General features: G+C 43.4%; 1 protein-coding gene across 1 annotated transcript; it reads left to right on the forward strand.

The window, feature by feature from the left end:
* The first annotated feature begins 33065 nt into the window (after positions 1-33065).
* On the forward strand, positions 33066-51101 carry LOC142157925 (regenerating islet-derived protein 4-like). Its single transcript, XM_075211435.1, has 6 exons — positions 33066-33109; positions 35340-35411; positions 36643-36740; positions 47462-47599; positions 48452-48566; positions 50833-51101. Exons 2-6 carry the CDS (start codon positions 35345-35347, stop codon positions 50898-50900), a joined length of 486 nt encoding a protein of 161 aa, XP_075067536.1. The 5' UTR covers positions 33066-33109; positions 35340-35344; the 3' UTR covers positions 50901-51101.
* Positions 51102-66639: the final 15538 nt, after the last annotated feature.

Consider the following 66639-nt stretch of genomic DNA (forward strand, 5'->3'; position numbering starts at 1 on the left):
CCCTAATAGCAGCACACATTCCCCCCCTCCCTAATAGCAGCATACATCCCCTCCCCCCTCCATAATTGCAGCTTACATTCCCCCCCTGCCTCCCTCCATAATTTCAGCTTACATCCCCCCCCCCTTGCCTCCATCCATAATTGCAGCTTACATCCCCCCCCTTGCCTCCATCCATAATTGCAGCTTACATCATACTTGCCAACTCTCCCGGAATGTCCGGGAGACTCCCGCATTTTGTGAGAGTCTCCCGGACTCCCGGGCGAGTGTGGCAATCTCCCGAATTCTGCCCACTTCACTAGGAAGTGCCCCACTTCCTAGTGAAGTGGGCAGAATTAGATCCCAAACGCCGCGATTCCCGGTGAATCGCGGCGTTTGGCCCCGCCCCCGCTGTCAAATGACGCAATTTGCGTCATGACGTCACAGGGGGCGGGGCCGAAATGACGCGATTTCGGCCACCCCGCCCCTTCACGCCCCCCTCCACTGGCTGGCTCCCGGAAGGGAGCTGAAGAAAGTAGGTAAGTATGGCTTACATTCCCCCCTCCCCTTGCCTCCATCCATAATTGCAGCTTACATTCCCCCCCCCTTGCCTCCATCCATAATTGCAGCTTACATTCCCCCCCCCCCTTGCCTCCATCCATAATTGCAGCTTACATCCCCCCCTCCCCTCCATAATTGCAGCTTACATCTCCTCCATAATTGCAGCTTACATCTCCTCCATAATTGAAGCTTACATCCCCCTTCCCCTGCTTTGAAACTTACCTCCTGTCCAGCCGTCGCTGCCTGGCTCCTCTCTGCTTCTCTGCTCCTCTGCTGCCTAGCAACGTCATGACATCAGACGCTGAGGCAGAGGGCAGAGTTCAGAAGGGGGTGGAGCCGGGTGCCGGCCGCCATCTTGGATGCGCCAGGCGGCCGGCAGTCTGAATCTGAGGTCTGTTTAATTTTTTTTTTTTTCTTTTCACTCCTCACACAGAAGTCGGTGCGGGCGGCCACTGCGCCCCCTTGGGACTGCGCCCGGGGTGGTGGCACCGCCCGCACCGGCCTCGTTACGGCTCTGACTGGACTCAGCAAGGACAGAGCACTGGACTGATGCACCACTGGACTCAGCAAGGACAGAGCACTGGACTGATGCACCACTGGACTCAGCAATGACTTTTTTGATTTTTTTTAAAAGGATTTTTGTAGAATTTTTCTTTTTTTTTTCTTTTTATGGAAGAATTTTTAATACTTTTAAAATAAATATGCACTTAGCAGAACAAAGCACAGGACAAAAGCACTGCTAGACTCAGCAAGGACAGAGCACTGGACTGATGCACCACTGGACTCAGCAAGGACAGAGCACTGGACTGATGCACCACTGGACTCAGCAAGGACAGAGCACTGGACTGATGCACCACTGGACTCAGCAAGGACAGAGCACTGGACTGATGCACCACTGGACTCAGCAAGGACAGAGCACTGGACTGATGCACCACTGGACTCAGCAAGGACAGAGCACTGGACTGATGCACCACTGGACTCAGCAAGGACAGAGCACTGGACTGATGCACCACTGGACTCAGCAGGACAGAGCACAGGACAAAAGCACCACTGGACTCAGCAGGACAGAGCACTGGCAAAAGCACCACTGGACTCAGCAGGACAGAGCAGAGCACAGCACAGCACGAGAAATAGCAGGACAGAGGACCACCTTACACACCCTCCCTCTTCCCTGATCAATGCCCGAGTGAAGATGGTGGCGGCAAATTTAAAGGTTCCGAGTATCGCGAGATCCGACAGCGGGATTATGACTCAGAGCCTCGTTTTAAGTTTCGGAATCGGCGGGAATACCCGGACAGTGCTCGGATCTGACTCGGATCCGCACTGTTCGGGGGGGCTCGGATTCCAGGAATCCGAGTCTGCTCATCCTTAATTTTTTACAGATTTTATTTATGCAAAGGTCAACAGTAAACATCAGATACTGACATAATGAGTAACATGAGGCATATGAACAATCAGGTAATAAAACAATAAGCGTCTATCATAGAAGAGTCATGATGAGTCTAGGCGTTGAGCCAATTTTACCAAAAGCAGAGAAATGAGGCCTTGAAAGAAAGAAGTTAGATAGTAGATACCAAGAAAGAGGTGGTGTGTGAGGCCGCCACAAAGAAAAAGAAATAGACAGCAGAGCAGAAGATCGACAAGAGCAGAAAGAGAAGTGGGGGGGGGGGTAAAGAGTAGAGGGGAGGATCCAGGTGGAATGACATTGAAAGGTCATGTTAATAAAGAAATTTGAATTTGGAAGTATGAAGTCCACGGCGTCCACACTTTGTTAAATGATTTGGATGTGTTGCGGATAATATACGTCATGTATTTATATGTGTACCATATTCTGCTAATGATCACCTGTAATGTTGGAGCACGGGGTTGTTTCCAATCAGTGGTGATTTGACATAGGGCACCAGAAACTGTGTCTAAATATCTCCATTTGATGTCTAGTAGCAGAAAGATTCCCAAGAGGAAGGAGGAAAAACCCGGGGGAGACGGGGATGTCAATTTGCAGTAATTGTGACGCAAAGTTCCGAAGCTCCATCCAAAACGGGGCAAGCATGGGGCAATGCCACCATATATGAAGGAAGGAACCCTCCATTAGACATCCTCTCCAGCAAGAGCTGGACGAGTCAGTGAAGATTTTTTTCAGTTTGGTTGGGACTAAGTACCATCGATGTAAGAGATTATGGGCTAGATTTACTAAGCTGCGGGTTTGAAAAAGTGGGGATGTTGCCTATAGCAACCAATCAGATTCTAGCTTTCACCTATTTAGTGCATTCTACAAAATGACAGCTAGAATCTGATTGGTTGCTATAGGCAACATCCCCACTTTTTCAAACCCGCAGCTTAGTAAATCTAGCCCTATATGTGTTTTCTTTTAATTTGACATAGATTGAGCTGGAGACCGTATTGTTCTTATTTCTTCCAAGTCTATATTAGCTAGAGGACCCCCAGGTCTTCCCCCCAAGCCCATTCATGTGAATCTCGCCCGCCTGTATCAGGAACCCTAAGCTCCCAGTACAGTAGAGATATAAGACTTTTGGTAGAAGACCACTGAAGGGAAAGTGACTCAAAAAAGGTTTATGGCCTGATACTTAAGGTTAACTTAGAGGTAGAATGAGACTTCCTTAGCTGTAGGTACTGGAAGAAGTATGTGTTGGGATTATTAAAGTTTGCTTTTAGGTCATCGAATGAGGGGAATGAAATCTCCCTGGTCATATCATTGAGATAGCGAGCACCTTTCCGTCTCCAAGGCTCGAAGGATGACAGTGTACAGCCAGGTGCAAATTTAGGGTTGTCAAAGAGCGGAATGATTAGGCTAGGAGCAGGAGCTAATTTAAATTTTGTGTTCGCTCAGTCCCAGAGAGATAGCAAGTGAGTTACAACTGAGTGATGAGTAGCAGACTGTCGACGGTTAGGGTGAGAGAGCCACAGGAGAGAGGAGGCAAAGGAAATACCCAGGCTCTCAGCTTGGATTGAAACCCAAACTCTGGAGGAGCCAGGAGAGTTACATAAAATACATTGGACAAGTTGTGCCGCTAAAAAATAATGTTTAAAATTGGGAACCCCTAAGCCACCACCCTTTGCTGATCTCTGTAGAATGAGGAGCTGAACTCTAGGGCGTTTCTTCCCCCATATGAATTGTGATGTGTAATCTTGCAAAAATGTAAAGACATATGGAGGGATACGTATAGGCAAGGCTTGAAAAAGATAAAGAAAGCTGGTCAAAATGTTCATTTTAATTGAGATTATCCAGGAAGTAAAATGCTGACTCCATGTTTCTAGGTCAGATTTGACCTGGGAGAGCAGTTTTGGACAATTAGCTTGGAAAAGCTGACTGTATTACTTAGTGATGTGGATGCCTAAATATTTATTCTTTTTTTTGTATCTACCTCATTTTTATGAATATATTTACAACTTAACAGTGGCCCCTTCCTCTCTCTCTATGTAGTGAATACTGAGAAAAAATAATTGTCGTGAACATAGAGAGCTTATAGTTATTTATAAGGGATAAATCATAACTACAGTGTAAATAGATTATATCAAATGAATCCATGGATCAATTGAGCGGGTAAATCTGGCTTTGCACATTCCAGTATAAAAAGATAAGTGTGTGACCTGTGACAGCTTCAAACGGCTCCTACTGTGAGACAGCCTCGCCTGGGAGGGAGTTTTAGACACTTTAATAGACTGTGTGGGGCCGATCACAGCTGGAGATCCTGGTAGGCAGCATGTGAAAGCCTATACAGGTATATAGAAATATGACTTTCAAAGGAAAATGTTGTCATAGTTCATATTTTAGGGAATCTGGGTGTAACTCCATACTGAGGAACAGAAATCACACCAGGGTTGTGAATGACAAGTACGGGGGTATCCGTGAACAGCTATAATCACATATCTTTGGAAAAGGTATCTCACATTGTCATAATTCCATCATGTTTGGTATTTAAATGTGCAGGAGATTATGACCGGTTTATTGAAGGGGGAGTTATTTTTCTGGGATATATCTGTGAAGAATTACCCACAGGTCAAGACTTTGGGAATATTTGTGAGTAAAGTATAGTGACCCACAGGGGACATCCCTGTCCCCTATTAGCAATAAACACTGCCCCTGTGAAGACCATCCCATTTCATTTTGCTTACAAAACCTGTGTTTTGAAGGGACAAGGGTCAGACTTTTTGGGGAAATCAAGTCACATTGATAAGCTGTCCATCTTTCTAGCCAATTCCCCATGGCACAGATTATGCAACTCAAGTAACTGCTATTCTGAATGTAGCCCCTTTTATTTTAAACTGTTTTTGCTTGTTATGCAAATCTATTAATTGTTCATTATTTTTGTTATCTGTATGCCCTGTATTTTTGTATATTAAATCTATAATTTAATAAGTTGCGTCCTTGATACTATAACAAATCCATTAGCCTGTTAGAAGAGAGCTCGACCAAGTTAACCCTTGGAATGCCAGTGTGTGATTTGTTGATACATTTGATTAACAAGCTGTGTGTGGTTGTATTTACATTTGTGTAACAGTCTGGAGGTGTGAAAAGTTAACCCTTTGCTTGCTGGTGTGAGTCTTGCTAGTCTGTGGAACTAGAAGCCTGTTTGCCAGTGTGGGACAGTATATTGGGGTCCTATTGCCCGTATTCAGTAGGTGGTGGCAGAACCTGAAGTGTGTGAGGTGTGAGAGCGCTGTGTAGGGGCGATTCAGTAGGTCTATGTCACTCACCGGAGTGTGAGTGCCTCCACTCTGGTACGTGGTTCTCCATCTTTCCCGCTCACACCTGTGTGGAACCGCGGCCGTCCGCCATCCTGTCGCACTGGGCATGCGCAGGTCCCTTTAACAACTACACCTGACCACTAATGTGATTGATGGATCAATCACCCCTCCCTACTTAAGGCACCTGCAGCCTTAGGTAGTGGCCTGATCTTGAAGTCTCACTCCCAGTGAACTTCTATAGGTGTGTGCAGTTTCCAAACTGCTTCCAGCTCTACTCCTGTGTGCAGTTTCCAAACTGCTTCCAGCTCTACTCCTGTGTGCAGTTTCCAAACTGCTTCCAGCTCTACTCCTGTGTGCAGTTTCCAAACTGCTTCCAGCTCTACTCCTGTGTACAGTTTCCAAACTGCTTTCAGCTCTACTCCTGTGTGCAGTTTCCAAACTGCTTTCAGCTCTACTCCTGTGTGCAGTTTCCAAACTGCTTCCAGCTCTACTCCTGTGTGCAGTTTCCAAACTGCTTCCAGCTCTACTCCTGTGTGCAGTTTCCAAACTGCTTCCAGCTCTACTCCTGTGTGCAGTTTCCAAACTGCTTCCAGCTCTACTCTTGTGTGCAGTTTCCAAACTGCTTCCAGCTCTACTCCTGTGTGCAGTTTCCAAACTGCTTCCAGCTCTACTCCTGTGTGCAGTTTCCAAACTGCTTCCAGCTCTACTCCTGTGTGCAGTTTCCAAACTGCTTCCAGCTCTACTCCTGTGTGCAGTTTCCAAACTGCTTCCAGCTCTACTCCTGTGTGCAGTTTCCAAACTGCTTCCAGCTCTACTCCTGTGTGCAGTTTCCAAACTGCTTCCAGCTCTACTCCTGTGTGCAGTTTCCAAACTGCTTCCAGCTCTACTCCTGTGTGCAGTTTCCAAGCTGCTTCCAGCTCTACTCCTGTGTGCAGTTTCCAAACTGCTTCCAGCTCTACTCCTGTGTGCAGTTTCCAAACTGCTTCCAGCTCTACTCCTGTGTGCAGTTTCCAAACTGCTTCCAGCTCTACTCCTGTGTGCAGTTTCCAAACTGCTTCCAGCTCTACTCGTGCTTCAGCTTCCACGCTGCTCCCTGCTCAACTCAGCGGCGGTTCCCATACCGCTACAACGCTTCACTTCTCAGCTGATTCCGGATCTACACAACTGGGTATGCTCTACTGACTATTGACTATTGCCTATTGCTCGCATACCAGTGGTATCCATTGTTGTTTGCTGCACAATGTACAAGTACCCATATAGACTGTGTTACTGCATTGCTTCATTTAGGACAAGCTTTCACTCAAGCTACGATATCTCCTCACGCTACTACTTAGCGTTATTGTGCATATCTGCTGTGACCAGCTTCTCCTCCCTGCAAGGCATCTACTCCATACAGACTATTCATTGTGCCTTCCATCTCTGCCTCACAAGACATTGCTCTACTCGCGCTGTTTCCATACAGCCACAGTTTGCCTTTCAACTTCACTCTCCTGCACCTGGACAAGTCCTCATTCCTTCTCACAGCAGTGGTACAACTTGCTGCACGCAGACCACTGACTTCCCTGCTACCTACCCGCACCTGGACAAGTCCTCCTATCACAGCAGTGGTACAACTTGCTGTACGCAGACCACTGACTCCTCCTCTACCTACCATCACCTATCCACGTCCACTCCTCGTGTCTACATTATCTTCAGCCTCCAGTTTACTGCTCCAAGTCGCTGACTTTCCTCTAACCATAGCTGCAAGTCGCTGACTTCCTCAGACTATCTCTTCTCTCCTGCTGTTGTGTCGCTCCAATCATTCACCTGCCTGCTTTGAGGTGCGTGCCATAACCCCGCCTCTCTAGCAGAGTTCCATCTGGTGAAACTCGGGTAAGCAACTCCTAGTGCCCGTGACAGTAAGATCAGGCCATGACAGACCCAGGATTGGAACCAACAGCTAAGGAGATGCTGCAGCTCGGGTAGAACAACATGTTCGGCAGCAACATCTGTTCCAGTGTTTCCAGACTCTGGCCACCCGAGGAGTTCCTCTACAAACTGTTTCAGCGACTGTTGAACCTCAAGCGCCTTCTCCTTCCCCAGTGCCATCCCAGGTGTCTACTGCTTCCACGCTACACCTGCCTACTCCCTCAAAATATGATGGAGATCCCAAGACGTGTAGAGGTTTTTTGAATCAGTGCTCTCTCCATTTCGAGCTTCATCTGGTGAAACTCGGGTAAGCAACTCCTAGTGCCCGTGACAGTCTAGAACCTGTGTGATAGGTGGAGACTGCGGGCTGAAATCATGTGACCTCATACAGTGAACACTCCAACGTCACGGCAGCTGGGGGCGTGTTCGTGACAATAATTATTAAGAGATATGCTATTACCTTGTCTTCCTCAACAAGACTGTTACTCTCTGGGCCTGATTCATCAAGACACGCAAACTGAGTGCAAAGTGCGTCTGTTTCAAAATGTACGGAGTTCAGGCATAAAGCCTGAATTCAACATGAGCGGATCTGAAGATACGAGCGCTGATGAGTTCGGATGTAGCTCTGCTCAGCTCAACGACACAAGATACTGCATGATAGGTCCAATACCTATGTGGGTTATAAATTCACAAAAGAACGCACAGAAGAAAATAACATCACCTGTTAATAATATAGGCAATAATGATAAAACAGGTTACAAAAAAAATCCCCTTGAAACACATTTATTAGTCTGTTCTTAATGTCTACTGAACGTAAAATAATTTTTTAGAGTTGCTCCTGATTGCAGACACGTTACAGCTGTACACACAGCCGCCATCACTAGTAATCAGGACTTAGATTAGCCCTGTAGCTGGAGCAAGAGGTACGGCAGAAAATCAAGTATCTTTGCGATGCCCAAAGCTTGAATCGAATGTGGCTCCGTGTGCTTGAGTTTGGCACACCCTTACTGTACATCGACTATGGTATCCTCGCCCCATTCCCTTGCAGAAATCATAAGCTCTAGTGGGGTCCTCTGAGTACGAAGATGAATTGAAGGTTACAGAGTTTAGTTGCGTAATTTGTGGATTATACACACAAAATTGGCATTTATGTTCCTTGATCAGACCCTCTGTCTGTAGTCTTATTCCTCCTTTTGTTTTTCTCCTTTCACTTATATACCTAAAAATCATTTTGCCCCCTTTACCTTCTGACTGGGCCATTTTCTCTTCAGCTTGTGCCTTTGCACATCTGATCACCTTCTTGTCCTCCTTCTGTCTAGTAAGATCCACCTCTTTGTCGTCATTATTCTGATTCTGGTTATATTTCCTGAAGGCCATCTTTTTTACTTTCACAATAGTTGCTGCTTCTTTTGCAAACCACACTGGCTTCCTTACGCTTGTAATTTTCCTAAGCCTTTTGCTACAAAGGTCTGTTGCTTTTAGTGTTGCACTTTTTAATTTTTCCCACCTCTCCTGCACTACTTTCAAGTTCCTCCACTCTGCCAAAGAGTCACTTACAAACTTTCTCATCTGTACAAAGTCAGCCTTCCTGAAATCTAATGTCACTCACCGGACCGTGAGTGCCTCTTCCCGGACATTTAGGAACCGTGGTCGTCCTCCATCCTGAGGGTCTGCGCATGCGCAGCCCTTTCCTATACTTCAGTGTATGTCCCTTTAACTCAATTGGCAGATCAGGCAACACTCCCTATATTAAGCACCTGTGGTCAACACCACGTTGCCTGATCTTGGAGTCTCATTCCCCATGAGCCTCTGAAGGTGTTCCTGTGTTTCCTCGTGTATTCAGCGCTGCTGATTCCTGTGGTTTCCAAACCACTTCTACCTCTGTGGTTTCCTAACCACTTCTACTACTGTGGTTCCATACCACTTCTACCATCAACTGTATCATCGTGACTGTTTGCTGATTCCTATCCGCTGCCTCCGTGCACTACAGTCTCCTATACCACTTCTACCATCAACTGTATCATCGTGACTGTTTGCTGATTCCTATCCGCTGCCTCCGTGCACTACAGTCTCCTATACCACTTCAACGCTATTAAATTCCATAGTGACTGTTTGCTGATTCCTATCCGCTGCCTCCGTGCACTACAGTCTCCTATACCACTTCAACGCTATTATATTCCATTGTGACTGTTTGCTGATTCCTCCGTGCACTACAGCCTTCTCTCCTTATCCACTCACCTGTTCATCATCAAGTCTGTGAGCTGATTCCTAGCCGCTGCCTCCGTGCACTGCAGTCTCCAGCTTGCAACTCGTCTGTGTTCATCATCGTGACTGTGAGCTGATTCCTATCCGCTGCCTCCGTGCACTACAGCCTCCAGCTGGCAACTCGCCTGTGTTCATCATCGTGACTGTGAGCTGATTCCTATCCGCTGCCTCCGTGCACTACAGCCTCCAGCTGGCAACTCGCCTGTGTTCATCATCGTGACCGTGAGCTGATTCCTATCCGCTGCCTCCGTGCACTACAGCCTCCAGCTGGCAACTCGCCTGTGTTCATCATCGTGACTACTAGCTGATTCCTATCCGCTGCTCCTGTGCACCTCAGCCTCATCTCATCTCTCCCGTGGGTCCGCAGAGTCCTGCTGCCGCTGCCAGTCCTATCGTCCATCTACTGCTGATCCGCTCTCCACGCCTTCCTGGTTCCCCTGGTCGCTACCCTCCTGTCAGCATTGGATTTGTGTCCCTGTTGGTCTACTTACCTGTGCGCTGCACCTACTAGACTCCTGCTTCTTACATCCAGGGACTTCTCATCCTGTCGGCCTCCTGCCGCCCAGGTATCACTGCACTCCTGTCTGACTGCCTTCTGAACCACGGTATGCATACTTCTCATTGACTGTGCTGTGTATTGCATATCTTGCTGGACTGTGTTGGTTCTCCCCTGGAGTCTGCAATCCGCTGAGTCTTTTGCCATCATTGACTGTGTTACCTTGTGCTGGATTACTTCAGAGACTTCCTACATTTGCAGACCTGTTCAGTCATTTATATATATTGTGCATATTACTGTGGATCGTGTTTAATGTGCCCGTGTACATCCTGTGTTGCAGTCTCTCCCCGTACACCTCCTCACATATATTTTCAGTGGTACAACTTGCTGAAGGCAGACCACTGATTCCTGTTCCAGTATCACCTGTTCCATTCCTCTCACATAGCAGTGGTACAACTTGCTACCGCAGACCACTGACTTCCCGGATACCTCCACTTGGATTCCATTCCTTCACTCAGTCAGCGGTACCACTTGCTATCCGCAGACCGCTGACTCTCATCACCTCCTCGTTTCTGTTGGACATTCCTCCTCACTATAGCAGTGGTACAACTTGCTAACGCAGACCACTGACTACCTCCACTTGCCCTTGTCCATACAGTTCCTCGTGTATTATTACCTCCATATTACCAGTGCTGCTAGTCATAGACTTTCCTGAGCATCTCATCATCTACTATTGCCTGTTCCGTGATCACCCTGCTACCAGAGTACACTATTACCATCTACATTGCTCTGGTAAGCTTACCACCTGGTGATCCCTGGGTAAAGACTCCTAGTGCCCGTGACATCTAACATGTAAAGCAACGGACATGGTGTATGGCGTTACAACCCCTTAATCTAATACATGAACTGCAATTTTTAGCCATGTTGCTATCAGGAAGTATCAGTGATGTAACTATATCATCTCCTTGGAAAAGTACTTCAGGGGTTAAATTCCACAGCCACAGGGAAAACTCAGGAGTTCAGTGAATTAAGATATCATTGTTATTTCTGTTTGCTCCTTATTGTCCACTAGTGAGCTCTACAGACAGCCAGGAGCCGGACCCAGCAGGAGTCACCTGAGGGAGTACACCTGGGGAGATAGGGGAGGGGGCTGTATAGTGTAAGCAGCCCACTAATCGAGACTTTTTGCAACTCCCCTGATCACCCTGCTACCAGAGTACACTATTACCATCTACATTGCTCTGGTAAGCTTACCACCTGGTGATCCCTGGGTAAAGACTCCTAGTGCCCGTGACAGTAAGATCAGGCCATGACAGACCCAGATACGGAACCTACCGCCAAAGAGATGCTGCAGCATCTGGTCAGCCGTGTGGAGCAACAGGATGCCCGCCAACAGCTGTTACTTCAGTGTTATCAGTCATTAACCTCCCAAGGAACATCTGGACAGACTGTGACAGCTACTCCTGAGGCTTCTGTGCTTTCCTCCGTTTCCCCAGTGCCATCCCAGGTGTCTACAGCTTCCACGCTTCACCTGCCTACTCCGTCAAAGTACGATGGAGACCCCAAAACTTGTAGGGGTTTCCTTAACCAATGTTCAGTCCATTTTGAGCTCCAACCTCAAAATTTTTCTACCCATCGTTCCAGAGTGGCCTATCTTATCTCTTTGTTTTCAGGACAAGCCCTGGCTTGGGCCTCCCCTCTGTGGGAGAGAAATGACCCTATATTGCAAGATAGTGCCAAATTCATTTCTACATTTCGAAGTGTGTTCGATGAACCAGGTCGTGTGACCTCCGCTGCTTCCAGCATCCTCCGCCTACGACAAGGACCTCATACAGTAGGCCAGTACGTCATTCAATTTAGGATCTTAGCCTCTGAACTTCAGTGGAACACTGAAGCCCTAGTTGCCGCCTTCTGGCAGGGGCTCTCCGATAAAATTAAAGATGCACTGACTACTCAAGAGCTTCCTTCGTCACTTGAAGATTTGATCTCTCTTTGCCATCGTGTTGATATGAGATTTCGTGAAAGGGAGGCTGAGAGAACAACTTCTGCTAAAGCACCTCTTCGTTCTAACCCTCAATTTCGTCCAGTTTCACCCTCTGTGATTCCCATGGAGATAGGACGTTCCAAATTATCTTCCGAGGAGAGAAAACGAAGAGTAAAGAATAGACTCTGTATCTATTGTGCTGATTCCACTCATATTCTCAGCTCCTGCCCTAAGAGATCGGGAAATGCCAGGCCCTAACTAGTTCTGGAGAGGTGAAGTTAGGGTCCCTGGAGTCCTCTCCATCTTCCATGAAATCTAAAGTCTGCGCTTTTGATGTTACGATTTCCTCTGCTACCAAAACCTTTGAGTCACAGGCATTAATTGATTCCGGAGCAGCAGGAAATTTTATTTCCAAATCATTAGTAAATCAATGGTCTCTACCAGTGATTACCTTAAAAACACCCATTACTGTGACGGCTATAGATGGATCACGTCTCATCAACGGTCTCATCACTCAGAGTACGTCTCCAGTAACACTTCAGATTGGTGCCCTGCATCATGAAGTAATATCGTTTTTAATCCTTCCTGTTACGACAAGTCCGATTGTCTTAGGCCTTCCATGGCTTCAGTGTCACTCTCCCCAGATTGACTGGCGCACCCCTCAAGTCACGTCTTGGGGGCCTGAATGTCATCATCGTTGCCTTTCCCAAATTATTCCTCTCAAAGTACAGCAATCTTCCATCTCATCTACCTCACCGGGACTCCCTCCTCAATATGCTTCATTTACCGAGTCTTGCCAGGTAAAGACTCCTAGTGCCCGTGACATCTAACATGTAAAGCAACGGACATGGTGTATGGTGTTACAACCCCTTAATCTAATACATGAACTGCAATTTTTAGCCATGTTGCTATCAGGAAGTATCAGTGATGTAACTATATCATCTCCTTGGAAAAGTACTTCAGGGGTTAAATTCCACAGCCACAGGGAAAACTCAGGAGTTCAGTGAATTAAGATATCATTGTTATTTCTGTTTGCTCCTTATTGTCCACTAGTGAGCTCTACAGACAGCCAGGAGCCGGACCCAGCAGGAGTCACCTGAGGGAGTACACCTGGGGAGATAGGGGAGGGGGCTGTATAGTGTAAGCAGCCCACTAATCGAGACTTTTTGCAACTCCCCTGGGCAGGCAGTTCCCAAGGTGGGATTAGGATTAAAAGAGGCTACCCTGGGAGCTGGAGACGTGTGTGACTGACTTTGGTCAAGAGGTGATGCTCTCCCAGAGATGCGCTGTGGAACATTTCTCACTGGATTTATTTGAACTGATTTCCTCACTTGTTGGACCTGCCATCGTTACGGGGCTGTGCTGTATTTAATCCTGTTCTGCAGGATGAATCATCCTTCTATTTTTCCCCTAATACTGTGTCTGAGTGATTTGGGAACCACATATCTTCACATTTGGTGGCAAGCGGTGGGATCACTCGGTGACAAGCACGGAATTGGAAAGGCACAGCAGAATGGAGACAGCAACACAAACATACAGAAACACCAACAAAGGAATCCTGCAGGAACTTTGTCAGGCAAAAAAATTTGAAAACAACTCAATAGATACCAGGGTGTCCCTAATCGGAAAATTGGCTCAGTGGGACGTAGAAAACCCTGGTGAGGAGGGGGAAGAGGAGGACGCGGTTCAGGATCCGTCAGGGGAACTCAGTACTGGAACCGGGGGGATGATAACTCAGGCAGCTGCAATAACCGTCGGCAACACGGAACAGCTCCAGATTTGGTTGGATGTACTTGGACCAGGAGCTGCCGCACATGAGAGGGCAGCAGTATTGGGAGCAGCGCTGGGTAGACCGGTTGTGTTACCTGCAGTGGCATTAGTGTCAGTATTGGAAGGAAGACAGACGCCGCGTTTGGGATATCACGGTGTATCACGCTTTGTGGAATCAGCCACGGACATTGACACTCACCTTCAGTTATTTGAGTCCATGATGCAATGCATGATATACCTGTGGCGGAGTGGTCCAAATATTTGATACCTAGTTTGATGGGCCGAGCGCAGGAGGCATACCATGCCCTGAGCCCAGAGCAAGGTAGAGACTACCAGGAGATTTGGAAAGTATTGTTGGCTCGATATGCGGTCACCCCTGAATCCCACCGCGCTAAGTTCAGAACCATGGTAAGAAGCAGTGACTCTTCTTATAAGGAATTCATACGGAATTTAACAGTTTATTTAATTTTCTTAACACACCCTTCCCCCTCTCGGATCATCACCTTATCAGCTACTCACTCACCCCCACTGCTCTAACCTATCTACTGTCTAACTCTACCAAGCCTTCTCATACCCGCAGAAATCTGAATTCTATTCATCTTCAACAATTTTCCACCTCTCTCCAACACCTTCTCTCCCCTATCTCTACATTCTCATCCCCTGAGATGGCAGTACCTCATTTTCACCTAACCTTAGCAATGGCCCTTGATCAAGTGGCTCCAGCGACACTACATACTACACGTCGACTTCGATGTCAACCATGGCACACTAAAGCAACATGTAATCTTCAAAAACTGTCCCGTAAAGCAGAACGTCACTGGCGTAAATCTCGCACCTCTAATGACTTCTTCACATATAGTTCTGTCTACCACTCCTATCGAAATGCTCTGGACACGGCAAAACAAACACACTTCCAATCGCTTATCTATGCTCATGCTTCTAACCCCAAACGCCTTTTCAATACATTTAAGTATCTTCTCAATCCTCCCACCCCGAACCCTCCATCTACTATCAGTGCTGAGGATCTTGCTTCCTACTTCAAGGACAAGATTGATAAGATCAGACTTGAAATGGTATCCTCTTCTTCGACAAGCAATCAGCTCAATTCCTTCCCACTACCCTCTGACACCCTCTCTTCATTTGACCCCACAAATGAGGAGGAAATTTCTACGCTCTTCTTATCTTCCTACTCTACCTCCTGTCCTCTTGATCCTATTCCTTCGTAAATTGGTAGATCCCTGTCTTCTGTGCTCATTTCACCTCTAACTCAAATCTGTAATCTTTCACTCTCTACTGGCATCTTTCCATCACTATACAAGCACGCAGTGATTACTCCTATTCTAAAAAAACAAAACTCCTACCCAAACTCTCTCTCCAATTACCGTCCCATCTCTCAGCTCCCTTGCCCCTCCAAGCTTCTAGAGAGACTTGCTTACACTCGCCTCACACGCTTTCTTTCTGCTAACAACCTATTGGATCCTCTTCAGTCTGGCTTTCGTTCTAAACACTCCACAGAGACTGCGTTGACGAAGGTTGTCAATGATCTGATCACTGCTAAAACTGAACGCCATTACTCTCTCCTAATTCTCCTGGATCTCTCGGCTGCATTTGACACTGTTGACCACTCTCTTCTCATACAAACGCTGCAATCCCTAGGTCTTCAAGACACTGTTCTATCCTGGTTCTCATCCTACCTCTCTAATCGCTCTTTCACTGTTAATTTCTCTGGAGCCACCTCTGCTCCGCTTCCCCTATCAGTTGGAGTACCACAAGGCTCCGTGCTTGGTCCTCTGCTGTTTTCTATCTATACCGATTCTCTTGGAAATCTACTAAGTTCCTTTGGCTTTCAGTATCATTTCTATGCGGACGATACCCAAATCTATCTATCCTCTCCTGATCTCTTGACATCTGTGTTGTCCTGTGTAACTGACTGTCTTTCTGCCATTTCATCTTAGATGTCCTCTCGCCAACTCAAACTTAATCTTTCTAAAACAGAGTTAATAATATTCCTACCCACCAACAAGAGCATACCTGACATTTCTATCTCTGTTGATAACATGACCATAAATCCCACCCCACAAGCTCGCTGCCTAGGTGTAATCCTTGACTCACACCTATCCTTTGTTCCCCACATTGACTCTATATCTAAATCATGCTACATACATCTAAAGAACATTTCCAGAATTCGCACATATCTCACGCAAGACACTGCAAAAACCTTAATTCATGCACTTATCATCTCCCGCATTTACTATTGCAATTCCCTCCTTACTAGTCTTCCAAAAAACAGACTCAAACCCCTACAATCTATTTTGCACGCTGCGGCAAGACAGATTTTCCTTGCAAATCGTTCTTCCTCTGTTGAATCACTCTGTATGTCTCTACACTGGCTGCCTGTTTTCTACAGAATCCAATATAAAATACTTTTACTAACCTACAAGGCCATCAACAAAGCTGCACCAACATACATCTCCTCTCTTGTCTCAAAATATCTCCCAACTCGGCAACTCCGTTCTGCACAAGATCTGCGTCTCTCATCCACCCTCATTACATCCTCCCATTCCCGGTTACAGGACTTTTTTCAGGCTGCACCCACTCTATGGAATTCTCTCCCTCGTACAGTAAGACTCTCCTCTGGTCTACAAACTTTCAAGCATTCTGTGAAAACCTACCTCTTCAGACAAGCTTATAATATTCCTCAGCCACCCTCTTAACCTCGCTACCTTTAGCCTGTTACACAATTTCACACAAGACAACTACCCCCTGACCAACATTGTTGTGTGACGGGTTCATTTAGCTTATGAGTCACTTTTACCTTTGCAGTCTGGCTGGGCCAAAATGCAAAATGTAGACTTAACCTCATGTGTCAATCTCCCATTGTCCCATAGATTGTAAGCTTGCGAGCAGCCTTCTCACCTCTTTGTCTGTTTTACCCAGTTTGTTTATTAGTTTATTATGGTTGTCCCCAATTGTAAAGCGCTATGGAATATGTTGGCGCTATATAAATAAATGATGATGATGATGATGATGATGATGATGATGAGGATAGAATCATGTGGGATAAAGGGCGGTTGTACCGGGTGCCCGCCAAGGCTGACCCTCTAGAGCCAGGAGTGGCTTGGAAACAACTGATTGTTCCCCAGCAGTCAGGGGTGGATTGGGAACTTAGATTGGCCCTGGAAAAAAATCTGAAAGTGGCCTCACGTAGATGGGGACCAAATAAATGGTAGGCGGTGCCAATAGTGGGAGTTAGCACACCAGCCCTAGCCACATAAGGTTTAGGCAAGGCAAATGCTATACGTAAAGGAAGGCAGAGTCCACCTGTCACAATTGGTGGAGTTAACACACGAGTTGTCAAAGCATTGCACTAGTGGAGCAAACACAAGCAGGCACAGTCAGCACACCTTTGGGTGGAGTACACACATCAGTTATGTAAGACAAGAAGCTGAATCCAGCAGCAGGGAGTTCCCAGAGTTAGCAGTAATTTAATAGTAGTCTCTCTCTAACGGTATAAATTAAAAAACAAAAAAACACACCTCTGCCTAGGACATTAGGGTGTCCTAACCATGGTGGTGTGTGCTCATACCCCCAAGAAAAGGTTTTACCCTACCAATGCCCTCTATTCACCCCAATACCTTCTGTACCTCTTCTTGGGGTTAGTGGTGGGATTTAAGAGAAAAAAACACATACTTTTAAATAAACTGTTATTACTTGTAAACACACTAGCATGAACAATTTAAAAAAATGTGGGTTTCTTTTTCGAATTAAACGAACATACTCCCATGAATGTGCCATAGAAAATGTATTTCAAGGTTTATACTGCTCTACATGATAATTTGGCCAGTATTAGTGATACATGTACATTACAAAGAGCATCCTAGAGACTGTCATACAATACAGAGAGCATCCTAGTGACCGTCATAAAATACAAAGACCATCCTAGTGACCATCATACAATACAGAGAGTTTTTTAGTGGCTGTCATACAATACAGATAGCATCCTAATATATCCAATACATTTAATACAAAGAGCATTCTTGTGACTGCCACACAAATTAAGCTGTTGTCCTATTTGCCTTAATGCCCTCCTAGGTAAAAGCAAAAATTATTTTTTGTAAGAGAATATGGAGTTAATTTACCTCCATTTACAGACAATGTACCTTCATGCTTTCCTTCCCCCACTTTTACAGGATTCCCTCTATAACTTGTTAGCACGTGTTTTTTTGTATTTAAAATATGGCCTAATGGCCTGTAGAGAGTACATAAAAGAAGAAAGGAACATGCCCTATAGCATTTAACACAATAAACAAGTTACTTCTCACAATAATATATCTATCTCTATATAGGTGTACAGCCAGTGGTTGAGGAGTCTGTGGATTAAATAGTAAGAAGAGTATCAAGCCAGATGGCCCAAATTGGTCAGTCATTATTGGGGTACTTGCAAGATAACCTAAAAGCTGTTGAACAGATTTACAAAATAATTGTATTAGTGGACAGGCCCCAAAACATATGTACATAAGCGCCTTTGTTCACCCCCACAGAGGAACTGGAAGACACAACGTAACTGCAGGTGTTTAAGAGATAACTTGTGTGTAATACCTTGCTAAAAATTATAGATCGTTCTGTGGGGTAGCTATTAGCGAATGTTTCTATTCCCTGCCTAGATCACCACGCCTCCGCAGCCCCCACCCCACTCAGCAACAGGCAGCACCGATTCGCTGCCTGTTGCTCTCCAATGACAGGACCGCCCCTAGCAACCAAGGAAGCCTAGGGCAGATCTCAAATAGGAAAATAGGATGCGACTCCTATTATCTCCTCCAGCCCCCCCCCCCCCCATCGTTCCTGACTGAGTTCCCCCTGTCCCCCATGGTACGCCAACCCCCCATATTTTGTGTTTCGTATTGTCACTTATTTCTTACCATACTGCTTTGGCTGTTAGTCACTACACCCACCATCCCCTTGACACACAGGATGTGTCTGCTCGTCCACAACAGCTCTGCTTAAGCTGCATGACTTCTATAACATCTACACGTACCTTACACATTGCTCTGTTCCCCACAACACTCATTCAAGTATAGACATGATCCTCTTGGATAGATAAGCGACTCCTTTATTGCGTTCCCCTATTTCCTGGTCAGACCATTGAATGGTCTCCCTATACTTAGACATTTGACGCATAGTTCATTCTCGCCGCTCTTGGCGCCTTCATGATAATCTCCTCTCCAAAAAATGAAGACAAACAAAAAATGATGCGTGTTCAGGAAACACAATACTCCCCAGACAAGCTCATAAGGACATTATTCAAGGGCTCCTAATTAACATGTCTTCAGCTTAGAAAAAAACCCAGTTATCTCCCATCCATGAACTTGAAACAGAGATATCTTCTCTCAAAGAGAAACACCAACGCTATCTAAAACGTTAGATCTACCTAAAGATTTTGGAACTCAAAGGCCAATTACAACAAATCTTGTCATCTAAAGCAGCCAACACTCTAAAATGGTTTCATGCACAAAATTCTTAGTGCTGCTGGTATTCACAGTCCCGTTCTTAGGGGAAATACTTTGCTGTATTTCAATCCCTCAGTTATAGTTTTAGCTAAGGGCTGTTCTTCTCCCCCATTCTCAATTTGTAATGGTACTAGGCAGGGATGTCCCCTCTCACCCCTCCTATTTGTGTTATTGATGGAACACCTTGCTGCCAGAATTCAGCTCAATCAAAACATGTCTGGAATTTCAATTGGCACGAGAATATCTAAACGAGTTCTTTCTGCAGATGACGTGCTTCTCATCCTTACTAATCCCCATATCTCGGTCCCGTCTTATTTTTCTGAAATTAGAAATGATGGTCTGCTTTCTAAGGTTAAGATTTATTCCGACAAAACTGAAGCCCAAGCTCTAAACTTTCCACCTAATACCCAAAAATATTTACAGGATACTTTTAAGTTTAATTGACAGTCACATCATATTAATTACCTAGGAATTAAACTAACTAAACGTTATGACAAATTATTTGCGGCTATCTTTCCCCCTTTAATAGCCTCTTTAAAGCTAGATCTTCATTCCTGGAACTCTCAATTTATTTCCTGGATTGGTTGCTGCCGTAAAAATGATATTGTCCCCAGACTACTCTATTTATATCAAACTCTACTGGTATGGGTTCCATTACTTGTTCTTAAAGATATATAATTGTCACGGTTGGCTTACTGGAAATATATCCCTAGGCTCTGCTGAACATAGCTAGGCCCACCCACGGGCACGGAGTCTAACAGGTAGGTGGTTTTCACCAGGAACCCCCGCAAGGATATATGGTCTTAGCAGCACCACACCTGCAGGTCGCGGTCCCGCGAGTGAGTGAACAGCAGAACGATGTGGAGGAGCCAGGTGAAGCAGGAAGAAACGATGGAACCCACAGGTAAGTGGTATAGATCCAGGAACAACAACGAAATATGCCGATAGTCAGCAGCCTATGAGTAAATAGAGGAATAGGTGCTCTGCAGAGTAACAATGAGAGAACAGGAGAGGTCACAATGGTGTATTCAAGAGTCGATAGTAGAGGTACTGGAACAGCGGTAGTTCAACACTGGGCATGAGCTGAGAGCAAACTGAAGTAGCGGAGATAACTCAGGACAACAGCTGATGAGTCACAGACGTAGTATCGGCTCAGAGAGGCAGCAGTGAGAGAACCGAGGCTGTCACGATGAAGTACTCTGGAGATGGTAAGAAAGGTACTGGAGCAGCGATAGTTCAACACAGGCCACAAACTGAGAGCAGGCTGGAATACACGCAAACCACAAGGAGAACAGGAACCAGAACCACAGGCTGCAGGAAGTGAGCTTGAAGAGCAGGCATCAGACAGGTGAATCCAGGAGGTTTAAATAGTGCTCCAATAACACTTAGCCAATGAAAAGAGGGAGGAGGCCCTGAAGCGCAATAGACTTGCACCTGTGCAGATCTGATAGTAGCTGAATGAATGAATAGAGTCTGACGCTGGGACATGGCAGTTTCCAGATCAATGAGATGCAGGTAATGAGACAGGTACCCGTTTGTGGGACCGGAGCGTTGCAATAATCCAGTGTTTCCCACTTTGTTTGGTCTGGTAGGCGACCTCGAGTCCGTCTTAAAGTCTTATATCGACATGCTAAAAATGGTGGCCTGGGCCTCCCTTGTCTCCACAAATATTACTTGTCGTCTCATCTCACTCAGCCTGTTCCCACTCACACCAGATTATGGGTTGGAATGGAGGCTGATCTTCTTGGGATGTTCTCTCCCAGCCTTGTTTACTGGCTGAAGCCTAAGGACCTGCCCCCACTACACACCCCTTCTCCTACGGTGCGCTTCTCTCTCTCAATCCTGAAATACTACACCCACACTTTCAAGCTTGTAGACAACCCAAAGTGAATGTTCCCTCTGGGGAATATTTCCTCATTTCCACCCGGTCTCAACCTCAAGTCCTTTGCTCATTGGACTAAGCATAACTTTCTATTTCTTCCTGATGTGGTTCTCATGGGTTTCTTCCTGACTTTCCCTGAGCTCCGCGATCGTCTTAACCTCCGATCTTGTGCCTTTTACCAATATTTACAATTCCGGCAACTCTTTAACAATAAGATTAACCCGCACATTCCTTGCAGTCCGTCCCGTCTCAAAGCTTTTTGTATAAGCAGGTCGTACTCTAGAGGTCTTATATCCACTTTCTTTTCACTACTGATGAAAAACAATCTCCCTGATAAAGAATTACATAAAATACGTTGGGAGGAGGATATGGCTGAGACACTATAGATTGATGATTGGAAAGAGATTCGAGAAGCAGTCGCTAAATTTTCAATCTGCACTCTGATTAAAGAAAACTCATCTAAACTCTTATTTCGCTGGTATTTAGTCGCTTCCAGACTGAAAGCTATTTATCCGACAGCCTCAGACCTTTGCTGGCGTAACTGTGGGCATCAGGGTTCCCTGTCCCACATTTAGTGGAGCTGGCCTAACATGATCCCTTTCTGGTGAGAGCTTGCAGACCTTATCCACAAAACTACTTGCTTCCAGATTCCATTCCGTCTTTCCTATGTCCTCCTCTCTCCCCTTCCTCCTGATATCCGCAGACTAATTTGGAAACTCCCAAATTACATTCTCACTGCTGCTAGCTGTTTAATTGCTAAAAACTGGAAGCAGGCTTAGTGCCCACTATTCCAACGTTGATTCAGAGTGTTTGGCAGATCTATAATCTAGAACATATGACCTGTGTCTTAAATGATCGGCCCAATCAATTTCTCTCAACCTGGCAGTCCTGGCGAGACACTTTTGCCTCTTAACATCCCAATTTTGTGTGAATTACAAGAAACAAAGGATTTGAGAACTTGACACTCTCTGTTGATTTATTCTCTTTTTGTTCCTTATATTCCTATTTCTGTGTTTTTCCTGTACTAACAAGACCCCCCCCCCCTTCTTTTTTCCCTCGATCCCGTCCCTTATGCTACCTGGCATCACATGTGCCACTTATTTAGCCTAGTACTAAGCGGACTTCTCCCATTTCTTCTTTCTGTGTTGTCTCTATGAGCCTCACTGGAATGTAATATGTTCTTATGTCTGGGATTTGGTCCCTTTTCTTCTTCTGTAAAAATGTAAATAAAAGCGTATTTAAAAAGAATAATAAAAATAAATAATTAACTTTTTAGAGATATGGGCTTACATTAAACAATTCCTAAATATTACCTTTAATATTCATGGACATACCTTGTGTAGTCTCCTCTTGATCATATGTATCTGACATCTGGAGGTTCACCTGTACTGACTTCTGCAGACGGGCTCACAGATGTAGACTGTGTCTTCAGTGTCCTCTTCTCTTTATTAAGGAATGATTGGTATATTTAAACTGATTAGAAATAATTGTTGTCTTTGGATGTATTAATATGATGTTTTGTTGTTACAATATATATATTTTATTACCTTGTACGGATGAAACAGAGGATGTTGAGGCAGCTGGATCAAGGCTCTGGGGGGCCCGGGTCACTTTAGACAGGGGGGCCCCTAAGATGTACTATGGCTATAATTTTAGATAAATACAGAGAGAATACTGTGTACACCAGTGGTTCCCAAACTTTTGCAGTTCGCGGCACCCTTAGAGTCTCCAAATTTTTTCAAGGCACCCCTCCAAAATAATTATTGAGCAGTCCTGTTTTAGAAGTAGTTGGGTCAAAAAATTGTAATAAGTATTTAGGTCAGGACAGAAATACTTATTTAGTTGTATGCAAAAATGCCTCCTCTGCATCCAGACACTCTGCCCTCAGGCACTCTGCCCCCTCTGCATCCAGACACACTGCCCCCTCTGCATCCAGACACACTGCCCTCTCTCACACTGCCCCCTCTGCATCCAGACACACTGCCCCCTCTGCCTCCAGACACACTGCCCTCTCTCACACTGCCCACTCTGCATCCAGACACACTACCCCCTCTGCATCCAGACACACTGCCCCCTCTGCATCCAGACACACTGCCCTCTCTCACACTGCCCCCTCTGCATCTAGACACACTGCCCCCTCTGCATCCAGACACACTGCCCTCTCTCACACTGCCCCCTCTGCATCCAGACACACTACCCCCTCTGCATCCAGGCACACTGCCCCCTCTGCATCCAGACACACTGCCCTCTCTCACAATGTCCCCATCTCTGCCCTTTCACACGCTGTCCCCTCCTCTGCCCCTCTCACGCTGTGTCCCCCTCCTCTGCTGGGCTGTGCCCCTCCCCTGCCCCACTGTGCCCCTCCTCTGCTCTCTGTCCCCCTTCTCTGCCCCGCTGTCCCCATCCTCTGCTCTGTCACCAACCTCTGTCCCACTGTCACCATCCTCTGCTCTCCTCCTCTGTCCCGCTGTCACCATCCTCTGTCACCATCCTCTGCTCTCCCCCTCTGTCCCGCTGTCACCATCCTCTGCTCTCCCCCTCTGTCCTGCTGTCACCATCCTCTGCTCTCCGCCTCTGTCCCCCTCTCACCATCCTCTGTCCCCCTCCTCTGTCCCGCTGTCACCATCCTCTGTCCCCCTCCTCTGTCCCGCTGTCACCATCCTCTGTCCCCCTCCTCTGCCACGATCCCTCTCACTCTGCCCCGCGCCAGGCGCCAGCCATAAAAAGAAAAAACACAAAAACTTGCCAATCCGCCGGGCGCCGGGACCCAGCAGACTCCTCTCTCCCGCAGCAGCTGTCACTGACGTCGATATTCAGTGACAGCTGCGGGAGAGAGGAGGCTGCTGGGTCCCGGCGCCCGACGGATTGGCAAGTTTTTGTGTTTTGGTTTTTTTTATGGCTGGCCCGCGGCACCCCAGTGACAGCGCCGCGGCACCCCTGGGAGCCGCGGCGCACAGTTTGGGAACCGCCGGTGTACACTGTTAGGTGCAGGCAGCTCTGCCTTCACCAGTAGTACAGTGTGAAGCAGGACATACTTCCCAACTGTACTTTTAGTTGGACCAAATCCTGACTAGACGAGACAGTCACCCAGATTCAGGACAGATGGCTGACTGTCCTCCTCTCTCCTACCTGTTCTTGTCACTTTCTTCACCTGTGGCTGCTGGTGTCTTAAACTCAGTTGTTGCTTTTCTGGATCCTGGAATGTTTGTGAAAATCTAAAACAGCCCCGGCATTAAATCAATAGCACCCACATTTAATAAGTAGGCCTCCCCCCTGCAAATAGGCCTGATTATAAAATGAAATAAAATTAATAGTATACAATTGTAATAAAAGAACTGTTTCTCCCAACTAGCCCTGACATTGAATTAATAGCATACACATTTAATAAAAAACCTATCCCCCCCCCCCCACACACACACACAAAACAGCCTGGCAATAAATTAAAAGCATTCACATGTAACAAATAAACCCATTTCACACAACCATTGCTGACAATATTTCATATTCAGGTTTAATAAATTAGCCGTCCTTCTCCCCAAACTTAGACCCAAAGTGAATAATAAATTAATAGTCCCGACACCTGCACAGCATTTAATGAATGGTCCCATAAACTCACCTTAAATTAATAGGCCCCATTAAATTAAATATTCCACCAACACCTGTAAAATAAATTAATAGCACCCACCATTAAATAATTAGTCCTCAGCGAAACTGCACCATGAAATTAATAGCCCACATTAACATATAGGGGTAAATGTATCAAAGTGCGATTTTGCAACTCCAGCGATTTTCTCGGGAGAGTTGAAACTCGCAGATGTATGAAGCTGAGATTTCATGCAAAATTGCCAGAGTTCTGCTTCTGTCAAAATCGCTACTTGCAAAATCGCCAGAGATCAAACTCACCACTGTTTGCCACTGCAGGTATACAGCTCTCAAATGTATGAAGCTGCGAGTTAGCAAACTCAGGAGAGTTTGCTTCAAAACACACCAGATACAACACGCTGCTTGATAGCAGCGTGTTGTAGAAACACATCACTGTTACACTGTCCTGGTAGTATTAAAAAGTTAAAGAATAAATCAAAGGGAAAAAAAAAAAAGTGTGAGGTCCCCCCGCTATTCCAGCTTAACCCTAGTGCTGCCTGACTAGTGCTGGTCCCGTGAAAATCGGGGAAAAATTTTGCGTGGGGTCCCCCCAATTTTCACTTTACCAGCACTAGGCAAACCAGCCATGGTTGGCGGCACTATAGCAGTGGGACGCACGGCAGGGGTCCCCATGCCATAATGACTAACCAACCCCAGACTGTTCAGCGCTGGGCTGGATTCCCTAGGGAGTGGGGTCCGCCGAAAAAAAAATGAGCGCCTTCCCCCCCTAGAAAGAACCAGCCCAGTGCTGATAGCACTAGGGCTCTTCCTACTACCCCTGGGCTGTGGGTAGTAAGGTAATAACGATGTAAAAGAGTTAAAATAATAAACAGACGCCATTTTGTTTTGTGGAACTACAAGTCCCAGCCAGCCAGGTTGCCAAAAACAGTGTGGCCATGCTGCTGCTTGTATAACTACAAGCACCAGCATACCCACGGCAGCCAGGGCATGTTGGCACTTGGAGAACCACAAGTGCCAACATGCCCTGACATCCCTGGCTTGCTGGGACCTGTAGTTCCCCCCAAAAAAATGTTAAATAAACAACAGCACCCTAGTAAACACCACATACATTTATTAAAAATAAAAAACCCACAATAAACACACTAACCACCCTCATTTTCACCACATCTATTTAATAAAAACAGCCCAAATACTCACCAAAGATGTCTTCTTTCAGGTCCAGAAGGTCCCTGCTTGCCCAGACCCTTAATAATTATACCTTCCAATAGTTCTGCTTGCCCCAGTCCCAGCAAAATTATACCTTCCAAAAGTGATGGCTTGTCCAATCTCTTCTTTGCTTCGGCCAGGAGGGCCCCATATTTGTAATTTCAACGAGTCTTTAATCTTGATTGCAGAAAAATAAAAAAACTGTGGACCCGACGCTAACACCTCCTACCTAGTAGGAGGTCCGGTACGTTCATTGCGCAAGCTCTAACTACTGTATTATGTGATTTTCCCACGCTAATACTGTATTACAGCTTACGCAAGTAGTGTAGCGCATGCGCAATGATGTACGTTAGTTGCGTAAGCTGTATTTACAGTATTAGCGTGGGAAAATCACATAATACAGTAGTTAGAGCTCTCTCTCCCTCTCCCTCTCTCCCTCATTCTCTCCCTCATTCTCCCTCATTCTCTCTCTCTTCCTCTCTCTCCCTCTCCCTCTCTCCCTCATTCTCTCTCCCTCATTCTCTCTCTCTCCCCTTCTCCCTCTCTCTTTCTCTCTCTCTCCTTCTCTCTTATTAAAGTAATTTTATCGTATTCCAATAAGCATTGTCTAAGCGATTTCTTGTGGGTCCAAAACACAATCGATTTATTTAGCAAAAGAAAATGTTTTAGCAGTTCAATACATAATTATAATACAGTACAGCCGATATAAAAAAACATACATACATACATATGCTGCGCCCGCTGCGCTCTCTGCTGGATCCAGCTAGAACAGTGCTTCAGTCTAGAAGACTGTGGTCAGTGTTACAGAGAAAACAATACAGATGGTGTGGCTTGCTTCTATAGGTCCAGACTTCAGGAGGGTCCAGTGTAAACAGGTCATAGGCCAGTTCAAACAACCCTCTTCAAGGGTGGGGGTCAGCATTCCAAGGGTGGGGTTCTGCTCTCCAGATGATGACTCTGATTCTCCCGCCCAGAAAACAGTTTTAACTAGTCAATGTAAATAACACAGACAGTATCATTTTAAACATTTATTCCCTAACATCGCTAACAAGAGTATGCAATGTAGATCCCTTCGGCGAATGAACCTGGACAACTGCAGATAAATAGGGGTATAAAATGATACTAAACATGACATATTTCCTGTAACCTGAACCTTAAATATCACTAAAGTGTACATATAACCTTATAATATATATAACTATAAACCAAATATCATCTGCTCATAAACGACTGTGGAATGGAACCATTATAAATATGAAATATATAAATAAATGAATGTGAGTGCGAGTCTATGCGTGCGTATTTTATTGTGTGATCGCGCCATGCCACGTGTTACGTGCGTACTGATCGCAATCGCACGGTAAAACAATATTAACCACTATACTTTCGTTCATCCAATTATACGACTTCAACACTCTCTATCCCTCTCTCCCTCTCTCTTTCTCTCTCACCCTCCTTCTCTCCCTCTCCCTCTCTCTCTCTCTCCCTCTCTCTCTCTTTATCTCTCTATCCCTCTCTCTCACTCTCTCTATCCATATCCCTCTCTCTCTTTCTCTTTCTCTCTTTCTCTCTCCCTCTCTCTCTCTCTCTCTCTCTCTCTCTCTCTGAATAAACATTCCCTTTAATACATATTTACATCCCATCCCATTCAGCAGAGCCATTTTGACCACATGGGAGTTGAGGGGACCACAGGTAACCAGAAGGTGCCACGTGGGCATCCCCATTGTGGCAGGGGTTGTTCGCTTTTCTGTTTGGATGTGAGTGAGTGCGCTAGCGAAGTTACATGAGGTGTACAGCATTTAATAATGATATATAGTCAAATTAACAACAAAGGTTTTCCCAGTAGCAGCGTTTACAGGGTATTAGGTCAGCGTTGCGGGGCCTGAGGTGTCCAGGAATATAGACAGACAGTGCTTCTAAGTCAGCCTTCTGTAAACAACATAACAGGGAACAGATAGAGACGTTGTCTCCAATGTGGCTGCAGAAACTGCTGTAGATTAAAGCCTTATAGTTCAGAGACAATAAAGTTGAATACATTAGTTGTAGATCGTCATTACCAGCAGACTCTCCAGCCTTCTGTATAGTTCCTTATGGAGTCTGCTCTATTATCTGGGACTGAGTTAGTTAGAGAGATAGGGGCCTATTTACTGCGCATACACGACCTAGATCCGAAGATCCCTCTCCTGCGATGCTCTCCCCGTACGATTCAATGGATAATGCCATCTTTAGATGGTTCTAATTGTAATCCCAATATGTACTGGGATTCTGTTGTGAGGTTTAGGACCATCTGTTGGGGGTTAGCAAAAAAATACAGTTTTCATGGGTGAATCATCTGCATCCATGTTTACGACTAATTGGAACTTTACTCCTACGTAACAAAGCAAAATATAGTTCAAGTTATCAGGAGGTGGAAGTAGAATCCTTTCAAATTCAGTAATCTTTTCAGAAAAGTGAAGATACTAATAGAGAACATGACAACATTTATATTAGCACAATCATTATTAGAGATGAGCGCACTCGGATTTCCTGAATCCGAGCCCACCCGAACGTTGCCGATCCGAGTCGGATCCGAGACAGATCCGGGTATTGGCGCCAAGTGAAAACTTGAAACCGAGGCTCGGAGTCATAATCCCACTGTCGGATCTCGCGATACTCGGAACCTATAAATTCCTCGTTAGTCGCCGCCATCTTCACTCGGGCATTGATCAGGGTAGAGGGAGGGTGTGTTAGGTGGTCCTCTGTCCTGGTAGATCTCGTGCTGTGCTGTTTAGTTCTGTGCTGTGCTGTTTAGTTCTGTGCTGTGCTGTTTAGTTCTGTGCTGTGCTGTTTAGTTCTGTGTTGTGCTGTTTAGTGCTGTGCTGTGCTGTGCTGTGCTGTGCTGTGTTCTGCAGTATATCAGTCCAGTGGTGCTGTGTGCTGTGCTCTGTCAATTTTGAGTTCAGTGGTGCTGCTGGGTCCTGTGCTGTGTCCTGTTCAGTCCAGTGGTGCTGTGTCCTGTGCTCTGTGCTTCTAAGGGCATAGTTATTTCCCCATTATTCCCAAGTGTTTAAAAAATTAAAAAATATTTATAAAAAAAAAATACAAAAAAATAATAAATTTTTTTTTTAATTACAACAAAATTTGCAAAACCAATCCTGCAGTATAAGCCCATTGGTACTGCAATATTACCAAGTTCACTTATTCAGCAGTATAAGTCCAGTGGTACTGCAATATTACCAAGTTCACTTATTCAGCAGTATAAGTCCAGTGGTACTGATATATTACAAAGTTCACTGATTCAGCAGTATAAGTCCAGTGGTACTGATATATTACAAAGTTCACTGATTCAGCAGTATAAGTCCAGTGGTACTGCAATATTACCAAGTTCACTTATTCAGCAGTATAAGTCCAGTGGTACTGATATATTACAAAGTTCACTGATTCAGCAGTATAAGTCCAGTGGTACTGATATATTACAAAGTTCACTGATTCAGCAGTATAAGTCCAGTGGTACTGATATATTACAAAGTTCACTGATTCAGCAGTATAAGTCCAGTGGTACTGATATATTACAAAGTTCACTGATTCAGCAGTATAAGTCCAGTGGTACTGCTATTACAAAGTTCACAGATTCAGCAGTATAAGTCCAGTGGTACTCTCCTGTGCCGCATCTAATTTTTAAAGGCTTTGCCGAGTGTGTGTGGCTTAGGGGTACGCTCTCTTGTGCTACATATAATGGAAAACCAAAATTTGGAGTATAAAGTAGGGAAAGATCAAGACCCACTTCCTCCTAATGCTGAAGCTGCTGCCACTAGTCATGACATAGACGATGAAATGCCATCAACGTCGTCTGGCAAGCCCGATGCCCAATCTCCTAGTACAGGGCATGTAAAATCCAAAAAGCCCAAGTTCTCAAAAAATAGCAAAAAGAGAAACTTAAAATCATCTGAGGAGAAACGTAAAGTTGGCAATATGCCATTTACCACACGTAGTGGCAAGGAACGGCTTAGGCCCTGGCCCGTGTTCATGACTAGTGGTCCAGCTTCACCCAAGGATCTTAGCCCTCCTCCTCCTCCCCCCCCCCTACAAAAAATTTAAGAGAGTTATGCTGTCAGCAACAACAACAAAACAGCAAAGAACTCTGCCTTCTAAACAGATGACATCACAAATCCCCAAGACGAGTCCAAGGGTGTTGTTGGTTGTGAACCCTGACCTTCCCATCACTGTACGGGAAGAGGTGACTCCATCCAGCATTTGCAGCACACCCTCTGCATATGCTGGAAGGATCACCCACAGTCCAGTTACAGATTTGGCTAATGAAGGTGTGAATGTTGTACACCGGGAGGAGGATATTGATGTAGCTGGCGCTGAGGAGGATGTTGTTGATTATGATGCAGACAGATACCAAATTGCCTTTCTCAATTTCTATTTATATTCTAGATTATATAACGGCTGAATAGTTTTCTATTTTACTCCTAGTGGAGAGGGGATCTGATGCAGACAGATACCAAACTGCCTTTGTCCATTTCTTTGTATATTTGAATTTCTAGTTCTACAGTCTATGCAGGCTGCTTTTTTTATATTCAACTACAAGTGTAGGGTGGGGATGGGGGGGAGGGGGGGGGGCATAGATAGCCACCAAAGTAACGTGGTCCATTTAATTTCACTTTCTAGCTCCACAGTCTGTGCAGCCTGCTTTTTTTAATCTTCAAAGTATTTACAAGCCTTGCAATCTAAATTAACTAGAGGTAGTGACGTGGTAGAACTCCAAAAGGCAGTTTGGAAGCCCCTGTACAAACTGGCTCTATTTTACCTGAGTTGTCTCCCCTCCAGTGTGTACTCGGAAAGAGTTTTTAGTGCAGCGGGGAACCTGGTCAGTGAGCGGCGAAGGAGGTTGCTTCCTCACAACGTTGAAAAAATGATGTTTATAAAAATGAATAATCAATTCCTCAATGAAGTACAGCACTGCCCTCCAGATAGTACAGAGGGACCTGTGGTTGTGGAGTCCAGCAGGGACGAGTTGATAATGGGTGAGGAGGAGGAAGTACACACTGTAGGGGGAGAGGAATCAGAGGTTGAGGATGAGGACGACATCTTTCCTCAGTAGAGCCTGTTTAGTTTGTACAGGGAGAGATGAATTGTTATTTTGGTGTGGGGGCCCAAACAAACCAATCATTTCAGCCACAGTTGTTTGGTAGGCCCTGTCGCTGAAATGATTGGTTTGTTAAAGTGTGCATGTCCTATTTCAACAACATAAGGGTGGGTGGGAGGGCCCAAGGACAATTCCATCTTGCAACTATTTTTTTGGCATTATGTGACCATTCAACAGTCGTTTGCCATGTTCAAAAAGTAAAAGAAAATGTCAACAAATTCAAAAAATTTAATCAAAAGTTAAATGCCCTGTCATTATTTAAAACAAGAGGGTTTGACGTGCTAGAATTACTGTAGTGTTTATATGTTATAAACACTACACTTGGAACTTGGAGGAGGTTTTGTGGCCCCGGTATCCAATTTAGTACCGGGGCCACCCCACTACGCAGTCCAGATACTTGTTTGGTGGAATTCTGACCAGTTGAGGGTGTAACTATTTATTATATTGTGGCCCCGGTATCAAAGTTAGTACCGGGGCCACCCCACTACGCAGTCCAGATACTTGTTTGGTGGAATTCTGACCAGTTGAGGGTGTAACTATTTATTATATTGTGGCCCCGTATCAAATTTAGTACCGGGGCCACCCCACTACACAGTCCAGAATTTTTTGGGGGGAAATTCAGAGCCGTGGAGGGTTGTTTATTAATTATATTGTGGTGACCACTCCTCTACGCAGTCCAGGTACATTATTCGGTGCGATTCAGACCAGTTGATGGTTTTCTTATTATATTGTGGTGACCACTCCTCTACGCAGTCCAGATACATTTATTGGTGCGAATGATACAAGTTCAGGGTTTTTAAATTATATTGTGGTGACCACTCCTCTACGCAGTCCAGGTACATTTTTTGGTGTGATTAAGACCAGTTGTTGGTTTTCTTATTATATTGTGGGGACCACTCCACTACGCAGTCCAGAAAGATACCTCGTTGCAACGTTTTGGACTAATAACTATATTGTGAGGTGTTCAGAATACACTGTAAATTGTTGGAAATGATTGTTATTGAATGTTATTGAGGTTAATAATAGCGTAGGAGTGAAAATAAGCCCAAAAACTTGATTTTTGAACTTTTTATGCTTTTTTCAAAAAAAATCCGAATCCAAAACCTTAAACCCGAACCAAAACCTTTCGGCAGGTGTTTTGCGAAACAAATCCGAACCCAAAACATCACGAAAATCCGAATCCAAAACACAAAACACGAGACCTCAAAAGTCGCCGGTGCACATCCCTAATCATTATGGGAAATTGTCAGTATTTGTAACTATTCTAATATTACAATAGTTAATCCTCCTGCATAGAGCATAATATAAAGGGGCAGAGAGGCATTTAAATGGTAAAATCAGTCATTAACAATTGTAGATGTCTGTTAATGGTGTCTCTGGTTGTCATGTAATAAGACATATCTCATCCCAACCTGTCACTATATCCCTATGATGATTTTAGACTTAGCCCCTTAGACACTCGGCAGAAGATGCTGTTACCTCAATGACAGGGGTCTATGTCATAGTTCCTCTCTTAATCACCTTCTCAGTTGTTAAATAATAAATTGTTTTTCTGGAACATCACATTTCTTTTTATATCATATTAAAATATGTATTTTTCACGGGTATGAGGAAGTCTCCTTATATTGTCACATTGTTACTTTTGTGCAGTTATTGCGTCCTGTGAAAATGACCAAAAGTTCCTTAACCAGAGGAGATGACTGATGAATCCTTTGGTTCAGATATAGATCCAATCACAAATAATAACGCTGTTTATTAGGACCCCTCCCTCCATCTTTTCCAGTCCACCTGCCTGAACCTCTACAGAAATACAGGGGCCCTTCTGTACCGTGGCCCCAAGCTGCGACCTTACTATAATATTTCCTAAGGTCTTATTCTCTCCTAACCAACATATGATGATTGTATCTTCCTCTATGAGGAAAGGGCACAGGTAAGTCTGGGTGGGGGGCTGTAAATGGGTGTGGGCCGTTCTCCATCTGTCTTACTCTCTATTAATGTGATAACATTTTATGGTCACAAGTAAATCAATAAAGATCAAGTAAACAGCTCAGATGGGATAAAAGGAGCCGGAGACTGGTCCAGACCACAGCTCCAAGCTCCGCATAAGAGACAGGTATGATAGCGCTCTGCTCTTCCCAACTTACTGCAGAATGCTCTCATTACTCTCTGTGACACTCTCTCATTACTCTGACACTCTCTCCTTACTGCACACTCTCTCAGTACTCTGACACTCTCTCATTACTCTGACACTCTCTTCTCACTGTGACACTCTCTCATTACTCTGATGCTCTCTCTACTCTCTGTGACACTCTCTCATTACTCTGACACTCTCTCATTACTCTGACACTCTCTCCTCACTGCGACACTCTCTCATTACTCTGACACTCTCTCATTACTCTGACACTCTCTCATTTCTCTGACACTCTCCTCACTGTGACACTCTCTCATTACTCTGACACTCTCCTCACTGCGACACGCTCTAATTGTGTTACTCTCCTCTCACATTCTACATTAATACTGACATTTTAATCTGTAACATTCTAAACAATAGTTTTGACTATTGTCATTCTTAGTCCTTCATATGACAATAACAAATATGTATTTAAATGTAGCTTAAGCAGAGTAAGGAATCTGACTTTAAAGGAGAACTAGAATTGAGATGGAATGTGTGATCTGTGTTAAAATGATACATTGTTATTTTACAGTAAACCACAAGAGGTCGCTGTTGTGCATCTTATTTTATGCAAACCCCACAATTCTCTATATCAGCAATATCAGCTTTAATCCAATTATTTAATCCAGTTATTTATAAAAATGACAGACAGAAGTTTTCTTTTTAGCTAATATGTATTTCTTATTTAGATATAATACTTTGGTTTCTCTTTCCTTTCACATTATCCAATTAGCAACTGTTAATATAATTCAGTAGCACTTCTGATTACAGGAACAGGTCAGCATCCCGAGGAATTAGAGCATATTCATGAAAGGTGATAAAACTCATAGAAGAGGTTACACCAGCGAGTTCTTTCATGGGGGAGGATATGTCCTGTTATTACTCTCAGGGAAGCAGTAACAGAATAGAATTATGAACAAAATGCTTTTTTACTCAAATGCTTCATTTTTTTTTTAAATTCAGTAAAAAAATATATTTAAAGCATTTTTTAATGTGAAGAAGTTTTTAAATATTATCTTTCCAAATCTGGGCTTTCAGTATCTCTCCACACACACGAGCCGGCTCCTACTGGCAGAGATTTGCCCAACAAACCAGCAGGGCCAGGCTGAAAATTTAACCTGGGGGGCAAAACTTGACCCAGCAGCTTTATTAGAACTTTTTAAAGGAAAATGCAGATGCCCACATGCCCCTGCCCCAAGGTAGCCCACTATGGGAGCGGCCCGGTGAGCAGATGCCCTCCTGCCCCTGGAGCCAGCCCAAGGTAGCCCACTATGGGAGCTGCCCAGGGGCAGATGCCCACATGCCCCTGCCCCAAGGTAGCCCACTATGGGAGCGGCCCGGGGGGGGAGATGCCCCCCTGCTCCTGGACCCAGCCAAAGGTAGCCCACTATGGGAGCGGCCCGGGGGGCAGATGCCCTCCAGCCCTACACAGCAGTGAGTCAATCCTTGCTGTACAAGGTCAGTATTGTTGGGGCAGCTGCCCAGCAATATTTTTGTGATAAATGATGGTGATGAGGGATTCTTTCTGGCCGTCATAGAAGATTAGACTTATTTCCTCAAATGGGGACCACTTGATAAATTGGCCCTTTGGTTTATTAGGGCTTCTGGGCCAAGCTGTGTGTCCAGGAATTACAGGCCATGTAGCACACAAATATCAACTTTAAATTTCAGTGTACAAATAAGCTATCAAGTATTTGTGTGCTACATGAAAAAACAGCCATTATTTAACTTATGTGCAAAATAGTAAACTAATTTACACCCCTTACATTGCAACATGGTTTTATCCAGAAAACTTAAGCAAGAAAACTTACTCAAATTACTTGCCTAAGTTCCTTAATGAATCAGGCCCAAAGTGAGCAGCACTGACATACATATTCCTATAAAACTCAGTTTCTACATCATATTTTTATACCTTGTTTCTGGTAGATGTGGAGGCGGGGTATGAAAGGAAGGTGGGTGGGGCTTAGCATATGATGACCCTGTGTGGTCTGTCTACTCTGTGTTCAAAGGTGGGTGGAGCTTGATTATGTAAGACCCTCGGCACTGCTGGATAGTATGTAACTATGTTCTATATATACAGTAACCATTAGTTGCTGTCATATGGGGCAGTGTCTGCAATTTGTGAAACATGAAATAACACATTGTAATGAGGTGCAATGATTGTCTGCAGGTATCATGGGTGCAGCCTGGTTGACCGTCTTTCTTCTTCTGAGCTCCCTGGCTCTTATGCAGGTGGTAGAAGGTAAATATTGATATAAATGTGCTACCATAGAGGATTTATGAGGTTCTGTATAAATTCACCACTGATATGCTCAGTATTTATTGGTCTTCATATAAAATGATGAGGGGGGGTCCCGGGGGAGGGGGGGGGTCCCTCCTGCCACTTGGAAAGTTGGGCTGTATCTCCCGTGAGCAGATTCCACTGTGGTGAAGCAATAAATGGGTGTTTGGAGGAGGGGGTAGGTAGCACCCCTTTGTGTGGCCATGTTGTTTCACCATGTGTCATGCTTCAAATACTGCCAAGTTGGGAGGTTTGCCTTATACTGCTTGATGTTTCTTGGTGTAATTATTTTCTTTTATGTAGTATTTCCTCAATGAGCAGAACCTATTGTGTTATACGACTTTACCGTATTATGCTGTAGTAGATTTACAAAACAAAAAAATCGTAAAAAAATTATACTTTGTCTTAAAATGACTATTTATGAGATAAATTTGCAGATACTTCAAAACATTTTTGAATCTGGAGTTAATAACACTAAATGTAACAAACAAAGTGTATTAATTGTTTTATCTTAACATTCTAAAAACTGATCATTGAAGGTAAACTTTGTATTACTTTATCCACTCTCAGTTTTGTTGATTTGGATCCTTAGAGGTTTGTGAATAAGTCACATTAACTCTTTTGAATTTGGCCCTAAATGTGCAGAATAGTTGTGAAAATAGTGTAATGCAAAAAAGGTGTTATATGTATATAAACCCTAATATGACTGTGCTAAGAATGTAAATAATAATTTAATATGAATAAGCTGCTATAGGTTAAGTAAAGTAAAAAATAACCCAAGACACACGAAATAGAAAGAACCTCCTGCACTAACAGTATATAAAATAATGTTACACAGTTCTATATATTTTATGACAAAGAAGAAAATTGAAACACTGAGGGGTATTATAAATGCAACATCAACATACAACTTATAACCTGACACTGAAAATATTAGAAATATAAATATGATAGAAAATAGAAGCAGCATCTATGGCAGAAATGAAAAGGAGATTTTGTCAGAATAGACAATAGAATAAAAAAATGATGAAATATATAAAACAAAGGACAGATAGGAGTTGTTAATATTACAGTTTCCCAGCTTTGACTAATCAACTGTTTAGGAATATTTGGAATGAAAGGTCAGATTTTTCATATTAAACAGAAGAATTGGCAAAATGCTCCATTCAATGTTTCCTCTTCTGTTTTTCAGGCAGTAAAGCCCGGTCCAGTTGCCCTCCTGGATGGTTCTATTACAAGGCAAACTGCTATGGTTATTTCCGTTATCCATTAAGCTGGTCAGAGGCAGAGGTGAATGACTTATCACATATTACACTACAGTATATGGCCAGACTGACCATCTCACCCCAATGTTTGTTAGATATATAGATATAATGCTCTCACATTATTACAGCCATTACTATGTACTATTACTAATTTATTACTAACCTTATTTACTAGCAGATTCCACCACTGTCAATGGAACAGTCTATACGTATATTTTTACATTTTATTTTATTAGAGTAAAACAAGTCATACAAAATAAACCAATAAAAGAAACAGTACAGAGCCAATAACATTGTGGGAAAGAAACTTTAATTATAATTGATAAATAATGTAAAAGGAATGGCAGAAATTAGGAACAAAGAATCCTAATAAAAGAGAGAAATGGGGATGGTGCTAGAAGTGGGATTACACTGCTGGAATAAACTGACAAATCACATATTATGTGTCTGGTTAGTTCACAGTTTATCAAACATTATGTAAAAATCAGATATCCACACAAGAAAATTATCCAAATGACCCATCTCCCAAATAATTCTTAAATGTCCTATTGGACATAATTTCTTTATTTTATTACCAAAAAGGGTTCCTTAGTGAATATTGTACCAAGGAGCTTAGAGGTCCAACTTGAAAATGGGCATAAAGATTACGAAGACCCACTCCCAAGAGAATGTATTTTATATTTAATATAATATTGATGTCACGGGTGTTGTGTCAGAGAATAATGTGCAAAAATAACACAAAAAAACAGGAAATTGAATAGTATTCTTGTCACGGGCACTAGGAGTCTTTACCCAGGGATCACCAGGTGATAGGCTTACCAGAGCAGTATAGGTGGTAATATGGTACTCTGGTAGCAGGGTGATCACGGAACAGGAAATAGCAGGTGATGAGATGCTCAGGAAAGTCTATGACTAGCAGCACTGGCAATATGGAGGTAGTAATACACGAGGAACTGTATGGACAAAGGACACGTGAAGGTAGTCAGTGGTCTGCGGTAGCAAGTTGTACCACTGCTATAGTGAGGAGGAATGTCCAACAGAAACGAGGGGGTGATGAGAGTCAGCGGTCTGCAGATAGCAAGTTGTACCGCTGTCTGAGTGAAGGAGTGGAATCCAAGTGGAGGTATCCGGGTAGTCAGTGGTCTGCGATAGCAAGTTGTACCACTGCTATGTGAGAGGATACTGGAACAGGTGATACAGGAAACAGGGATCAGTGGTCTGCCTTCAGCAAGTTGTACCACTGAATATATATGTGAGGAGGTGCACGGGGAGAGACTGCAACACAAGATATACACGGGCACCTTGACTTTGAACCACAGTGATATGCACAATATAAATGTATAGATGACTGAACAATACTGCCAATATAGAAAGTCTCTTGAAGTAGTCCAGCATAAGATAACACAGTCAATGATGGCAATAGACTCAGCGGATAGCACACTCCAGAGGAGAACCAACACAGTCCAGCAAGGTATGCAATACACAGCACAGTCAATGAGAAGTATGCATACCGTGGTTCAGGAGGCAGTCAGACAGGAGTGCAGAGATACCTGAACGGCAGGAGGCCGGCAGGATGCGAAGTCCCTGGATGGGTGAAGCGGTGGTCTAGTAGGTGCAGCGCACGGGTAGGTAGACCAGCAGGGAACACAGGAAAGCGTGGAGAGCGGATCAGCAGTAGATGGATGAGTAGTGCTGAGGAGTAGCAGCAGCGGGTCTCTGCGGGAACACGGAGGTAGCCAATAGCAACCAGCAGGTGCAGTAACGATGGGACACGGGAGAGCAGAGTTGAACAGGCACTGTTGATCACGGAGAATAGCGGGTAGCAATAGTGGAGGCAGACTCAAGGAAACACGGGAGCGTTGACAAGGACTGAAGACTGAAGCGCACAGAGGCAGCGGATAGGAATCAGCCAAACAGTCACGATGAAACACAGACGGGTTGCAGGTTGAAGACTGTAGTGCACGGAGGCAGCGGATAGGAATCAGCTAGCAGTCACGATGATGAAACACAGACGAGTTGCAGGTTGAAGACTGTAGTGCACGGAGGCAGCGGATAGGAATCAGCTAGCAGTCACGATGATGAAACACAGACGAGTTGCAGGTTGAAGACTGTAGTGCACGGAGGCAGCGGATAGGCATCAGCTAACAGTCCCAATAATAAATGGTAGAGTAGAAGTGGTTAGAAGACTGTAGTGCACGGAGGCAGCGGATAGGAATCAGCTCACAGTCACGATGATACAGTAGATGGTAGAAGTGGTATGGGAACCACAGTAGGAGAAGTGGTTTGAAGACTGTAGTGCACGGAGGCAGCGGATAGGAATCAGCTCACAGTCACGATGATACAGTAGATGGTAGAAGTGGTATGGGAACCACAGTAGTAGAAGTGGTTTGGAAACCACAGAGGTAGAAGTGGTTTGGAAACCACAGGAATCAGCTGGGCTGAATAAACGAGGAAACACAGGAACACCTTCAGAGACTCATGGGGAATGAGACTCCAAGATCAGGCAACGTGGTGTTGACCACAGGTGCTTAATATAGGGAGGTTGCCTGATCTGCCAATTAAGTTAAAGGGACATACACAGAAGTATAGGAAAGGGCTGCGCATGCGCAGACCCTCAGGATAGAGGACGGCCACGGTTCCTAAATGTCCGGGAAGAGGCACTCACGGTCCGGTGAGTGACAGTACCCCCCCTTTTAAAGGTGGGCACAGAACGCCTGGAACCGGGCTTGTCCGGATTTTTGGAGTAGAACTTCTTCAAAAGGGCAGGAGCATTAAGATCTTCAGCTTTGATCCAAGAGCGCTCCTCAGGACCAAAGCCCTTCCAATGAACGAGGAAACGGAGGACTCCTCGCGAAATTTTTGCGTCTAGTACCTCAGTAATCTCAAAATCCTCCTCCTGATGAACTTGAACTGGCTGCGGAGCTGAGGGAGGATTAGAGAAACGGTTGATAATAAGAGGTTTGAGTAAAGACACATGAAAGGCATTAGAAATCCGAAGATTCTTAGGAAGAAGAAGTTTCACACATACTGGATTGATTACTTGAATGATCCTATATGGACCAATAAAACGAGGGGCGAATTTCATAGATGGAACCTTCAAACGAATGTTTTTAGTAGATAACCAGACACGATCTCCAATTTTTAGTGGTGGAATAGCCCGCCTCTTCTTATCTGCGAAAGATTTATATTTGATAGATGTCTTCTTTAAACAGGTTTTGACCTGGGACCAGATATTTTTAAAGGTCTGACAAGCAATCTCCACCGCAGGAACTTGGGTGGGCGGGAGGGCAGGAAATTCCGGAAAAGACGGATGGTGACCGTAGACCACAAAAAATGGAGTTTTGGATGATGACTCGTGATACATGTTGTTATGGGCGAATTCAGCCCAAGGAAGCAACTCTACCCAGTTGTCTTGATTGGCTGATGAGAACATCCTTATAAAAGTCTCAAGATCTTGATTGACACGTTCAGTTTGTCCGTTAGATTGCGGATGGTAAGAAGATGAGAGTGCTAATCGTATGCCCAAGGTTTTACAAAGGGCTCGCCAGAATCTGGAAACGAACTGTACTCCTCTATCCGACACAATCTCAGACGGACATCCATGGATACGGAAGATCTCTTTAATGAAATGTTCAGCCAGAATGGACGAGGAAGGCAAACCAGCCAGAGGAATGAAATGAGCCATCTTCGAAAATCTGTCCACCACCACCCAAATAGTGTTATGATTCTTACTAGGTGGTAAGTCAGTAACGAAATCCATACTAATATGGGTCCACGGTTTGGACGGAATGGGTAGTGGTCGCAGCAACCCTGCTGGAGTTCTGCGGGAGGATTTAAACTGGGAACATAGCTCACAGGAAGCAATGAACTCTTTGACGTCTCTCCTCATTGAAGGCCACCAGTAACTTCGAGAGAGAATCTCAAAGGTCTTGTGTTCACCGGCGTGTCCAGAAAAACGAGAGGCATGGAACCACGAAAGGATTTTCCTCCTTAGAGTAGGAGGCACGAGGGTCTTCCCAAATGGTAGCGTTTTGGTGGATGAAGCAGCCAGTGAGATACATTTGGGGTCTAGAATGGTATGGTTGGAAACCTCTTCTATATCAGAGGACGTCATAAAAGCTCTAGATAAAGCGTCAGCTTTTTTGTTCTTGGCAGCTGGTTTGAAGGTTATTATTAATTCAAAACGGGAAAAGAAAAGAGACCATCTTGCTTGACGAGGGTTCAAGCATTGGGCAGACTGGAGATATGACAAGTTCTTATGATCTGTGAAGATCGTCACCGGATGGCGAGCTCCTTCCAATAAGTATCTCCATTCCTCTAATGCAGCTTTGATAGCCAGTAACTCCTTGTCCCCGATAGTATAATTCTTCTCTGCGGGCAGGAGACCCCGAGAATAGAAGGCACAAGGATGAAATTTTTGCTGTTCCGAGCGTTGGGAAAGAATAGCTCCTAAGCCCACATTAGAGGCATCTACTTCCAGGAAGAAGGGGAGTGTCACATCAGGCTGTCGAAGGATTGGAGCCGAAGAGAAGGACTCTTTTAGTGTTTGAAAGGCTTGAAGAGCCTCAGGTGACCATTGCTTAGGATTAGCCCCCTTCCTAGTCAGGGCCACAATAGGAGATGCAATGGAAGAAAAGTCTTGAATGAAGCGTCTATAGTAATTGGCAAAACCTAAAAAACGCTGGATAGCACGAAGAGTAGTTGGCTGGGGCCAATGTAGTACAGCATTCACCTTGTCGGGATCCATCTTCAGGCCAACTCCGGAAACTATATACCCCAAGAATGGAATCTGGGGTAATTCGAATGAACATTTTTCTAATTTACAGAACAATGAATTTTTCCGTAGCCTGGAAAGGACTTCTGCCACATGTTGGTGGTGAGAAGGCAGGTCCTGTGAAAAGATCAATATGTCGTCCAGGTAGACGACGACACATACATATAATAAGTCCCGGAAGATCTCATTAATGAAACCTTGAAAAACAGCGGGGGCATTACACAGCCCGAAAGGCATTACCAGATATTCGTAATGCCCGTCTCTGGTGTTAAACGCTGTCTTCCATTCGTCACCGGAACGGATTCTGATTAAATTGTAGGCACCCCGAAGATCCAACTTAGTAAAGATACGGGCTCCCTTGATGCGATCGAATAGCTCAGTGATCAGCGGAATGGGGTACCGATTCTTGATAGTAATGGCATTGAGTCCACGAAAATCTATGCAAGGGCGTAAAGATCCATCCTTCTTTTTAACGAAGAAGAACCCAGCTCCAGCGGGAGAGGTGGAAGGTCGAATAAACCCACGCTGGAGGTTCTCCTGTATATACTCAGATGTAGCTTGAGTTTCAGGTAACGAGAGAGGATAGACCCGACCCCTGGGAGGAGTCTTGCCAGGTAGAAGGTCGATCGGACAATCCCAAGAACGATGAGGAGGAAGACGTTCAGACTGAGCTTTATCAAAAACATCAGTAAATGAAGCATATTGAGGAGGGAGTCCCGGTGAGGTAGATGAGATGGAAGATTGCTGTACTTTGAGAGGAATGACTTGGGAAAGGCAACGATGGTGACATTCAGACCCCCAAGACGTGACTTGAGGGGTGCGCCAGTCAATCTGGGGAGAGTGACACTGAAGCCATGGAAGGCCTAAGACAATTGGACTTGTCGTAACAGAAAGGATTAAAAACGATATTTCTTCATGATGCAGGGCACCAATCTGAAGGGTTACTGGAGACGTACTCTGAGTGATGAGACCGTTGATGAGACGTGATCCATCTATAGCCGTCACAGTAATGGGTGTTTTTAAGGTAATCACTGGTAGGGACCAATGATTTACTAATGATTTGGAAATAAAATTTCCTGCTGCTCCGGAATCAATCAATGCCTGTGACTCAAAGGTTTTGGTAGCACAGGAAATTGTAACATCAAAGGCGCAGACTTTGGATTTCATGGCAGATGGAGAGGACTCCAGGGACCCTAACTTCACCTCTCCAGAACTAGTTAGGGCCTGGCATTTCCCGATCTCTTAGGGCAAGAGCTGAGCATATGAGTGGAATCAGCACAATAGATACAGAGTCTATTCTTTACTCTTCGTTTCCTCTCCTCTGAAGATAATTTGGAACGTCCTATCTCCATGGGAATCACAGAGGGTGAAACTGGACGAAATTGAGGGTTAGAACGAAGAGGTGCTTTAGCAGAAGTTGTTTTCTCAGCCTGTCTTTCACGAAATCTCATATCAACACGATGGCAAAGAGAGATCAGATCTTCAAGTGACGAAGGAAGCTCCTGGGTAGTCAGTGCATCTTTAATTTTATCGGAGAGCCCCTGCCAGAAGGCGGCAACTAGAGCCTCAGTGTTCCACTGAAGTTCAGAGGCTAAGATCCTAAATTGAATGACGTACTGTCCTACTGTATGAGATCCTTGTCGCAGACGGAGTATGCTGGAAGCAGCGGAGGTCACACGACCTGGTTCATCGAACACACTTCGAAATGTAGCAATGAATTTGGCACTATCTTGCAATATTGGGTCGTTTCTTTCCCACAGAGGGGAGGCCCAAGCCAGGGCTTGTCCAGAAAACAAAGAGATAAGATAGGCCACTCTGGAACGATGGGTAGAAAAATTTTGAGGTTGGAGCTCAAAATGGACTGAACATTGGTTAAGGAAACCCCTACAAGTTTTGGGGTCCCCATCGTACTTTGACGGAGTAGGCAGGTGAAGCGTAGGAGCTGTAGACACCTGGGATGGCACTGGGGAAACGGAGGCAAGCACAGGAGCTTCAATATTAGCTGTAACAGTCTGTCCAGATGTTCCTTGGGAGGTTAACGATTGGTAACATTGAAGTAACAGCTGTTGGCGAGCATCCTGTTGCTCCACACGGCTGACCAGATGCTGCAGCATCTCCTTAGCGGTAGGTTCCGTATCTGGGTCTGTCATGGCCTGATCTTACTGTCACGGGCACTAGGAGTCTTTACCCAGGGATCACCAGGTGATAGGCTTACCAGAGCAGTATAGGTGGTAATATGGTACTCTGGTAGCAGGGTGATCACGGAACAGGAAATAGCAGGTGATGAGATGCTCAGGAAAGTCTATGACTAGCAGCACTGGCAATATGGAGGTAGTAATACACGAGGAACTGTATGGACAAAGGACACGTGAAGGTAGTCAGTGGTCTGCGGTAGCAAGTTGTACCACTGCTATAGTGAGGAGGAATGTCCAACAGAAACGAGGGGGTGATGAGAGTCAGCGGTCTGCAGATAGCAAGTTGTACCGCTGTCTGAGTGAAGGAGTGGAATCCAAGTGGAGGTATCCGGGTAGTCAGTGGTCTGCGATAGCAAGTTGTACCACTGCTATGTGAGAGGATACTGGAACAGGTGATACAGGAAACAGGGATCAGTGGTCTGCCTTCAGCAAGTTGTACCACTGAATATATATGTGAGGAGGTGCACGGGGAGAGACTGCAACACAAGATATACACGGGCACCTTGACTTTGAACCACAGTGATATGCACAATATAAATGTATAGATGACTGAACAATACTGCCAATATAGAAAGTCTCTTGAAGTAGTCCAGCATAAGATAACACAGTCAATGATGGCAATAGACTCAGCGGATAGCACACTCCAGAGGAGAACCAACACAGTCCAGCAAGGTATGCAATACACAGCACAGTCAATGAGAAGTATGCATACCGTGGTTCAGGAGGCAGTCAGACAGGAGTGCAGAGATACCTGAACGGCAGGAGGCCGGCAGGATGCGAAGTCCCTGGATGGGTGAAGCGGTGGTCTAGTAGGTGCAGCGCACGGGTAGGTAGACCAGCAGGGAACACAGGAAAGCGTGGAGAGCGGATCAGCAGTAGATGGATGAGTAGTGCTGAGGAGTAGCAGCAGCGGGTCTCTGCGGGAACACGGAGGTAGCCAATAGCAACCAGCAGGTGCAGTAACGATGGGACACGGGAGAGCAGAGTTGAACAGGCACTGTTGATCACGGAGAATAGCGGGTAGCAATAGTGGAGGCAGACTCAAGGAAACACGGGAGCGTTGACAAGGACTGAAGACTGAAGCGCACAGAGGCAGCGGATAGGAATCAGCCAAACAGTCACGATGAAACACAGACGGGTTGCAGGTTGAAGACTGTAGTGCACGGAGGCAGCGGATAGGAATCAGCTAGCAGTCACGATGATGAAACACAGACGAGTTGCAGGTTGAAGACTGTAGTGCACGGAGGCAGCGGATAGGAATCAGCTAGCAGTCACGATGATGAAACACAGACGAGTTGCAGGTTGAAGACTGTAGTGCACGGAGGCAGCGGATAGGCATCAGCTAACAGTCCCAATAATAAATGGTAGAGTAGAAGTGGTTAGAAGACTGTAGTGCACGGAGGCAGCGGATAGGAATCAGCTCACAGTCACGATGATACAGTAGATGGTAGAAGTGGTATGGGAACCACAGTAGGAGAAGTGGTTTGAAGACTGTAGTGCACGGAGGCAGCGGATAGGAATCAGCTCACAGTCACGATGATACAGTAGATGGTAGAAGTGGTATGGGAACCACAGTAGTAGAAGTGGTTTGGAAACCACAGAGGTAGAAGTGGTTTGGAAACCACAGGAATCAGCTGGGCTGAATAAACGAGGAAACACAGGAACACCTTCAGAGACTCATGGGGAATGAGACTCCAAGATCAGGCAACGTGGTGTTGACCACAGGTGCTTAATATAGGGAGGTTGCCTGATCTGCCAATTAAGTTAAAGGGACATACACAGAAGTATAGGAAAGGGCTGCGCATGCGCAGACCCTCAGGATAGAGGACGGCCACGGTTCCTAAATGTCCGGGAAGAGGCACTCACGGTCCGGTGAGTGACAATTCTGCTTACGAAACTCTTTGGTTCTAGCAGCAACATTTCATTAGTTAATATTATGTATCATATTACTACCGCCTATATATCCCAAAACAATAGCGAAATATTAAAAACAGTGAAAAAGTGCATTCATGGTGCATGTGAAATACAAAAAATAAACTTAAAATCAAAACTAGTCTTATAACCATATATTATTCTAATATATTTGAGGTAACTTTGCTGTTATTCCGGCAGTTGCTTATTTAAATGATTTTCCCTGAATTAATAAAGATACAAATAATCATGTGTTCAAAATCATTGTGTTGTCCAAATATTGATTATAATAAAATCAATTAATCAGCAATTATTCTTTATAGGGAAAATGTATTAGGATATGTAGAGTATATCATAATGGCTGCATCCCAAATGCTTATTCACAATTACATTATTTTCTTATTTGATAACGGTTTAACACATCCATAATGCATTATAAAATCCGGGATTTATCATGTTAATTAAAAATATATTTTTCACTTGGAATCAATGATGTGCAGCTGCAGCCAGTTCTTCTGCTAATTCACTACAATAGACACAATCGCCCACATTAGATCACTAACTATTCTACCGTAGTGAATGGCATATAGCTACGTATTGCCACAAAGATTGTTGCTCTCTATGCTGTTCTCTAAGATTAACCCTCTGACAGTCCTGAACTAGTATTCCTAATGATTCTCCCCTCTATTATTCCACCAATTAACTACACTAATAGCAGATTTCATCTAATATTTCCGCGCTATCTGACAGCGCCACCTTCTCTCCTGGCCCACGTTTGGCTACAGAGGCTTCTTTTTCAAAGGAAGTTTATTTTTTGTTCATTCACATATATCACAAAAGCTCTTTTTCCACTGTCTTTAATATTTCACTATTGTTTTGGGATTCTCCTTTTTAGCTCAAATTTCAACATATACAAAATCCCCTGATTCATAAAAACACACTTACTCCTGTTCTAGGAGCAGGGGAAGGCTGGCAAATTTTAGCCCGGAGGGCAAGAATCGACTCAGCAGCTTATTAGGAACATTTTAAAGGGAAAAAAAAGGCAGATAGCCCAGTGACCCCGCCCATAATAGCCCCTATGGGACTGTCCTGCCCTCTAGCCCAGCCTGCCCCTGTCTAGTAGAGAGTAATTCTGAAAGACAATGATAACATCCTGCAGACATCAAAAATAAATGATCTTTTTATTAATGAACTGAATACAAACAATTACGGGTGTGATTGGGCCTCCGACGCCATTTAATGTTGGCTAACAAAATTAATTTGCTGGTTTTAAACCAGCAGATTCCTGGGAAAATTGGCGCCCTGACTAGTAATTAATACTTTAGTAAAGATCTTGATGAAATATTTATTAGCCAGTTTGGTCAGTGTCTAATAGAAATAAAACAGAAATTAACGTATGACTGTTCTGGGAAGGTTTGTTAAAAATGTTAAATGTTTTGTGAAACTTGTGAACTTAAGGAAACCATTTCCAAGGTCATAAAAAGAGCTGAACAATCAGGTATATTATAGACAGTTGTTCCGTCATATAACTCTCAGATCTTCCAGCCTCCATACGATGTCATCACACTATGTTATCACTCCTTTTATTCTGACAGTACTTCCTCTGTCCCTGGTCCCGCGTATACATACAGAGCCCCTTTATTTATATAATGCCCCACATGTTACACAGGCCCTCTGGAGCTTACAGTCTAAATTCCCTACCAAACACATGTTTGAGTGTGGAAGGAAACCGGAGCACCTGGAGGAACACAGGGAGAACATGCAAACTCCATACAGATAGGACCCTGGTCAGAGAGGAACCCTGTGAGACAGCAATGCTAACCACTGTGCCCCATTTATTTCTCACACCTCTCCTTCCTTTTATAGTTTGACTGCCAAGCGTACGGACACGGGGCGCACTTAGCTTCCATCCTGGATGCCTCTGAGGCTGATATCATTGCTTCCCACATCTCTGCCTATCAGAAGAACCAGCCAGTGTGGATTGGACTCCATGACCCAGAGCAGGTGAGTGCAGAGGGGAGAAGGGGTAAACAGGAGATGTCACAGACATGAGATGTAGTAGGAAGCAAGATGAACACTAGTGATCAGGACATAATGTCTGCCTGGATAGCCGTGAGCGTGCATGTCCCTCACATAGAGGGTATGTCACGTAAATGTAGCATGATCCTGGTTAGATCTAGAGGCATATCCTGTACCTCTTCTGAAGGGCTGATAATGACAGCATCAGCATGTGTGTATCTCCATAAATAAAGACCCAGAGCAATAAGGCTGGGTACCCCGACCATTCAGTATGGGGGATAGAGCATTGCCCCCTGGAGTCAGCCAGCTCCTTTCTGAACAGCACTTTGGGGGTTGCCCAGATAATAGTAATAGTTAATAATCTAGTACAAAGTACTATTGTGGAACTACATCTACCATCAGGCCCATGGAAGTCATTGACTTCTTGAACATGCTGGTGCCACGGCTCAAATTATCATACAAACTCCCTGGCACAGGTCAGGGCATGGAATAAAGAAATAGCAACAATTGTTTGTATTGTCTTTCAATCCATTGTAATACATTAATGTAAAGCAATCACCTACTGACCAGTTCCCAGGGATCATTCAGCATTGCTGCCAGTGACCTCTTGTGGTTGGATCTCAGTGATGTTCAGGGTCTGTACACTACTCAATCACCAGCTAATTACGCCATTATGTTGGGTGGAGAGTACCCCTTACACCACTTTCTATTTATACAGTGTTTATATTGTGAGACCTTCTATTCCCCACACAGCACAAACCAACAGAGTAAAGACACCATATACAACTAGATACTGACACGGTATATGTTCCAAACTTTCTCCATTTTCCCCTTCAGAATCGTCGCTGGAAGTGGAATGATGGTTCCATGTACAACTATCGCTCCTGGCTCGCAGGTCAGCCAGATAATTATGGTGGAGCAGAACATTGCGGAGAGCTGAACTGTAAAGAAAGTGAGTGTGACCCCTCTCCCCAAATTACCACCTAGGTCCCTTGTGCACTAAAAAATCCATCTGACTCCATCTTCCTTCTACTAATATAATGTGTAATATTCTTATAGAAATCTGGTAATGAAACTCTGTGATACCAAAACGTCCATTTCTGTGGCACATTGCTAATTAGAATGTGACCGATGACAAGTACAAGTTACAGGATAACTGTAGGGTTAGGAGAAAATGAATATATCCATGAAACTGGCCTAGTATGGCCCCTCTCTGGATCTGCTGGTACTTGAAATGGTTCCACACAGTGGGAAATTTAAATCGATACAATGACCTGCCGGATATCTCCGATATCTGGCTGCGCTCATCACTGTGTACCGAACATCATGGATGTTCCTGTATAGGGTGCAAGAAAAACTCTATGATGTTACATTACGACTGTTCAGAAGGAACGATGGGGGACATCACAGGGCATTGAATTCACCACTTGGTGCCCGCAAGGCTTAGCAGGCGTCAATGAAGCGGGTATAGAAAGTTACGCATTTTAGCCAAGTAAAATTTTGATTTTGATTTCATCTCATTGAACTCCACCCAAAAATGTTTTTCCTATTTTGTTCGTCTTTAGGGAAGTGAAAGATTAAGTTTAACATAGATAGATGTAGGGTTATCCACCCTGACTTACACGTACCTAGGATACACAAATAAAACAGAAATAATCCCACAGCGCACATATGCAACATATAATGTGTTAATAAACACTGTAAATGTTCAACCAGGTCTACGCCAACGTTTTATCTTTACATGCAATTAGTTTTTACACAGACTTTCCCTATATGTCCTCTAAGCGAGAGGGTAAAAGGGAGATTTCCTGCAATCTAGTTGCTTCGAGAAATACCGGAATCTCTATAAAGATTATTTTATTGATATTTTTTTGTGAATTTTACATAAGGCAGTTTATTTGAATTCTTATTTTAATGTTTTTATTAGCTAAATGGGGGCTGTGAGTTTCCACTGCAATTCATTATTTATCAGTAGATCTGGTTGAACATTTACAGTGTTATTATTTATTTACACATTATATATAGTATATGTGCACTGTCGGATTATTTGTATGTTTTATTTGTATATCTTTGGGGAAATTTCTGGAATTCGTCCCCTACATTCCCACATTGCAGCTTTATATACACATTTCAGAGCAGCGCTGTTTTCCCTAAACCTAAAACGTACCTAGGATACGATTGGGGAAATCTGAGGGGGAGATGGTTTACGAATACTAGTAGACAATAAGGTGAGGAAAATAGTTTTACAGCTGCATAAATAACTGGCCAGAAAAGACCACGAATGTGAGGTATAGTTTTGTTTATTTTTGAAAAAAAGACACCTTAGGGGTGACCTAATTACTATGTATAAATGTATCCAAGGACAATATAAGCATTAGTATAGTGAGCATCTCATACCCAGGACTGTGCAGATGACAAGGGAACATCAGAAAGAAAGATAATTCCACCATCAGAATAGAAAATGTTTCTTCAGCATAAGGGGTCAGACAATAGAAGGCTCCAATATTGAAGATGATCAATTCTTTATCTGGACTGGATGCCTCTGAATATAACTGGTATCTCCTGCTATAACTGTCACAGAACATTATTGAGGTGAGTAATCCAGAGAGTTACTCGGATTCCATTGATGGGGTCAGGAAAGGAGCCCAATGTGATTATGTTTTTTCTTCCTCTCGATGGACACAAGAACTTATAATAGGTTTAACTTGATGGAGTGTAATCTTTTTTTTACACCTTACTATGTATGATACACCTTCCAAAAACTCATAATTTAACCCAATCAGCCTAATGGAGTCACGTGATCATCTCACATCCAATAATATAATGTCCTCTTTAGCCAGATACATCCCACTACTACTGATGCTGCATTCTGTGACACCATTAGGAGCCCCTTTAAAGATATGCAAGGAGGGCAATATAAGAAGTAACTGAGATCTGATTTGGGTTTACAGCTGTTTCCATGATTCCAGGTTTACTTATCACAATATCATTAAAAGTTAATTATGACACAGTTATGCCAACAACAGGAATCATTTTAGTAGAATTAAATCTTTGGAAATCTGCAGCAGGATCTTGAGGGATCAGTGATCTCAGGATTGTGCTGCGATGTTCCATCTGGCTCAGCAGTGGGGACACACAAGTGCTCTACAGAGAAGACTGCTCAGTGTTATTCTACTATCATTATATCCCCATCCAATGATGTGATTTCTGTTTTGCAGAATTCGTAAAGTGGAATGACAGAGACTGTAAACTTGTACAGCCTTACGTGTGCAAATACAAACCTTAGGAGAGAATCTTACACCTAAACCGTATTCATCCCTTCTGGCGCGACCCCTTCACCAAAGGGCCCTACGACGTGGACAGAAATGTATATCAAACAACAACACTGTCAGTAACTCATGACAGGATCCCTCCTGGTATTCCAGTGTACTAAGGAGAAGTTTACTACACACAGTCTAAGTTGTAATAAATCATTTGCTTATTAATATCCAGTGTTCTTGCTCTTATTATTATGATTGTTTATTTATACAGAGTCATCATAAACACACCGTTGATATAAAGGAATGTAACTTTGCTTAATGAGTATTCCCAAGTATTATGCTGATACTGGATAACTGAACTGCGTTAAATAGCTACAAGATTCCCTGTGAACAGAGACCTACAAATTTGTGATAACCTGCAGGGAACACTGGATAGTAAAATCTTAATACTACTGTACTCTCCATAAACAAAGCTATTGTCAATAAGTAAGGAAACAGCAAATACAGAGATGGGTACAAACAATGTTGAACAAATCAGTGGCTCTTCAAGCAAATACAGATACTACTCCGCTCCTGTATCATTGCGTAAAAACATTTCCAACACCACAGTCATCAAATGTACATATCAACTTAACATAAGGGACCACTAAGCCCCCTAATTATCAACTATGAAGATAATATACCCATCATCATCATCATGTGTTATTGCTACCCTGACTTCCCACTGGATGTTACAAAGTATAATATATTGTTACAGGGTGACCTAGAGAGGGTGCTCTTATAACTAGGGTGACATGTAACGGGAATAACACAATCTAAAGCACCTGATGGTAATGTAGGGTGACATTATAAGAGTGAGCAGTGGTGGAAGTGGGAGGTATATGGGGGTATTTTATACCGCCACTCCTCCTACTGCCTTCATAATACATCTATATATCTAATATATATAAGCCTAGCGGCGTGTGTTAGTCTGTGTGTGGAAAAAACTACCGGGTGACAGAGTGCTCAAGCTGCAGCGCCACCTGCCGGGCGGAGTTATATACTACACTGACCTACTAAATTCTTAGCATTATTTAATATATAAAAGTAAAAGCCTAGCGGCGTGTGTTAGTGTGTGTGTGTGTGTGTGTGTGTGTGTGTGGGAAAAACGATTTTCTCAGAAAGGGCTCATCCAATTGACCTGAAATTTGGTATACTGACATTATTTGACAAAAAAATTAGAATAGTGAAGTCAGTTAACTTCCATCATCCCCCCTTCCCCCCGTGGGAGGGGTAGTAAAGGCTAAATTTATGAGTTGAGGGGTCAAACTCATTTTCGTGAGGTAATTTTACCTCATGAACATATTATAAAAAGGGCGCTTGCGTCGGGAAGTAACGCTCTTCCCCTGAGGAGGCCTGGGCTAGGCCCAAATGCATGACAAGAACCTTTTTAAGACCTTAAGTAGCTTGATTTGACTAGAATGCATGAGTACCATGCACGGGTTAACTTGTGTGTGTATATATATATATATATATACACACAATCTGGAAGTGGGGGGCATAGCATATCATATCGCCACTTCTTCTGCTGCCTGCATTGTAACACTATTACATTCCAATCACTTACATTATATAGACAAAAACAACAGAGAAGAAACAGGCCCACACTCGGTTAACCCCATATTTCATATAGTACCAGCTGCATGGAAATATAAGCCCATATATATATATATATATATATATATATATATATATATATATATATATATATATGTATATGCAAAACAAAAAAGACAATTGTTGTCAGTTCTTATCCTTAACACTGCATATCTGTGTGTATCTAGCATAAAGAAAAAATTAGGTATTAGTTCATATTTTTATCAAAACATTTAAGCCTCCATCCCAGCGTCAAGGGCATCTCATGTTATGCAGGTCTTACATTGACTTAAGACCTGCTGCCTTCATTGTAGTACTATCACATTCCAGTCACTTACATTAAATATATAATAGTGACAAAGGGAGTTGTTTTCCACAGGTTTCTAAAAAAAAAGAGTTAGGTATTTGGCTGGCAATCTGCAGAGAAAGGCTGCCGACAGAGTTGCACATTTGTACAGCAGAGCACCTAATTTAAAGATAAACAGGTGGAGGACAAGATAATAGTATAGGGCCTGCTCATTACTGATATTATTTGCCGATTTTTGTGGATAATACGCAATTCGACTCTGCGCATGCCCAGAAAAGGAAGAGAGGAAGAAAAATCTGCTGCGTAAGTTAAGAATTTCTTAAGTTAAGATGAAAATATAAATAAATGATAATAATAATAATAATCATAATAATAATAATAATAATAATAATAATAATAATAATAATAATAATAATAAAATCCTTCTTAACTTCACGGAAGAAGTTCTCTGACCACTTAAGAAAAAAGGGTTGGGAAAGGGCGGATAATGGGCCTAGAGTGTACTTACTTAAAAAGAGTAGGCGTTTACCTCCGGACCCGTCGGATAGCTAAGAAAAAATGCTTAGCACTTTTCTTAAACTCATGCTTAACACTTAAGGAAGCTCGGAGTCATGTTTAAGTCCAAAAAGAGCTATAGCAGCAGCGCTGAATAACAACACTAAACTGTTGAAAAAGCATTGTTTAAACCACTCACAACTAAATTCGCACAACATACATCTTAACGTCTTCACTCAGAATTTTTTTTAATAAATTTTATATTAATGTTAAACATTAAGCAAAGTACTATTTTTATTAAAACAACCATGGTGGATGCACAGTTGTAATAAATTCCAATGTGAAGTGCTTGATGTGTAATATCTAATAGGTAGCCTATACCTTGTTTTATATTTATTTTTAAATGGCTCATAATACGCTGGTATAAATAAAAGGAATTACAGTTTAATTTGTTTACACTATGTAGATAAAATGTGAGTACATAAACCATGCGTACTCTTCCATAAGCAACACAGAGGGGGAAACCCACACAAACATGGGGAGGATATTTAAACTGCACAGAGATAAGGCCATGACTCAGGATTCAAACTCATGACCCCACTGTTGGAAGGTGAATTGTCTAGCCACTAAGGCAACATGCAGATGGAAACAATACATGCATTATATAGACTAGAACGAAAAGCTCAACAATACACCATTGCTTGCAAGTCAAGTGCTATTGGCAAGGTAAAGTGTTACTGAGAAAAATTAAAAATTGCACACACCAGCAATGCCAAATAAGTCACAACACTAAACTGTTGTAAAAACAATGTTTGGTTTAAAAACCCATAATCAGAAAAAACTATGTACAACATATACCTGCATACATTTTGCTCATCTCAAACACTTTTTCTTTTTTAATGCTTATTAATGTCATTAATTATACAATGAACTATTTTACCCCTAAATCTATGGTAGATGCAGTTTAAAAAATAGCAATGTACGTCCTCCGACCCGACCCATGTGCGATGACCCTAACTCTTCCCGACACATATCTCCCCCTCTGCTATAGGCTCAACACACCCTAGTTATCCTCTAAATACTTACAGTGCTTATCTTTGTGGTCCTACCCCCCTCACCCCTCCCCCACAATCCATTTTGTTCCTACACCCATTTTATATTACTCTTTAAAAATGTAAAAACCGGTCATTTTTGTCTAAAGGTTTCCTAATATGCGATACACCACAATAACTGTTGTGATTTTACTGTGCATGCTACACAGTGTTATCGTTTTGCTGTCTGTATTTTCTTGATTGACCACTGAAAATAAAAAATTATAAAAAAAAAATTATTAAAAATAGCAATGTAAATTCATTGATGTATAATATAATATTGGACAAATATTCAATATGATATAGCACTTACCGTTGTGTATCACACCATTGTCCCATAGACTGTATGCTTGCGAGCAGGGCCTTCTTACCTCTACATATGTATGTATTACCCAGTATTGTTTTATTACTGTTTGTTCCCAATTGTAAAGCGCTACGGAATCTGCTGGCGCTATATAAATAAATCATGATGAATAATAATAATAGTTGGACTCTAATTTGTTTGTCATTTTTTGGCTTCTGCAGAATTTATTTGTGCACGGTGGCTAAGTGGTTAGCACTTCTGCCTTACGGCACTGGGATCATGAGTTCAATTCCCGACTATGGCCTTATATGTGAGGAGTTTGTATGTTCTCCCCGTGTTTGCGTGGGTATCCTCTGGGTGCTCCAGTTTCCTCCCACACTTCAAAAACATACTAGTAGGTTAATTGGCTGCTAACAAATTGACCTAGTCTGTGTCTCTGTCTGTGTGTGTATTTGTTAGGGAATTTAGATTGTAAGCCCCAATGGGGCAGGGACTGATGTGAGTGAGTTCTCTGTACAGCACTCCGGAATTAGTGGTGCTATATAAACAAATGGTGATGATGATGATGACTTAGGTGTTCTCTGCTTGTATCTGTTGATATTTTCTATTTGTTTGGATTCACTTTATTTTGAACAGCTGTTTGCCTCAGTTGTAGCTCCACACAAGTTTCAACATTCAATTTAGGTATATTCGACAAAATAGGTCAGGATTCGAACTCAAGACCCTACTATTGGCCGGTGGAATGCCTAACCACTAAGGCAACGGGCAGATTGAAAATTACCTACATTATATAAGCTTAAATGACAAGCACCAGATCTGAAAGTGCTATAGGTGTTAATAGTGCTCCTAGCAAAAATACAGCACAACACAGGCACTAATGCCAACAACATGGTTTAAGGATTAACAATAAAGAATTGCACACACATGCTCTTATTCTCCCACATGAAGAATGTGTCATCTGGAATTATGTGTTGGAAATAACTATGGATACAAAATCATACAATACTGGGTATAAACTGGGTAATAAGCAAGGCAGGGGACCACTTAGTAATTATTATGGCTAAGGGGTGCCTTGAAAAACTATGGAGACCCTAAGGGTGCCTTGAACTGAAAAAGTTTGGGATCCACTGGTATAAACGATAGTGGAACAAAAAAATATACTAGCGTACTCTTCCATAAGCAACACATTGGAGTAAACCCACAGAAACATAGTGAGAATATTCAAGTATAAGCACATATGGACATGAGTCAGGATTTGAACTCATGAGTACACTGTTGAAGAGTGGATTGTCTAACCACTAAGGCAACATGCACATTGAATATTACATACATTATATAGACTAGACCGACAAGCACAAAAATAAAGCATGTCTGCAAGTGAGAGAAGTGATACATTTCACATAAGGGACACCGTAATATTGAAAAATTTAGCAAAATAAATGAACACAGACATTTGTTACAACCTCATTTATAGTTTTCGGTATCCAAACTATGCCTTGTGTACTCTTCACACATACAAGGAAACAGCGATGTCTTAACATACCTGCATCTGTCGTCATCTGATCCGTGGGAGAGCGTACACCTGTTTACATGTCTTTAATTATAAAAAAGTTTAAAACAGTTTGCTGCACTTGTTTACTGTTGGGTGTGTTGGTGTCTCATTGTGAAGAGTCAGAATCTGAGTGTGCTGTGTAGAGGAATTTGTTTATCTATCTCTAACAAACTGCCACCAGTTGATTTTAAAAGCATTTTTAATGGGCCAATATAACAATACATCATCATCATCATTTATTTATATAGCGCCAACATATTCCGTAGCGCTTTACAATTGGGGACAAACATAGTAAGCTAATAAACAAACTGGGTAAAACGGACAAAGAGGTGAGAGGGCCCTGCTCGCAAGTTTACAATCTATGGGACAATGGGACACATGAGGTTAAGTCTACATTTTGCATTTCGGCCCAGCCAGACTGCAAAGGTAAAAGTGACTCATAAGCTAAATGATCCTGTCACACAACAATGTTGGTCAAGGGGTAGTTGTCTTGTGTGAAATAGTGTAACGGGTGGTAATAGGGTAATGTAGTGAGGTTAAGGGGGTGGTTGAGGAATATTATATACTTTTCAATGTAATCTGTTTAAAATGCAAACTTTATGGAGTTTATTGGGTGGTGGGGGTAAATTGTTGTAAAGTTTTTGGAATTGACAAGCTTCTTGCAGTGTGTCTTTTCACTTTGACCAGGCTCTGAGTATTTACTTTACCCCTGTTCTTGTCTCTATTTCTTACCTGGCCCCCCAACCATTTTTCCAGAAATTGTAGATTAATTTTTGCTCAGAGTGAAACTTCTTACGTTTGGGATTCAAGGCCCAGTTTTGTTTTTCCTGTGTGGTAAGTATCCAGTCCGACCTACTCTTGTGTCTGTTGTGTCTCTCTTTCTGTATCCTTATGGTGATGATATTTCTGCTGTTGTGTCTTGTCACTTTAACCAGGCTCTGAGTATTTACTAAATCTTTTTGTTTTTTTCTCTTATTCCTGACTCTCCTTAAAAAAACAATGGAGCAATATAATGCAGGACTTTATTGTAAGTGTGATTTGCATGTTTGGAGTTTACATTGCAAGTTTTAAATGTGTGCAGTAAGCGTCAATTTGTCACCATAGCCAGCTTTCCGCACGTTATAGGGACAGTAGATGGGACACAGGTGGCCTTGGACCCGTCGAGTGGGGATGCTTCTCTGTATTTGAACAGGAAGCATTTCCACTCAATAAATGTCCAGGCTGTATGTGACCCGTCTCTCCAGATTCGAGACTTCTTTGCATTTTGCCAATCAGGGACATGGCGCAGACTGCAAGAGAGACAAGGGGTTGCAAGGCCACATGGAGACGTATGGCTTCTTGGTAATTTGATTTATGTATTAGCTGTATTTATTCCTAACCTTTTTGGGACAATCATTAACTTCCGACACTGTACTCTGAATGTGAACTTTGTTCTTGGATGTAAATTTCCCACATTGGGTGATATAGTGTCTGGTACTAAGCTATTGTTTTTATGTTTTTTTTATGTTTGTTTAACCAGGTTTACAAATACTCCTGTTAATGGTCCATGATTTACAAACCACATACCGTGTTTCCCCGATAATAAGACACTGTCTTATTTTTTTTGAAGGTCCAAAAAAATATATAGGGCTTATTTTCAGGGTAGGTCTTATTTTAATTAACATTGACAGAAATTTCGAAAATCATGCCCCCTCAGTCCTGCTTTTTAATACTTTACTTACTGTTTCTTCACTTTCCTCCTTTTCAGTACTCTCCTCCGCGGCGCTGCTGTAAATGACGCTGGCATACACGGGGGAGGGTGCGCGCTCACTGTAAGACAGTGATTGGATGCCACTGTTAAATGTTTAACATCCATTTCATGCAGGGAGCGGAGCTGGGGGCATTGGATTGAAGTGCAGGGACCGGACAAAATGGGGATTTAGGTAGGGCTTATTTTCGGGGTAGGGCTTAATTTGGAGCGTACGGGGAAAGTAGGGGTAGGTCTAATTATCGGGGAAACATGGTAAATCACATATAATGTTAAATGATGTAACGAAAGTTGCTAATTTTATGCACACTTTAAAGTTAGTAAACTCTCCAAGGCCACATGCGTAAGTGACGGTGTTGGGAAATGTGTGTATTATTCCAATTTAATATAATATTTAGATTTGTTAAATTTTGATTTGTGTGGTCAGTTTAAAACTATTCAATACATGTAAATGATATATTACCCATGACCTCCCTCAATATCATGTATAAGACACATTGTAACAAGCCTTCAGCCACCTATGGAATTTGTTTTTCAAAATGTGCATTTTTTACAATAATGTATTGTTCATTGTTGCAAATATTCAAGACTTACCAGGCAATTTGGTTTTTGTATCATGTACTAGTTACATCATATAATGTGACCATTTGGAGGGGAGTCATTTCTTTGTCCAAGAGTGTATTAACGTTTACTTTCATCTTTCTTCTCATCCTACATAGGAGATAACACTTATTCCTTACGTCCTTGGCTCCTCACTCCGATGTTGAGCCCACAGACAGAGCGTGATGTTGCATACAACTTGGCCCATACAGCCAACAGATCGGTCATTGAACGAGCCTTTAGCCTTTTAAAGGAACGTTTAGATGCCTGGACCGGTCTGGTGGTGCACTGATGTATGGGCCTAGTAAAGTATGTGACATCATAGCTCTGTGTGTGGTGTTTCACAAAATTGCTATCGGGAGTGTGGCTACAGGGGTGGAGAATGAGGTTGCTGGGATGGAGGAGGTGAGGGAGTCAGAACCCAGACCTTGGGAGACAGATGAGGCTGCCAACTTCAGACATTATGTGATTGACACATATTTTTCAGGTAACTCCAAATTATCAAATGAGTTCCATTTCTAATGTCAAGTCTATAATACACAAATGCTATATGATTTTTAAAGGTCAAAAGCAAAATGAAAATCAAACTTTTTTTTTTTCCACAAACTTATAGCAAATCATACATGTGTTATTGTCAAAATGAAAGGGAATCCATAATAAATGTTAGAAAATTATAGACTAGGCTTACACCTTACACCTTTGGCCTGATTCATTAAGGATCTTAGGTAAGAAATGTATTACTTAAGTCTCCTGGACAAAACCATGTTAAAATGCAAGGGGTGAAAATTAGTTTTCTATTTTTCACATAAGTTAAATACTGGCTATTTTTTCATGTAGCACACAAATATCAACTTTATATTTCAGTGTACAAATAAGTTATCAAGTATTTGTGTGTTACATGAAAAAATAGCCAGTATTTAACTTATGTGAAAAATAGAAAACTAATTTTCACCCCTTGCATTTTAACATGGTTTTGTCCAGGAGACTTAAGTAAGAAATTTCTTGGCTAAGTTCCTTAATGAATCAGGCCCTAAGGTGTAAGGTGTGAGGTGTGAGGTGTAAGGTGTAAGGTGTGAGGTGTGAGGTGTGAGGTGTGAGGTGTAAAGTGTAAGGTGTAAGGTGTGAGGTGTGAGGTGTAAGGTGTGAGGTGTGAGGTGTGAGGTGTAAGGTGTAAGGTGTGAGGTGTGAGGTGTAAGGTGTGAGGTGTGAGGTGTAAGGTGTGAGGTGTGAGGTGTAAGGTGTGAGGTGTAAGGTGTGAGGTGTGAGGTGTGAGGTATAAGGTGTGAGGTGTAAGGTGTAAGGTGTAAGGTGTGAGGTGTGAGGTGTGAGGTGTAAGGTGTAAGGTGTAAGGTGTGAGGTGTGAGGTGTGAGGTGTGAGGTGTAAGGTGTGAGGTGTGAGGTGTGAGGTGTAAGGTGTAAGGTGTGAGGTGTGAGGTGTAAGGTGTAAGGTGTGAGGTGTGAGGTGTGAGGTGTGAGGTGTGAGGTGTGAGGTGTGAGCCTAGACAAGATTTACTTCCCAAATCAAAAATGATTTTAGATCTGTCCTTAGCTTTGGTTAGTTATTTTGTACAAGCACTTTGAGGCAAAAACCCTAAAATACCTTAACGTTTTATTTGCTGCTATAATCTCACTAATGCTGAATATACCAAAATCAAAGACCTGACATATCAAAGGCAGCCTTAGCTCTTCTGACATTACCCATATGCTGTGGTAATAATATCATTGATGAAATCTGTGAATGTTAGTTGCAGCCAATGGTAATGACATTTGAAAAATGTAAAATTGTACTCAGTGATCATAGTATTACAGATGTCTAAAACTTACATATTGACACTGTTTGTAAGTAAATGAAAACCATTCAACATTGTGCAAACAAGTAATGTGTGACCCTTTTTTAAACGGCCTTTATGACCAACCTGGAACCCCACAAAGGTGCTGGCAGGAAGAAGAGCCAGGAACACGGACAGTAGGAGTCTGAGGCGGTGGCCAGGGAGTGACCAGGGAGTGGCCAGGGAGTAGGACGCAGTTGAAGAATCTAAGTGTCTATTTTTTCAAAATAAAATTATATTTTATAAATTTACATTGTGATACCAGCATTCAAGTGTAGTTTCCTAAATTTGTGGCATTTAAGCGTGGAATTGTCTCTTCACCTAACCAACGTTAGGCAATACACAGGTTTAATACATGATGGCACTAGTATCATTTTATCAGAAAATCCACCACGGCCAACACTCCAAAACCAAAATATAAATGAAACCCACAAATTAGTATTCTGGATACTACCTCATAACACGAACCGTTGCATGTTATGTTACACTTCCCACCTTCATCTGTACAAACGGGTATACAAAGTACACGCATTAAAGTTATACATGAGCTTATATTGTTGTATTTATTTTGTATTCTGTTGTTTTGTTGTCCAACAACAAAAGATGTAAGGCAGCATGACCGGCATTATCACACCTTGAACCATCTTGAAAATCAAACAACCCTGCCTTGTTTTTCTTCGATCCGCCCTTATTGTTTGGTCGTCAACCAAGGAACTATTGGACAAATAGAACTCTATTATTTTCTATTTATTATCATTTGATTCTTTACTAATGTATCATATAATTAAAGATTAACCTGCAATAGTCTCAGCAATCATTCCCACTGATCTCTCTGCTGTTCACCCTCTTCTCATACACACCATTAACTCCATTGTCCTTTGTGTCACATGGACAATGGTTCACTCACTATCTATCTTACCCATCCCAACCGCATACACCCCTTAACTCACACTATACTTTGTCGATTCACAATTGTTTGTAATAGGTATATTTTTGATATTACTATTTAACCCCTGTCATCTTGGCCCACTATTTAGGTGATGTTGTCTCTACTACCACCTGGCAGCTGATATTAGACCAATCTAACTATCTTCACCTGACCTCTCTAATTCTGGGCTAAGATGGGTCATTAAATGTTATAAATATATGTCCCTACGCTACCTAAGGCAGCATATGTCCAATCCACATATAAATATTGTAACTCCTGCCACAGTCACCACTTTGAGAACAATCTTCAATACGGCCAACCACAAATCACAATCCACACACAATCAAGTCCAAAACCTTGGTCTCCTACGCAAGTCCCCCCTCTGCTTTATTCCTCACACCCAGATTCTCTTCCAGTCCAGTTGAGTCCCCCAGTAAAGCTCTGACACTATCCAACCTTTCTTATTCATCCTGCTTCTAAAAATAATAGCCATTCTTTCATCATCTGCAATAATGACTTATGCAAGCTTAGGCAATGTACCATTCCTGCAGGCCTGGCGCTCCCATTAGGCAATGTACCATTCCTGCAGGCCCGGCGCTACCATTAGGCAATGTACCATTCCTGCAGGCCCGGCGCTCCCATTAGGCAATGTACCATTCCTGCAGGCCTGGCGCTCCCATTAGGCAATGTACCATTCCTGCAGGCCCGGCGCTCCCATTAGGCAATGTACCATTCCTGCAGGCCCGGCGCTCCCATTAGGCAATGTACCATTCCTGCAGGCCCGGCGCTCCCATTAGGCAATGTACCATTCCTGCAGGCCCGGCGCTCCCATTAGGCAATGTACCATTCCTGCAGGCCCGGCGCTCCCATTAGGCAAGCTCAGGCAATGTACCATTCCTGACACACATATATATACACTTCAAACCATACTAAATGGTGACAGTAGACACATCTTAATCTGTCACCACTTGCACACACCAGTCATATGTTTCACTGGTGTTGGAAATACATCCCTTTGTTACAGGTGAGCTTAGCCTTTATAACAATATTTACACGTAAAACCACATCAAATCACTCCCAAACTGCACTTGGTCTCTTACACTTAGTAATTAAGCAATATCTATAATGAATCAGGTGCTTAATGGCCATTATTGTCTGCTCTGCTTGTATTGGGTCTACCTTGTATGTCTGTGTTTATTTTGCTGCTTTGGGGAAAGGATTGATATGGCCAGAATATAACAGGATCACATGACCAGTTTACTAGGACAACCTGAATGTAATCAGCTCAGCTGTTAGAAGAGAGAGAGAGAGAGAGAGAGAGAGAGAGAGAGAGAGAGAGAGAGAGAGAGAGAGAGAGCGAGCGCTGTGTGACCAGTCCAGATAGGTGACCTTAGGCAGAAGGGCCCTGGATGGGTGGTCTGAGGAGAGAGAGCAGACAGTCTGCAGAGATATCAGAGCTCAGTGCAGTCCTGAACAGAACCTGCTGGAAGTCACAGTTTGAAGCTGTAGGAGGAGGTTTGCATGCACCTCTGAAGAAGAACATTTTACAAGTCAGCCATTTTGGAATCAAAGCTCAGACCTGTGACACACACTGGTGCAGATAAGTAACTGGTTATTTTTACCTATCTGTTATTATTCAAGTGGGGTTTGGACTATATCTGGCCACAAGGGCTGAAGAGTTAGGGATAGATGGGTGGGCAGGTAAAATTTCACCAAGTGTTTGTCTAATCAGCATTTGTGGAACTACAAGTCCCAGAATACAAAGAAGAAATGATTTTACAGTTGTTGCTACAGGAGGGTTTTCATACTGTGACTGCTGTACCTCACTGCAAGTGATTTAAAAACCTCTAAAAGCTGCAATCTGGACACATGATGTTTCCATGCCATGCTGCATCCATACAGAAGGGCCCCAACTTGCAGTGCACGGCTCCATTTGTGGGGTGTGTTTGAATACTGCTGATGTGTGTGTTTGGCAGTACATTGTAGAGCTATAAGGAAAATATATACATTCACCCCGCAAGATATTCCCAGTATAAGGAGCCAGTAAGGTATCTGATATATTTTTGTATAAGGCTGTGACAGTTAATGTTCATATTGTATGCTGGTAATGTTATTGATTTATTGCGAGTTATTGTGTTAACTGGGTGTTCATAGTAAGAAGTGGTGCTCTACTTTCATCCACACTGTCTTATTACTGTATTGTGTTGTTTGCACTATTATTTCAAATTATACCAAAGTATATTTTTCTATAAAATTACAAAGCTGCATTTAGTGGTTTCCATTTCAATAAATGTGCCTGGCTGGCTTTTGCAGCACAGAGTTTGTCACAGAGTGTTAATACTGGGCAGGGGGTTTCCCGAATCTCCCCCTGGTGTATCTTTAGAACACCCCCCAGAAGAGAAAGCAGCGATTCGGGTGGAGGCACTGAAAACCAAGTACCGAGGTGAGAAGCATCTGCATCGTTCAATATATATATATACACCCTCACAATGCATAATACAGAAGGGGGTGTTACATGTAGAATCTGGATGTTACTATCTGCAGGCATCATCTGAAGCTGTGTGACGAACTAGTAATTAAGGCCACATGTTACCATTGAAATCCCCAACCCAGCTTCAATATGAGTCAAATTTTAACTGTCAAATTAACTTGCAAAGTGCTTGTCCTTATTTCACTATCATTCAGCTACTTACTTGCCCTCACACAGTCTCCACCGTCCAGAATAGCACACAAGCCCTGAGTACTCACCACTGCCACACATTCCCTGGGGAGATGTGACCCCCACCCTCCACATAGGGGTTTCCACCCATGTGCATTAAAAATATCTCCCTTCACTAAGCAGTGTGTGGCCAAATAATGTAATCAGAATGAAACTTCACACTGGTCCAGTCTGGGTCCAAGGATGGGCAGGTTGTACCTAAGTAGCACTAGTACTACAATGTGAGGAATATACCGTGGCTGCATGGCCATGCTGTGACCTAGAGGGACTGAGTCGTGGAAGAAAGGAAATCACGACCAAACTTTGTCTCTGACACTTTGCACAACCCTGTCACAAAGCAACGGGGATGAAAAATTATATTGTTGCCAAAATCAGGAAAAGATGCAAAATGTTTCACCTAGACCACCGAAACCACAAAACAAAAATATGTTGAGTTCAACTAGGACAAGCACTAACCCAACTCAAACTCTGGGCCTTAGTCCGTAAGGTAATTGAAGAAAAAATTGCATCAAGGAATATCCTGGACCAAAACATGTCACAATGCAAGTGGTGCAGATGAGTTCTCTATTTTGTATATACGTTAAATTATGTCTGTTGTTTCTTAATCCACACAAATACTTGATAGCTTTTTGGTACCATGAAATGTATTGATATTTGTGTGCTACATGAAAAAAAACAACAGTTTACCTTATGGGCATGTTATGGTCCAGGAGACTACTTCATCAATTAATAAAATCTCTTCCGTAATGTTTCCGACCCTCGCTTCATGCACTGAAATTTTTTATCACCCTCCAATGCCACATGGTTTGGCAAAACTGCATAATGCCTCATTAATTCCCTTAATGAATTAGGCACATAGGGTACAAAAGAAACCTGTACATACAACACAGGCCCCAGGTAAAAGAGCCTTTGCTTGTTCTACATAAGAAGTACACACATATTAATGGACCCCCCATTAATGAACACTCATCTATAAATGTCTCTTTATTTTAACAAAGTGGCACAATGAAGCATCCCTGCTTCTCACTATCCAAAGTTCTAGTGTACTCTTATGTTACAGAGTTGTCCCCTGTGCTTAAAGCGATATTTGGCCCCTAAATTTGGGATTAGCATTTACATTGTACCTTGGGGTTTGGTGGTATTGTTTAGGGGGAAGGTGAGATGCATGTGCATGTTCATACTTACTTACCCAAAAATTTTAAAGAACAACTAATCCTTTCTATTTTGCAACCATATTGCTGGTCCATTTGTATCGGGAACAGAAATTTGGGTGCTTGGATATTTTGGATTTAAGTTATGTTGACTCTGTGTACAGATTTACAGTGTATTCACAAACAACAATCTGTTAGCAATTTTCATTTAAGCATAATATTTTGACAATAAACAAAGAAAAAACATTTATATGTGAAAGTCTAATTTTATTATCATTAGACAAAATCGAAAAAAATCATAAAATTACCAAAAGAACAAAACGAAAAAAACAAAAAACACAATTGAAAGGAGCCAGAGAAGGGGCAGAAGCCAGAGAAGGGGAAGGAGCCAGAGAAGGGGCAGCAGCGAGAGAAGGGGAAGGAGCCAGGGAAGGGGATGGAGCCAGAGAAGGGGCAGCAGCCAGAGAAGGGGATGGAGCCAGAGAAGGGGAAGGAGCCGGAAAAAGGGAAGGAGCAGGAGAAGGGGAAGGAGCCAAAGAAGGGGCAGCAGCGAGAGAAGGGGAAGGAGCGAGAGAAGGGGAAGGAGCCAGAGAAGGGGCATCAGCGAGAGAAGGGGAAGGAGCCAGAGAAGGAGAAGGGGCAGCTGCCAGAGAAGGGGAAGGAGCCAGAGAAGGGGCAGCAGCGAGAGAAGGGGCAGCAGCGAGAGAAGGGGAAGGAGCCAGGGAAGGGGATGGAGCCAGGGAAGGGGATGGAGCCAGGGAAGGGGATGGAGCCAGGGAAGGGGATGGAACCAGAGAAGGGGAAGGAGCCAGGGAAGGGGAAGGAGCAAGGGAAGGGGAAGGAGACAGGGAAGGGGAAGGAGCCAGAGAAGGGGAAGGAGACAGAGAAGGGGAAGGAGACAAGGGGAAGGAGCAGGAGAAGGAAACAGAGAAGGGGAAGGAGCAGGAAAAGGGGAAGGAGACAGAGAAGGGGCAGCTGCGAGAGAAGGGGAAGGAGCCAGAGAAGGGGAAGGAGCCAGAAAAAGGGGAAGGAGCGAGAGAAGGGGAAGGAGCGAGAGAAGGGGCTGCAGTGAGAGAAGGGGCAGCAGCGAGAGAAGGGGAGGGAGCCAGATAAGGGGAAGGAGCTAGGGAAGGGGAAGGAGCCAGGGAAGGGGCAGCAGCCAGAGAAGGGGAAGGAGCCAGAGAAGGGGAAGGAGCCAGAGGAATAGAAAGCGGTGAAAGATTTAGATGATGGAACTGAGGGTCTGGGGTTGAACAGATAATGTGTCTGTTCAGTGTGTAATTGGGTGAAGGAGTGTCATTTAGAGGAGCGTTTTGTGCTGCTGAGGTAAGAATTGTGAAAAGAGATTGCACATATTTGTGAGGGTAGAATTTAAAGTGGGTCTGTGGGTGTCAAATTTGTGCTCCG

This window comes from Mixophyes fleayi, chromosome 5, assembly GCF_038048845.1.
Source record: "Mixophyes fleayi isolate aMixFle1 chromosome 5, aMixFle1.hap1, whole genome shotgun sequence".
NCBI lineage: Eukaryota > Metazoa > Chordata > Amphibia > Anura > Limnodynastidae > Mixophyes > Mixophyes fleayi.

What these genes read in the sequence shown, in the direction of transcription:
- LOC142157925 (XM_075211435.1), top strand. Translation starts at nt 35,345, where the DNA reads ATGGGTGCAGCCTGGTTGACCGTCTTTCTTCTTCTGAGCTCCCTGGCT. An exon ending in TCTTATGCAGGTGGTAGAAG is followed by an intron (nt 35,412 to 36,642) that starts GTAAATATTGAT and finishes TCTGTTTTTCAG; the next exon opens with GCAGTAAAGCCCGGTCCAGT. An exon ending in TAAGCTGGTCAGAGGCAGAG is followed by an intron (nt 36,741 to 47,461) that starts GTGAATGACTTA and finishes TTCCTTTTATAG; the next exon opens with TTTGACTGCCAAGCGTACGG.